Source organism: Helianthus annuus, chromosome 13 (assembly GCF_002127325.2).
Source record: "Helianthus annuus cultivar XRQ/B chromosome 13, HanXRQr2.0-SUNRISE, whole genome shotgun sequence".
Classification (NCBI taxonomy): domain Eukaryota; kingdom Viridiplantae; phylum Streptophyta; class Magnoliopsida; order Asterales; family Asteraceae; genus Helianthus; species Helianthus annuus.
The window spans coordinates 1,787,146-1,859,234 of NC_035445.2; the positions used below are offsets into that span (position 1 = coordinate 1,787,146).

Here is a 72,089-nt window from a genome sequence, read left to right on the forward strand (position 1 = left end):
TTTTTTCCACTTACAGTAGTCGTAAATGCTGTAAAAATCTGATGTCATGCTGATCTCATCAACTTTTACAGCGGCTCTAAGGGGCCGAAAACACCACTTCGAACTTTTTTATACTTTTACAGCTGTCTTTCTAACATTTTAATCTAGGGGTCAAAACTCGCACGGAAAAGCCAAGTTCTCTAAGTTCTCACAACTCGTAGAAGTTTTCCCTTGATTTGAATCCTATATATATAAGTTTCTATATTAAGAGCTCATTTGTACAAGCCACATTATGCCCCGCTTGCGGTGTGCACAAATATAGTATAGATATGCGTGGGCGCTCGGGGGGCAAAAGTGAAATGGTACTAGCTTTAACGTTATTTTACTAATTTCGTGAAAATAACGTTAAAAGTGGCGGATGGTTAATCATGCATCACGTGATGACGTTGATAGCTGAAAGACACGGGGGTACATGGATCAATCCGTCTCTGTCCCGATTGTTTGAGTGTTATGTGTCTTAGGTCCAAGACTTGATACAAAACTACAATCGAGCTAGGGGTCTCACTAGAAGCAACCTCTCTATTCCTACAGGGTAGAGGTAAGGCTGTCTATATCTACTCTCCTCAGACCCTACCTTAGCTTTGCTATTGGTGTGATTTACTGAATATGATGGTGATGATGAGGATGATTTGTACAAGCCACATAGAGCATCTAAAATCTTAACAATTTTTTATTGTTCCTTTTAAAGGAGTTAAATGCCTGGATAGTCCCTATGGTTTAGTCTTTTTTCACCTTTAATCCCAAACTTTCTAAAATTATAGCTATAGTCCCCAACTTTTTCAATTTCGTTCCCGGATAGTCCCTGGCGCGGATGGAGGTTAGTTTTTCAGTTAAGTGGGTGTGAAATGACCTCAATACCCTTACTACATTTAGGGACTAAAGTTGGAGACTATAGCTATATTTACATATTTATGCGGATCCCACCATCCCCTACCGACTTCATCTTCCCCACACTTCACCACCGCCACCATCTCCACATTTCACCACCACCACCACCACCTTTCACCACTCATATTTAACCATTAAATAATAAAACCTACCCCACCCTTTTTACTGAACATAACATGTTACCAGTTACTGTCTGTTTTTCCGACGATAATTTTAAAATAGCTGGCTAACCAATTAAACCCCCATCACACACACACTTATTCACTTAGGGTGGGCGGGGTACCCACCGATTTGCAATCGAGGACCCCCCCTGCCGCTTCGGTATTGTGCCGCCAACAAAGGCGGTGAAGAGAGAGAGAGTGGAAAACGGTGATGAGGTGCCGAAGAGGGGGGAGGAGAGAGGGAGGAGAGAGAGAGGAGAGAGGGAGACTTGGTCCAATCAATGATTTTCTTTCTTTTTTTTTTTTTTTTTAAAAAAAAAAAACCAATTCACCTAAGAGGGGAGTGGCGCCATCAAATGGGGGTGTTAGGGGAGTTTAAGAGGGGAGTTGACGTGGCACACGGGGATTGGTTTGGCGTAAGAGAGGGGACTCACCTATTAGGTGAGCACCCCCTTCACCCTTAGCTAATTCTAACTTCTAGCACCTAATTCAGGAAACCAATCTCATTTCTGCAAATACCTCTGCAACTTTCCACAAACTACATCAAATCCCAAAACCAAAAACCACTTAAAAACAAATAAAATCAAACAGGCACCACAAAAACCAATCAATTAAACCAAAAAGCCACAAAATTTAGCTTAATTTCACATAATCCATTGCTACAACAACAACCGATTCAACTGCAACTGAAAAAAAAACCCGAATAAAAAACGATCAAAGACTCATACAAATGAACTAGTGTCTTCAGTGGAGTCTTATACACCAAGCCGCTTCGTGTATCAGAGATCGAATTAGGGTTCTTCTGTAGATCAAAAGAAGTAATTTTGGGGATTTTTTTTAGTTTGTGAATTTTGAAATTGGGCACATGCAAATCGACAGGTTCAAACCTGCAAGTCACCCATGCTTGTATACAAATTATTTGCACGGATTCAAACCTGCAAATCGCCGGAAAACACCACCTACCCTATCGTAAATGCACCCTTGTTCATTTTGGTGGGTGGTTTTGGTGCTCGGAGCCGGGTGGCCAGGCGGAGGACTGGAGGAGTGCGGTGGGGTTGGTTTGTCGGGAAAACAGAGAGTTGAGAGGATAGGGGCGGAGTGGGGGTAGGGTGGGGGTGGGGGTGGGGGTGGATGGGTTAGTTTTATAATATAAAAAAAATATGGGGTCTCATTAATTAGATTATTCTTTAATCTTTTAAATATTACTATATATTACTTTACTATATATATATATTAATAAACGAATTGAAAAGTGATTTTAATATTATAATAATATATAGTTTTTTAATATTTTTATTATTTTAGTATTATAATAATAGTTATTTTCTTTACTTTTTAACTTTAATCCATTTTTTTTTAATATCACGGGTTCGGATAAAGTTGGTGTCAACCGGTATCGAACCAGTATTAGTAGTTAAAATACCGGTACAGTCCTGCTCGATATCGGTACACGAAGGTAAAAACCGCACTAATACAGAAAACGCCAAAAGTTGGTGCCGAATTGATGTTGGAAATCTTTTAGTTCGGGAAATTCAGTGCGGCTACCCGGTACCATTTGCTCATCCCTGATCACGGTTACCGTACGAACAACGGTATCGTACAAATTTTTGTTTTTTTAATAACAAGGGTATTTCTGTCATTTCACACGCACCTAACACCAAAAACTAACCTCTATCTACGCCAGGGACTATCCGGGAACGAAATTCAAAAAATTGAGGACTATAGGTGTAATTTTTGAAAATTAGGGACTAAAGGTGAAAAATGAGCAAACCACAGGGACTATCCGAGCATTGTTCTCTTCCTTTTTCTAACAAAAACTCTAATTACAGCTTACCCGTGTATTGTTGTTAACTTATTCACTCACATACAATGGATTTCATTTTGTACAAGAATAATGGATCTAGAAGTCACCCGGTATTCGACTTTTTCCTCTATTAACATGACTCATTTATATAAAAAAGTTTATAGGGAATCCGAGTATGTACTTATTTTTATTTATATATAATTTTTTTTTTTGTCAAATTTACCATTGTAATGTAAAATGATAAAAAAACTAGTATTTCTAATGTGAAATAGTAATTGTCTTTTTAAATCACTTCAAGAAAGGAAAGAGAAATATGCAATGAAGGGTGTATAATTATTAGTATTTTGGTATGTAAGTACATAAATTCGAGTGGCTTATAAACAACATTTTGACCAACAAAAATCAAACACACAAATACATAACACGACCTCAAACATCTCCTTTTCTTTACCCATAACGACGTTTGATCGGAGAGCGTAGAGACGGGTGCAACAACAACGGCGATGGTGAGAAGGACGGGTTCGAGGAAGGTCCTAATTTTGAATAGCGGGCCGGGGTGGTTAAGGGGTCTACAACTTCGGAACGTTCACTCTTCTTGCAACCAAAAACGTTTGTTATTTTGCGCCATAACCCCCTTTTCTGCTTCGGTTTTTCGTGGTGAATGTTGTCCCAAGGTTCTGGTCTTGAGGAAGAAGTGGTGTATGCCATGAGAAAGTGCAAGGTGGAGTATTATGACTTTTACAAGTCTATAGAGGGTGTTGTGGTTGAGAAGTTAGAATGATGGTTTTGTATTTAAATGGGCATTTTACTGACTCCATTATAATAGAATGAAGTCATATGTTGTATGCCATAATCATGCTGCTTTTCTTTTTCTTATTTATTTAACAAAGTCCAATCCAATCAAACAATGCTTAGATCACGAAAAGTGTTTTGTTATTTGAATAGTAATAGGTTTTTAAATTATACTTCTAGTTTGTGTATGTCTTTTGTGGAATGGAAACAAATATATATTTCTCACTAGAACCCAAAACACTTATTTTCATTATTATGTTCTTTCTAAATTATAAACTATCCTAATAATATAAAACTTGGTTTCATTATTGTGATCTTCCTAAAATATAAACTAGCTTAACTCTTTTATAACATGAGGTGTTTGGTTCAATATACTTTGTTTTGGAATTTTAATTTAACGAAGAATTAAGATATAAAAAAAAGTTGGAAATGCTGGAATTATAACTATAATTTCTACAAAAGATTGAAATTTGATGAAGTTACCTCTCAATGGATTGTAATATGTGGTGCATTTAATTGACAAAATAACCATGTTTGACTTTTAAACTCGTTTAAGACATTGAAATATGGTGGGGGGGGGGGGGGGGGGTAAAGGAGGTGGTGATTGGTGAACATGATAGCGGTGGGGGCAACGCTAGCAATGTTAATGGCCTTAGAGGGTGTGACAGTACTACGGTAGTGGCAACAGCGGTTTCTGGATTGAAATTAAAGAATGACAGAATGCTAACTCGCTTTAGAATCAAACTTAAAAAAAAATACATATTTGAGTTCTATGGTTGTCATTTAATAACATCATTAGAGTCCAACTTTAAGATGTTGGATGTTTAAGTTAAGTAAGTTGTCAGTTTATAACATCTCCAAGGTTTAACGATAACTTCCGTCAAAATTTAAAAAATACATCATTGTAGAAACAATTGTTAGCTCAAAGGTGTTACAAATAACTACATGTCTTAAACATACAACTTTTTAAATCAAAAGCTAAAGATGTAACTTCTAAGAAACTCAATGAACTATTTAAATTGTTAACTCTAATTTTAAGAGTAATTTATTCATTGACCAATATAAAAAATATGCAATCCCATGAATTCCATAACCTCATTCCAACACAGCATGTTATCAGCCCATGAATTCTATATTCCATTCCAATTCCAACAAATGTTAGTCAAAGGCACTAGTTCCCAAACCAAGTATGACATATGGTCTCTTAAGTTTTTCCTATTAACATTGTTATTTATTTTCTACCATATAAAAGTACTTTTCACAAAGACACAAGTTAGAATACATTTATCTCAACCCTAGGCTTATAGCTTAGTGGTTATGGAAATGAGGGAAGGCTTTTGACCGAAAGGTCTCAAGTTCGATTCCTGATCCACCCGGGTTTTACCGGCTCCGCATTGTCGTACCCTCGGGCGGGTGCAGGGTCGGGTTTTCCCCGGAACTGGTGGCATGGTGGGCTAGGGGCTCCGTGCGTGCAGGTTGGGCTGCCGCGGGCTACCTTTCGACCAATGGGTGCCGCGTACGGAGTACCCGGCGATTCTTATGTTGGACGTTCAAAAAAAAGAATACATTTATCTCTCAGTTCCCATTGAAAATCATCCACAATTTCAAACAGAATATAAGAGCATTAAATGCATTCTAACATAATGCCCCTAGAGTACAAGTTTGAAATACCCAACAAATATCATGGCAAATAGAGAAACAGCATATATAACATCAATATATCAGCATCCATATATGATATATCAACTCTACTGCCAAAATACTCGCACGTTTATAAACGCATGACAAACGAGACTTATTATCACCCGCATTCACTGAAGAGAAATCGCTTTTCTCAACTTAGCCCGTGTAACCCGCCCGGGCTCTTCCATCATGATCTCTTTAAGAGTAGTAGTAGTTGTGTTCGCAATCGAAGAAGATGAACGCGCAGGCTCAATCTGTTTCTTCTCTGGTTCAGTAGTGGTTTGAAGTTCTGTAGTCACCGCTGGTTTGCGTGTTGGGCTTGCTTTCCGTGCTTTCGTGACAGCTGGCACTGGCGGCGGCACCTGTGGCTTTCCCGCACCTGATTGGATGTCTGCTTCATCAGAACCCGAATTCGATGATGCTGATGATGACGATGATGATGAGCTGGCAGCAGGTGATGGTGGCTCTTTAGTCTCCTGTTCTTGAGCTGCGGTTTGGCCCTTGCGGTTAGGTTTCACAGCTTGTTGTGGCTGTAATTTCAAGTTACAATTAAAACAATTGTATTAAGATTACAATAAACGAAATAATCAATAAATAATGAGCTTCGTGGTGTAAGTAGGGCTGCAAACGAACCGAACGAACACGAACAAGACCTTGTTCGTGTTCGTTTGTTAAGAAATATATGTGTTCGCGAACCGTTCGCGAACACTTATCGAACGAGATTTTATGTTCGTGTTCGTTTGTTAAGGAAATGAACTTGTTCGTGTTCGTTTGTGTTTGTTTGTTAATTTTAGGCAACGAACAAAAACGAACGTTGACGAACACAAATGAGCACAAACTAATGTTCTTGAACACAAATGGAAACAAACGAACACAAACAATCGTTCATGATCAGAATATATAATACACTGACACTTATTAGATATTTAATTTGTCGGAATTTTGAAGGATTTAAATAGACATAAAAACTAAACCACTAATGAACTATCGAACACAAACAAACACGTTACCGAACATTCACGAAAATAAACGAACAAACACAACCTCTGTTCATGTTTGTTCATTTAACTAAACAAACGAAATTTCTTGTTCATGTTCGTTTGTTTAATAAACGAACGGACACAAACGAACTTCCCGCCGAACAGTTCACGAACTGTTCGCTAAACGTTTGGTTCGTTTGCAGCCCTAGGTGTAAGTTATATGTACCTTAGATGGTCGAGGTTTCGGTGTTGATTGTGACGCGACGTATTGTATAATATCGAAAGTTCTTGTTTGAATATAACTTGCGGTTCTTTGCCAGTACAATACAGTCATATCTCCAGCCATTGTCCTCAGTTCAGACAAATTACGATCGATTTCGGGTTCATGCTTTGAAATATACGGTTGAAAAAAGGAATCATAAACGTACGAAGTTCCCTGAAATAATTGTAGCACAGCAACAAAAGACACATATATGACAAAAAAAACATATATAAATTTTAAAATATTTTTATTCAAAAACTAAAACAAGAGAAATTTCACCTTTGTTTTGGGGTACCACAAGTATATGTAAAATGCCAACTTTGCTTCACTGTACATCGGGACCCTTCACGAGTATGAAACAAATAATATGTAAAAAAAGAGCAAAATATGCCTTTACCATAAGGGCAGGCAGGGCGCTACGTGTATGAAATATTGTTGCGTATAAATTTTTAGTTGTGTATACTAGAGTAAATTACGTTTTTGGCCCCTGTGGTTATATCACTTTTACTGTATCAGCCCAAAATAAGAATTTTTAACATATCTGCCCCCATGGTCTCTATAACTAACCATTTTGACCCCTAAGTCTAGAGATCATGGGGGCCAAAATGGTTAGTTATAGAGACCATGGGGGCTAAAATGGTTAGACTTAGGGGCTAAAATGGTTAGACTTAGGGGCCAAAATGGTTAGTTATAGAGACCACAGGAGCAGATATGTTGAAAATTCTTATTTTGGGCTGATACAGTAAGAGTGATATAACCACAGGGGCCAAAAACGTAATTTACTCTGTATACTATATTAATATAAGTATGTTATATGATTTTTGGTTAGTTGTTAGAAAAATATTGTTTTTTATTTAAATGAAATTATTATTGTTAATTTATTATTTAAAAAATAAAAATAAAAATAAAATCCATCACTAGTGATGGGCACCCCGACTAAAATCCATCACTTGTGATGGAACCAAGTTCGATGACGTGGCGGAACATGATTGGGTGTGGTGAGTGATGGAAAGTCGTAATATAAATTATGTTCATACCATGAAATAAACGTGTCACCAATTCGTTCACAAACAGTAAGTACGGCAACCAAAATCCTGAAAGTAACAATAATTAAGGTTATAAGCACGAATCCAGCAATGTTAGTATGTTATCACCTTAACATAAGTAACATATGTAATAGTGCAATACCAGTACTGGCACCAAAAGCGAAGTTGCTCGATATCAGGCTTATTTTTCTCCACAGATTTAAAGCACTCGTAGGCTGGATATGCATACCCAAACAACATCCTGCATGTAATTAGGTAGTTTTATTAGAAAAAGTGGATTGAATTTCTCAAACTGAAAAGAAAAGAGGTTTGATTAACATACACAAGCCCTCGGGTAAGAAATGATCCGATCATCTTGTAAACCTATCAAAAACAAAAAAAAAAAAAAAAACATTAAGAAAAGGATTCAATCCTGCATAATGTAAGCTACAATCAACAATGAAAATTTAAGATTTGACATGAATCATAGCAATTGTTAGTCAAAAGTACAGTCGACTTGGCCTTAAGACAATTATTCTCTTCCTTCTTTTCTTTGCACTGATGTACACATAACAAATCCAGTCAGATACAATAACTTTCAGGCATAGTTGGCAATAGCGATTGCTACGGTCCCTATAGAGAATAGCGTGGCGTATAGGTCCATGCTTGCTATATGGTCTGTAGCGATAGATAGCAGCCTTTAATTTTTTTTAATATAGATAGAAATTAAATATAGCTATAAAATAGCTGGATTTTAGTTTTTTGTTAAATATACATTGATATAATATACCAATAAAATTGGTTTAATTTTTTTTTCTAGTGTATCGCTATTCGCTATGTAGCATATAGGTACATTATCGCTATTTGCCATCAACAACTATGCTTTCAAGTGGCTAGAATAATGTGAAACACTGTAATTTCAAGCTTATTGAACCCGAGTTAGGGGTGTTTAGAATTTGATTCGGATTTAAAAATTCAAAATTCGATTCGAATTCGATTAAAAAGGTTCGAATTCGAGTTGATTCGTATTCGAATCCGGTAATCGAATTAGAATCGAATACGAATTTATGATTTTCAATTCGATTCGATTCGAAATTCGAATTCAATTTATATATATATTTTTAATATATGTATATACTACACATATAACTTCTAAACTTGGCCAAAGTATGAACTACCTCCATAAGACCATGTGTAGTGGTTAAGAAAAATAATGCCCCCACCATGGGGCATTATCCGACACATGGCAACCCAGTCAGCATGGGGCGTTATTGCAAAAGTGACGTAGTGGGAATAATGCCCAAATAATGCCCCTTCCAATCATTAAACCAAAAAAAAAAAAAAAAAAAAAAGCTAACTAATTTCTTATTGGCCAGTCAAAGATCAGTCAACCCATCACACTCCCTTCTTGGCGTTTTAGTAATAACGCTAACACAATTTTTTTTCAAAAATAACCCCCCAAAACGCCCTATGTAATGGGAGTGGGGGCGTTTTTTTGGCTTTTTTTGAAAAATAACCCCCCACTACGGGTGGTCTAAGTGATAACTTTATAATTCATAGCATTACTAAACCTACTGACAAATAGCCCATACTACTTATTTCTAAATTTTTATCTAACTTAAATCGCTACCAGTAACCAACCTATCTTCTTAATTTTTGTCTTTTGAAATATTGATAATTAATTAGCTTTGCAGATTACTATATTTTATGTTGAATATAATTATTTGTAGTAGTTTTAAAAAATGAAAGTAAAATAATTTATTGTTTAGGGTGAAGTTGAACTAAATCGAATTTATTTGAATTCGGTTCGAATTCGAGTTTCAAATACTAATCGAATCGAATACGAATTCAGGTAAAATAAATAAAAATTCAAATAATTGATTCGAATAATACGAAAATTCATTATCCGATTCGATGAACACCCCTAACCCAAGTGAACAAATAAATTTCATCATTCTTCTAAACTCTCATCAACATCAAACAACATAACACATTGATATCTAGCCAAATAGCCTTTCAAAAGCACACAAAAAAAAAAAAACATCATAAAAGTGATAAACCAGAAACTATGCAGTCTACACACATTTTAAAAAACAGAAACCATTTTCTAAACATCAATATGTAAATATGTACCTTCATCTACTCACTTTTATGTAAATATCTGTACAACAACAAGCAGATGCTCACTTAAATCACCAATTAAATCAACTTTCAAACTGTTCTGCAAACCTAACCTAAACAAAATCACCTTCACAGGCACCAAATCTAGCACAAAACAATCAAATTTGAACTTAAATCACAAAACTAAATCTCTGTGTAAATCAATTAATCATCACAAACTGAAACAAAAACCTAGAGATCGGTAACGGATACATCAATTCGCAACAAACACCACAACAGCCTTCAGAAGTTCAATAATTAACTACATCAGAAGTATCAATCGGCACAATGTAACATCGATTCATAACAAAATCGGAACAATATCGCGATGAAATGTAGGAACAGGTGAATGAGAATTAAGAATTTACCGTACGTGTTACAGATAACGGTGAAGTAGATGTGATGTGACGGAATGAAAAAGGTGAAGTAGAGTGAGATGTGAAGTTGTTGGTAGAAGTGTTAGTGGAGGTAACGGCGTAGAAGAAGAGGCCCCGCCGCCGTTACGCGACGGCGAACCGTTGCGACGTTTGATGAAGGAGAGAGAAGAAGAAGAAAGATTTTGGGGAGTTTAAAAAATTTTGTTCTCCCTCTTTGTGGGCTTTAAAAATACTGATTTTTTTTAAATTAATGTTGAATTGTTGAACAAGATAAACATAATGGTTTAATTAGTATGCAATTAAGATGATTATTTTATATAATTAGGCATTTGTTTATTTACTTCTTTAACTAATGTAAACATGTGCTAATTGCATGTTGTCCTAGTTTTTTTTGAACGACGATTTTCTTGCGTATGGTCACCGTACTCTCTAAATTGGAGAGTCATGTTGTTCCACCCCGGTTAGACTATGTTGTCTTAACCAGACTTACGTTGACTTTAGAGTCTGGTTTGGAGGTTCTCCGGGAAAATCATATCGTCAGCTGCCACTTGACAGTTGTTGTGACTTCCTTGTGTTTCGGGTGGGCTCGAGATTCGAACTGACAAGCTCATACAAGGCCTAGCTCAAATCCCTTATTGCCTTAATCTATCAAAAGTGACACAAGTGGGGATCGAACTTGGGTTTCTACAGAAGAATCTAAGTTGATGGATGCATGTTGGTTGTTTATATCTTATTAAAGTGGTGCGATTTCAAATCTTGTAAAGTGTTCAACAAGTGAATTTTAAAGGATTACTTGGGAGTTTGTGTTTGCCGTTTAGAAAAAAAAAACATGCCTCGCAAAAAATAATTTAAAAATGTTATTATTATGTATCTTATTAATAATTTATAGTATTCCAGCTCAAGCGAAGTGCATTTTTGTTATAATTGATGTAACTGTAGTATTTTATAACTAAACTTGAAAAATGTTGAATTGTTGATGGATCCACCAAAAAAAAGTCAGAGACAAGAGTACCGCACAATGAGATGGGCAAATTCACTAATAATGGTGGATAGTATTCTGTGTGTGTACGTGTGTGAGAGAGAGAATAGAAGAAGAAAAAAACACAAAAAAAATGTAATTTATCTTATCTTTCTTCTAAACTAGATAACATATATGATAGATGATAGATCATATTTCAAAATGCACAAGTTTGACAAGACATTCCATATTTGAAGGGCAAAAATGAAATTTCTTTTAAACTTTCAAAGTTTTAACTTTTTTGAAAATTTTAATTTACTATTAAATAAATTTATAATTGGAATTAAAATAAGTAGATTACATATATATAGACTATTGTATAGATTAAAGGTCCCAGACCTCTGTAATGATACACTTAGTGCTACTTAAAATTCTTTTAGTCTTTGATCTAGCGTGCGGAACTAAAACGAAAGATTGTTCACGTTAATTTTACGAATAACCGTGATAATCTTTCCCAAACTCTCAAATTCGACTCAAAGGAAAGAGAATTTGAAATGATAAGATGATTAATTGCAAAAGTGATAAATGACCATCCAAATTAAATGGAGAGTTAAATAAGAATAGAAATTGAAACGGGCCATAAAAAGACATGGGCAAATACAAGCCCAAAAACAAAATAAATAAAATTTGTGAATGATAATTCACAACTAAACAATAATTCAAACACAAATGGAATGTAGTATATTTATATTGATATGTGATTGATTACATCTAAGAAAATGAAAGTAGTACAAGATAGGGAAAGGAAACGGGATGGGAAATAGAGAAACTACAGAGTATATATGGGAAGAAGAAACCGATTCTTAAGAATAACCATTCATGCCCTCGCTCTCAATCTCTTCGCCTTATATCTTTCCTTCACATTTTCGTAGACTTGTTCTCTTAGTGGGCTTATGGAATGGGCTGCTAAGTTGGGCCCATGGTGGTCTAGTCGGTTCATAACATAATAACACATATAGCACATGGTCCTATTATCAGAATTGTATTAGGTTGTACGTCAAAATTGTAGCTCAAGATCACAGGTTAAGAACATGATTTGAGAATCAAACAAAGTTTCATTGAATCATAACTTGCAAGGAATCAATCTTTTTTTAATGAAACCTTGACTTGTTCGATATATGTAGATTAAATCTTGATGTTTTACCTTTATTACAGCTTGTATATATCTTAATCCTATGCTATATAAAAATAAAAGTTGAAATCTTAGGTTTCACAGAAAGATCTAATTTTAGTAGACATTCCACAAATAAAATTTATTATTAGAATCCACAGAAACAGGAAAGCATTTATTAATAGTAGATGTAATATCTCACAGTTACATGTCCATGGTTACCTCACAAAACATGAAAAAAGCTTATGTCTCCATTGCTTCTTCAACAACAACACTCCAATAGTACCCCAAAAACCTGTTGCAAAACCGCTTGTTATGTCCACGTATAACCATACCTTCTTTGGCTCATTACGATTTTCGTATTTCTTCTTGCTTGCTGTGTATTTATGAGGAGAGCATTCCGTTGGCAGTGGTGCACCACATAGATATGTGTTATCAGCATATATTGATGGATCGATAAGCGTCTGCAATTGATTTCCTGTTGGAATTTGTCCTGACAAGTTGTTGTGTGACAAATTCAAGTAACTCAAGAAATTCAAAGCTGCTATGCTTGGAGGAATAGTACCATTCAACTTGTTTGCTGACAAATCGAGAGACATCAATGACTTCATGTTCCCAATGTTTTTTGGAATACCCCCACTAAAATGATTATTTGACAGATTGAGACCCATCAATCCATCAAGTGCCGTTAGCGGTTTAGGTATTTCTCCAACTAGATTATTGCTCGAAAGATCCATGTTTATGACGAATCCCACGGTATTCGTGTAGTCAAGTGAAACACCTTTGAGGACCTGCATCACATTTCCATAACCAGAAAAAAGCAAATGGAAGCCATGAAATGAGTTACCTTTCATGCCATCCAACTCTCCAAAACAATGAGGGATGGATCCTATTAAGTTGTTGTGTGCCAGATCTAAAATTTGAAGTTGTTGAGATTTGCACAAAGAGTGAGGAATTCTTCCAGTGAAATTGTTCATATGCAATCTCATAGCAACCAGCATTGTAACATTTTCTCCAATCCATTCAGGTATATTTCCTGAGAGTTTGTTCTCACCCAAATCCAAAAATTGCAAATTTGTAAAATATCCAAAATCTTGAGGAAGCTCTCCATTCAAGTTATTGTCATTAAGTTGTAACCATTTCAAGGATGGATTGTTACGGCCTAAAGAACTCGGTAAGGCACCAGATAGCTTATTTGAACCAAGTATCATCACATTCAGGGATAGATTCCATAGGCATTTGGGAATTTTCCCAGTCAACCTGTTTCTAGAAAGATCAAGAACAAGCAAATCTCTCCTTTTGCATAACCACTTTGGAATCAACCCGCTAAAAAGATTCTTTTGCAAGAGCAATGAGCTTCCCGATTCATAACGTACCTCCTCGTATACAGAAGGAAGGTTCATCAGAGGACCGGTTAGTTTGTTGTGAGAAAGGTCTAAGACACGTATGATAGGCATCAGGCGCAACCATGTGGGAAGAGGTCCAAAAAGGCCAGCATTCGACAACACTAATTCCTCAAGTTTCGTTTGAGATTGAAGCCATTGTGGAAATCCATTGTTAATCTTGCAAGAACTAAGTCGAAGGGATTTTAATTGAAACGGAGGTATCCACGCGCGTGAAATATTGAAAAGCAATTTATTGTTATAATCCGCATTCAAGTACTTCAACATTGAGAGGTTAGCAAAAAGGTCTTCCGAAACCACTCCTTGAAAAGAATTGCCAGAGATGTCTAAAAGATGCAAGTTGGTGAGTTGCCCAACCGAATTTGGAATGGGTCCACTTAACAAATTTGAAGATACTGAAAGCATTCTTAATGAAGTTAGTTTTCCCAATGATTCTGGAATGGAACCGCTCAACTGATTATAAGATAGATATAATCCTTGAAGCGATCTTAGTTTCCCTAGAGCTTTAGGAAATGGGCCTATAAGTTCATTGTATGACAAATCTAAACCTCTTAAATTGGTCAATCTTCCAAGGGATTCTGGAATTGAAAGGCTTAATCTATTGAAATCTAAATACAAAATCTCTAATGCATTTTGAGTGCATTTAGATACATTAGTTGATGGGCCAATCATTTCTCCTTTAAGTTTATTGTCTGAACCGATTATTTCTTTGATGTGACACTGTCTCCAGATTCCAATATCGTCAATGTGCATAAAGTTATTTGCAGAAATATCGAGCTTAAGAAGGTTAGGCACGACAGGAATTGATGAATTCAACATGTTCCCCGAAATGTCAAGAGATAACAGAGAACTTATGTTTGTTAAAACTGATGGAAATCTACTTTCAATTTCATTGAAGCTAAGATCCAAGTGTTGTATGTTAGAATGTGTAGTGAAATTAAGATTGGTGGGAGAGAAATTGATATTTTGGATCCAACAACCTGATAAACGCAACTCGAAAACAGAAGGTATCATGTTTATGAAGTGTTCAAATCTCCATGGCCTACTAAGATTATTTTCTGAAAAATCAAGGAACTTTAGGGATGTCATGTTTAGAATTAAGCCAGGGAGCTGACCTCTGAAATCATTTTCACTAAGATCCAGGTGCTTGAACTTAGAAAGTTCTTTACTGGAATTGGGATGACAAGAACCAAGATGAGACATAGAAACTCCACATGCGGACAAACTTAGGTTCAATAAGGAAGGAATCGTGTAAAGTAAGTTATCCAGGTTTTGTACTCTACTAAGATCTACACCACTCAAGTCAAGATGCTCAAGCTTCGAAAGGCCAGAAATCCATGACATATCATCTGTCATCAACTCTTTTAAGTAATATGATGGTGAATTAAGATCAAGAACCTTCAAATTGGAAAGATTTCCAATTTGATGGGGAATTTTACCACTGAACCCTACACTAGAGAGATTGAGATACCTTAGATGTTTGAACGATCCAATAAACTCTGGAATTCGAATTCTGTAGAAATCGTTCCCACTCAAGTCTAGATGTTTTAGATTCACCAACTCTGTCAAACAAGAATTCACCTCGTCACCTTCTAAGTAGTAGTCCTCATCAACGCTATCTAGATTGTCGTCTTCGACAAACAAGCCGGCTCGATCAAATAAGTAGTAGTCGTCCCTGAATGTTCTTCTGAGATGAAGACTAACAACCCTTCCGGTGGCATGATCACAGCCGACTCTTTCCCACTTACAACAGTCATCGCCAACCCATGATGAAAGCATTCCATGGTCATCTTTGAGGCTGCGTTTGAACTTGAGAAGAGTTAGTCTCTCTTTTTCAGAACAAGAAGCTGTTGTGAGATTTCCACCACCCGCACATTCATGTGCCATCGTCACTAATAAGATACATATGAAAACAAGATGGATTCCCAAACCCCAACAAGCATATCCCATGTTTCAACCCCAATTTACTTGTAGAAAAAGATGGTGAAATGAAAAAAAAATGGTTATCTTATGAGTTATGATCATGAAGAAACTAGTTCATATATAAATTCCTCCTTGACTTTAGGCCTTGACTGACAAAAAAACCATGGTTGACCTGAAGTCTTCCCACTACGTGTTATATAAGTTTATGCTAACTTATCTAAGTGGTCATGGCATGCAACTACATAGTAATTTCCTAATGGGTCCATAAGTCGTATGCTAGCATATTCTCTTTGAAAATTCAACAACTAATTAGGATGTACAAAAGAAAGGATATGATTTCGACATTACAAGGGTTTAACACACACATTATACAAGTTCAACTATTAGGATGTAACATTTTTCGCATATTGAAAGACTTAATATATATATATACTACAAGTATTACAAATGGAAACCGACCAAACCCGACCTGTGACACCGATTAAAGTACGAAGATCGGTCCTCAGTTCCGTATTTTCTCAATTTTCAGTCTCAGTCTCAGGACCATATTCATACAATTCAATGTGAATCGAACCGTCTGAATATAGGGTATGTTCCTGTTGGCACCCAATGTTTTAACTTTGCAGGTGCATAGAGATTTAATTAAAAGGGCATCTGAATCAGCTAATATTGTATTGAGTTTGTAACCTCTGTTATGATGAGATTGTTTATTATTTGGTAAAAAATGTTGATATGAATTAAACAATTTTTTTTTTTTTTTTTTTTTTCTAATTACTGTATTATTCTTTGAACAACTTAGCCAATGAAAAAGCCCACAAGTTGTGTAAATCAGCCCATGTATTATTTGGTTTCAGTCCAACCCGAGAAACCAACCGAATGTTACAAATGGTCTGGGGTTTCTTAGCTAGTCGTTCTCGGTGTGGTCAATATTGGTCCTGGTCGGTCCCCAACCCATGAACAGTCTCTATCGTAATGAGTTTCTAAACCTCTTTGGCCGGCTTGAAGATTCTTATAAGTTATATTTTTTTTTTATCAATTATACGTTCAAATCTATATGTTAAGAAAGTTTGAAAGCAAAATACTTGTGTATATTGTTAACCGTTACAATTTACAAGTAGATAGAAGTGTGTTTTATATATTTTAAGTTTATAAAATTCTTTTTTTATATATTTAGTGGCAAGGAAATAGAGCATCTAGGGTGTTACGTTCAGTGGCAAGGGGTGGCGACGCAGCTTGTTGCCCGTATACCTTCTGTTTTGATGTAACTTGGCAAGTATGAATGAAAATAAATAAATTATTGTTAACTTGGAGTCTAGGAGATGGTCTATCCAAAGGCGGCCTAATCTTTTCCGGGCCTAAAGTGAATTCTAAAATTATGGTCTTTTGTAAAATAAAAACACTTGCGGTCCTAATAGTAATTTAGAGGTTAATATCAAGTAAAATATGTAATACTATGAAATATTTAGTTGGGGGTATAGGATGTATTTCAGTCTTACAGTTTGATTCATAATGTTTTTGAAAAGTGTTAGTCTGCTTTTTAAAACATAAGACAAATGCACAATCAAATAAAGCAGGGCATTAATACTCATATTTTTATTCCAAATGGAAATCATCAAAATAGCCTCGTTGACCATTAGAATTAGCAAAATAGGCATCAATTTTTTTCGTTAGAACAGTAGGCAATTCAAAAAGAGCCACTCAGGGATAAACAAGTAAGTGGGGCCGACATAGATGACACCTATAGAGTCAACACTAAACATGAAAAAAAAAAAGATCAACCGGCCCACAAAATAACCAATCAAATAATTACACGTGTAAAATGTTGGCTCAGCAATCGTGCAATATTCTCTCTAGCCGCAAACCCCACGATATCTCTTTCAAGGCTAATAAAATCAGTTATATTCGGCTTTCGTTTCAAAAATTAGAAGCCGACTTATGCTGTGAAGTTTTTCTTCAAGGAGACTAAATGTGAGTGCATTATATTTAACGAGTTAAAAGCATAAAACTATTTACATTTACATTTACATTTACAACTTCAGTCAAACTGTAACATTTTTAAATCACAGCTCCCGGTCTCCAAAAGCTTGGTAGTTGTACAAAGCAGCCTAGCCCGTTTTAGTACAAATATCCAATTGAAAACCCCAGCCAGGCCCGCACCCAAGCCCAATTAGGCCCAGTGTCTTGTTCTAAAGCCAATATCCCATAAGCCAGTTACCTAAAATTAGAGGTGTACAAATTGGGTTTCTATAATACTCGGTTTTGGTATGATTGGGTATTAGAAAATCAGGTATTGAGAGAAACCGGGTAGGGTTCAAGTACAGGTACTAAGGAGAAAAAAGCATACTCTATGTATCAGGGTAGGGTATGGTCAGGTTCGGGTATAACCAAGTATTAGAACCGGGTATGGTTTGGGTATTAATACCCAATTTAAAAAATAAGCTTTTTTTATTATTTTATACGAAAATAAATTCACCAAAAAATTTAAATTTGGTTTTGTAATTTGTAAAGTTAATTATAATAAATCAAAATAACTGAAATTCACTCAAGTTTAAATTATTAGTTTTATAATATGTATCTTAAAAAACTTAAATATAAAAGTTGTAAAGTAAACATAACTTAAAAACTCGGGTATTATATCAGGTATTAAGAAAAACCGGTATCATGTATAGTGTATAACCGGGTTTTGGTATAGGGTATAACCGGGTTCGGGTATAGGGTATGGCTGGTTTTGGGTATTTTCGGGTATAAATTGGGTACGGTTTCGGGTACGAGTGTTTAGTGCAAAATGCATACCCTATTTATACTCTACGGGTAGGGTCGGGTTAGATTGCGGGTATAAAATTATGCACTTTTAAATGTCCGGTTCAGAATACAGGTTTTTTTTGTGCACCTCTACCTAAAATTATGCAGGTTTTAAGGTAAACTAATTTTACATATAAGTGTCCGGTTCAGGATACGGGGTTTTTTGCACCTCTACCTAAAATTATGCACGTTTTAAGGTAAACACGAATTGTAACTTTATTTTAATAATAATAAATATATATTTTTAAATATTTTATTAATTAATAATTATAATATTTTATTATTATATTCACTTTCAAGTTTTAACATATTTTTATTTTACTTTTTTAAAATTATATTTCCTTTTTTATTTATCATTCGTTTTTATTAACTATTTTTTTCTTAAATCATATTTCATGTATGAATTATTTTGATTTTTCTTTAATAACTTATGCTCAATAATTTTTTTCTAAGAATATGAATAATAATTTTATTTTTATAATAATATGTAGCTTTCTAATATTATAATAGTTTATTATTGTGTTTAGTTTAATTTTAACATTTTTTTGTTGTTATTTTACTTTTCTGAAAACCATATTTCTTTTACTATTTATTTTTTGTTTTTAATAATTTCTTTTTATTTTTAAATCATATTTCCTTTATTACATAATTTAAAATTTTTCTAATAACTTACATTCGAAACTTAAGTACGTACTTATGTTTAATTTTCCCCATCAACATGCGGTATAAGTTTTATCAAAATTGGAGTTGTATTTTGATAAAAAAAATTCTAAAAACATAAGTACGTAGTTTAATTTTTCTCGTTAACAATCCGGTATAAGTTTTGTTAAAAATGAAGTTGTATTCAAAATAGAGTATTTATTAAGTGTCGTGATACAGTATGACGATAAACTAAACCGATTCTGTTGGTTTGGTTTTCTAAATAACATGCTTCATTTTCAAATGTCGTTTGTTTTACATTATCATTTGTTTCGTTTCGCCGCAATGCGCGACGTCAACAAACCTAGTACTATCTTAAAATACAACTCTTTAAAACAAAAATGTATATTTACATAATTTTAAGACACTAAAGAGAGTTTAGCGACTTAAAAAGAGGATGAAATTACCCTTCCATCCTTCTATTTAAAGTTGGAAATCTCGGAACTTTCTCACTTTTGTTCATCTCACATCTGATGAGAAAGAAAGTTTGGATAAAAAAAGATTATTATGAAATAGCCCCTTCCTTTCCTAAAGACTTCGTCTATTTCATTGTTTCTTTCTCCCACATTGATAAAGAAACAAAAGTGGAAGTATCAGCTACTCTATAAAGGCAAGTTAAGCCCTTATAATAATTAAATAATTGTATAACTTACATACTTGGTCATTTGTCTAATTTAACTTTTATTTTTAGCCTTTTGGAAAAAGTAAGTTGTATTATTTGATCGTGTGAAACAACTTAATTTTTAATTGAGCCAAACTTGAGTTCAAGATTCCAGCTTGAATTTCATTTTAAGCTAGCTTGGTATGAAAATTTAGTCAAATTTGAGCTAGCTTTGACCCGACTCAGTCTCTAACAAGTGTTATATTCACTGTTACATTGTGCAAGAACCTATATAGTAATACAAAATTGTATGCCTTTATTCCCTTAAACATACTATATATTCGGGAAATAAATGTTTTATATTTTTATCTGTTTTCGAAGCCATTGTTACAAGGTATTGTTTTTAAATAAAAGAAAGAGAAAATTACACGTTTTTCCTTTATCTTAATACCATTTATTAGGCGGTATCCTTTGGAACGAAAATTGAAGGTATTAAACTTTATGTTTAAAATTCTTGCACGTTTTATCCTTTACACTAAACTCAGTTTGAAAAGTCAGTTAACTATGGTCACATGATACGCACAAGAGGGTAAACTACCAAAACACTAATTTTCAATGTCCAACAGCAAGGGAAGCAAGGTGTGAAACTAGGGCTTCTCCATTCATGTTCAATTCTTATGAATAAACATGCTTTTCTGCCAATGTGGGAAAGAGGCTGCAATCCTAACATCGTGGACTAGTAGGAACTTGGGTCGGGGATTTTACTCATGTCCTGAACCCGTAAGTAATTTTAATTTCAATGGCATTTGAGAAATTTGTGATATAAAAAGCCTTAGGGGGCTGTTTGGTAGCCTCTTAATGACTATTCAGATGCTAACTCTTAATGGTTTAAAACCTCTGAATGAATAAGAGGTAACCTCAAGTCTGAATGGTTAAGAGGTAACCTCTGAATGGTAAATCATCACATGTCACATTCTTCTACCTTCTCATTGATAAAATTCTTAATGGTTCCATTAAGAGGTAGCCTCTTAATGACCATTCAGAGGCTACCAAACAGCCCCTTATTATTGTTATGGTGTGTGTTATAGGGCCCAACTTGTCGTTTTATTGGCTGATTCGATCAGGAAAGGTGTCAAAGGTGTATTGATATCATACATGGTTTACTAAGTGGGAAGAATACCTAGGAAGATGCTAATTTCAGTTTGGAACAAGCAAACAACTTTCTTCAGCACGCAAAGAAAGCTATTGAAGGCAAACTAAAAGAATGTGAAGCAAAACCAAGGAAGTTGAAAAAGTGTTTGGTTGTTAGTTGGATTTTGTTCATCTTGTATGTACTGTTTTTTTAGGTTAAGTAGTATGTAATGCATGTTAGTTGATGTAATGTAGGTCATTATGGTGTTTTAGTGATGTAAGTTATGGTGATGATGTACAACACAAATCTTAATGTAGTGCAACATGTTTTGTGAACATGTGTTGTGCAAGTAGCTTTGTGTAGTTTTGTGTAGTAGCATTGTTCAACTGGCCAAATTGACCAAACAAATTGGTTCACAAACTAATGTCCAAAAAAGGATACAATGGTGCACAAATGATGTCCAGATGTCACATATACGACCCACTGACGAAACAAAGCATGTATAACATAGATGACCAAAACAAAGGACCAACAATTAAACCTTGCACAAACTAATGACTAAACAGATGACCAAACACAATGGTGCACAAAATGATGTCCAAACACTACACAAACTAATGACCAAACAAATGACCCTAAAGAGAGTACACTATATAAACCATGCATAACACAAACTAATGACCCGTTTTGATTACCTTGCACAACCTATAGAGATTACCTTATGCAAACCAAACCTGACCCAACGCACAAATAAAGACACTACATATCTAATTAACACCCATAACATAAAATACCATATTAGTTAACATCCAAAACATAAGGTTGTATCAATTTTCATATATAAACCCCTACCTAAACTAGCAAAATAAAGACAGCCACAATATACATAAACCAGCCTACATGTTCAAAACACAAAAAGTGTTAATAAGGCTGCACAGTTCTAAAAAAACCCCAACTAACACCCCCATTAAGCCTTTCCACCCTTCACACCATTTCCACTTTTGTTTTTCCACCCTTCAGAGTTTTTGCTTACAGTTCCTAGCGTTGTGGCCTTTCTCCTTACACTTGCTACATGCCCCTTGAGTGTGCTTCTTTGTCAATCTAGGCATGTCTTTAATTTCAGCTGCAGACCTCTTTCTTAACTTCTTTGGTCTACCCACTTAATTGCGATGCTTTTGTGGTGTGATAGTTGTGGGAAGATCATTTTTTGTCCACAAAGACCTACCATTTAGGGGGTTAAATTTATGAGAATACACCAGCTTCCACCTTTTCACTGTGTACACCGGATGAGCCCAACTCTCTAAAGCCCCAACCCTTCCTCCAGTTTTATCCACTACCCAAATTGCAACCACAACATGTCTGCATGGCAAATCTCTATAACCCCGACCCTTCCTTCATTTTTGGGGTCTATACCGAATGTTGATATTATACTAATACCATAATGAATAGAACTAATACCAACAGAATTCACACTGCAACACGTTGCATAATTGTTTAAGTATATTTGTTACAAAGAAAAATTAACAATATTTGACAACCACCCAAACTTTGAAAACTCCTAACATATAATTTTTTTATCAAAAAATATTATGGATTTAATTTTAACTAGAACTCGTAAAAAAACTTGAATCGTGAAATAAATGTATGGTAACAAAAAAATATTGTTCAATTTACACTTATGTATTTATTTTTTTACTTGCGTAAAAATAGTTTTCTTTTACATACATGTAACTGCACCTCACTTGTATATAACTTCATGATTATTTTTTACGAGTTCTAGGTAGAAGTAAATTCAGTATCAAAGAAAAAAGTTATGAAAAAAAAAATTCGTTTGATAGCACTTCGAAGATTCTCTTTAGCAAGGATGGTTCTTATTTTATCTTTTCCACATAATATATATAGGGTAGGGATTCTAAGATAAGTTCACCCTATTTGAGAAACTTGAAAAACATTCTCGACCACACATTTCCCTAAACTTTTTGTAATATACACATATCTATTGTTTAAAATTGACTATATACATATATTTTTATTGTCAAATCTTGAATTACAGGCATGTGTATATAGTCAATTTTAAACTATACATATTTGTATATTACGGAAAGCTTAGGGAAAATGTGTGGTCCAGATTGCTTCTCAAGTTTCTCAGTTAGCCTAGTGCTTCTCACACGATTCTAACCCTATATAGAGTAGGGTTCCTACGGAAAGTGTGTTTTTCCTAGAAAGTCTAGGAAGCGATCTTGTCCATCCGATTGGTGTGTTTAAGGGTTGAGATCAAATCAATGGCAATCTTGTAATAATTTACTATATTTAATAGATTGTTTTAAATGAGGAGGGGCAATTTCGTCCTTATGTGTGTTTTAAATCAATCAAAAATAACCGTCAGAGATATCACATCTCCTTAATACACGCCATTTTCCCTCTCTCTCTTTCTCTCTCTAAAATCATACCAAAAATACAACGAAAACCCTCTAAAATCATACCAAAAATACCTAAAATCATGGATCAAGATAAGAGATTTACCAACTTCTATATACGTAAGATCCTCCCAACATTGTGTTCTGTGTTTTAGTAGGCGATTAGGGTTCAATCGTGTTCTACATTGAAATAATTGATGTTTGAAGGGAAGAGATTCAAAGAACAGAGGGATTTGAACAAGATGGATGGAAGCAGAGATGAAGTCGCCGGAAGAAAAGTTGAAGTTGCTGGAAGCACAATTTAAGTCGCAAGAACCCTAGGTGTGTGTTTAAAATAACAAATGTTTGTAGGTATTCCGTTTGTTGTGGATGACTCTGCTTGCTGGGGCGAAATCTGCTGATGTAAAACACATTTGTATGAATCTGCTTGCTGTTAAAACACAGCTGTATGAATATGAATTGCTGTTAAAACACAGCTGTATGAATCTGAATGATAAAACACATTTGTATGAATCTGCTTGCTGTTAAAACACAGCTGTATGAATCTGAATTGCTGTTAAAACACGGTTGTATGAATCTGAATGATAAAACACATTTGTATGAATCTGCCTTCTGTTAAAACACAGCTATATGAATCTGAATGATAAAACACATTTGTATGAATCTGCTTGCTGTTAAAACACAGCTGTATGAATCTAAATGATAAAACACATTTGTATGAATCTGCTTGCTGTTAAAACACAACTGTATGAATCTCTTAAATCACAGTTGTATGAATCTGAATGATAAAACTCATTTGTATGAATCTGCTTGCTGTTAAAACACACCTGTATGAATCTGAATGCTAAAACACAATTGTATGAATCTGCTTGCTGTTAAAATACAACTGTATGAATCTGAATGCTAAAACACAACTGTATGCATCTGCTTGCTGTTAAAACACAACTGTTTGAATCTGAATGCTAAAACACAACTGTATGAATCTGCTTGCAGTTAAAACACAGCTATATGAATCTGAATGTTAAAATACAGTACCAAGAACATGCTGATAGATTCCAGCAAGAAAACGAATGAAAGATTGATATTAAGTGAGATAAAAAATCGAAAACAAAAAATTCCGAAATTTATGGATAGTTAGTTATTGAAGATAATTTCCTAAAATAAAAATAGATTGTGAAAGTACATAAATGCCCTTTTAGATAAAATCCTTCAATGCCACATGTCGCGTTCTTATTGCTTCCTAGACTTTCTAGGAAAAACACACTTTCCACCCAACTCCTATATATATATATATATATATATATATATATATATATAGGGTAGGACTACACGTTTTCTCTAAGCAGTTTTTTTGTCAATCGCCCCCTTTTCAATTTTTTTTAAGTATACATGTGTACATTTCCAATTTTTAAATTATACATATGTGTACATTGTCAACTTTTAATTATACATATATATGTGTATATTATCAAACACAAATGCATGATACTTATTTTAATTATACATCGTATACATTGTCAACTTTTGATAAAAATATATATGTTTATTATGTCAAACATTTATGTACTCAAGAAATATAAATATGACAATAGTACCAAAAACATTATAAGGTCAAGTGATATACACGTTGTGCTTAGGTGGCACCGTGGAAGACAGAGGATCATTGCGTTGCTCCCTCATCCCACAAATTTGGTGTCCCCCCTAGTCCCACAAATTTGAAGCCCTAGGTGTCGTCACCACCCCGCTCATCGTTCACCCCCACCCACCCCCTCTTGCTTTCTCTCTCTCTCCCTCTCTATATAAGTGTACTAAAAATATATAAAAAAGGAGTGGATTATGAGTGATGAGTATAACATAGGTTGAATGATAGAGGCGAATAACGAAGGGGGTTATTGGTATACATTTTATGCTTAGGTGGCGCCGTGGAAGAGAGAGGATCACTGCATCGCCCCCCTCATCGCACAAATTTGACGCCCTAGGTGTCGTCACCACTCCGCTCATCATTCACGCCCACCCATCCTTTCTCACTTTCTCTTTCTCTCTCCCTCTATATATAAGTGTACTGAAAATTTATAAAAAAGAGTGAATTATGAGTGATGAGTATAACATAGGTTGAGTGACGGAAGTGAATAATGGAGGGGTGGTGAGGTGGCAATGAATGTGGGTGTAATCCATGACCTAACGAATGGTTTAAATATAAAATAAATTGCTTTAACCTAAGTGTAACTCTAACCAACCAACTAGGTATCATGTAAAATGTCACCTTTATAAACTTTTAAAGGGACTTTGTTTAAAGTTGACTATGCATGACAAATGACGTTTATACTTGTGACATAAAACTTTAACAAGGCTAATAACTACGGTAATGCCATAGAGTTTCTTGTAAGCCACTGGTGTTATAGAGGGTTACCTATTGTAGAGTAAGTCATCATTCAGGTAAAGTATGTTCACACGCTTAGGCAACGTAAGCCTCGTGCCATTTATGTACCATTGAAATTTGTAAGGATCATGTTTGCTTAATTATGATAATTGCTTTTATCATAGAAATAAAAACGCCTTGATGTTTTGAATGTGAAATGTTTGTGAATAGTTAAAGTATGGACTCCCAACGTCAATTGACATGTTTTAACATGTATTTCAGGTGAGTTTGTGACATATAGTAGCAAGGCTAAAGAGTCGGAAATTTAAGGAGTGAACATGATGTTATGAGGAAAATTGTGGTGTGACATAGGCGGTGTTATAAATCTGTATATTTAAACTCATCTCCTAAGCCAGACTTGAACTCAAAGCCATTTTAAATGGATAGCACCTTACAAACACCTTAGTACCATTAGACCAAAGGTCAATTGGTAGCTTTTAGTATTACTAAGTTCTGTTTTGATGTGTGTGTATATATAATATATACACAAATTGGAATTTGTACCCTTCATTGTCAATGTTGATATAGTTTTTCTTTTCCTTTGAGAACATAATCTTTCAATAAGCTTCCACCAATATACTTAACCTTTTGAGGGTCGTGGAAACCTTAATAATTAGTATCACATTGTAAGAACCCTAAGTGAAGTCATCCCATGAAGCATGTTAAGAATTTTCTAAACAATAAAACCGTGAGCTTCGGAGTATGAACTTTGTAGATCTTCATATTGAGTTTATGGCTTTCAGACGTAATACACAATGTTAGGTATATATGATATGAAGTTATAGGTTTCCACTATATATTATGCATACAAAACTTATATTTTAGGTACATATGATATTTTACAAGTTTAAATGGTTATAGCATTCTTATTTTCTAGAACAAATTTCATACTTATCTCCCGAAACTTGCAATTGACCTTATGTTGTGGGTCACAATATTTTATCTAAAAAAACACGCTACTTATAAATTCCATGTCGGGGGGAGTGTATGTAACACCATATTCGGACAATGTCAAAGATATGTATCTATTTCGTAAAGTATCAAAGATACCCAAACCAAGATTTAAAAAGCACTATAAATCATGCGTTGAAAAATTATATTTCAAAGTATATTCGATATTTACAAGTTTAAAAGGTTATAACGTTATCCTTTCTCGAAAGGAATTCCATGCATCTCCCCCGTAACTTGAACCTTTCTTGTGGGTCACATCTTATCATGAGAACACGCTATTAATAGTTTCCACGTCGAGGGAATGTATGTAACACTAGATTCGGGCCGCATAGACGACAAAGTTTGGCCAAGTATCAAACACAACTACTACCATTGTTTGGGAAATTGATCTATAAGCTAAGAATGATATGGACGTTTATAACTTTCTTAGGGCCATGATATTCCATTTTTCCACTCAACAAGTTGACCCCAGTTACCAAGGATGGTATGGTGGGACAAAGTTTTAAATAACATCCAACTTCTTTTGAGATCAAGTTATTACATGATATGTTTGATTTAATTACTTTTTCAAATTATAATGATTTCATGAATTTCTTCCATATGAACATGTATGTGAAAGCAATTAGCCTCCATGTCAATGATGGAAGTACAATTTGTGAGGAGTAAAAATCGTAAATGAAAAGGTACAAAGTATTATGTTAGCTATGATTTATTAAACTTTAATAATTTATATAACTAATACATATGCAAACATTATTTATAATTTTCTAAAAACAAATTTACCTGGTTTGTGACATGGGTACACATGATCATAAGTCATAAACCCCACCTTACTCGTGACTAGGGTGTTGAACAGTTGTCAAACTGAGAAACCTATTTGTGCCTATCTTTAAGGTACTGTTTTTTGTTCACAACCACATCCTTACACGACTATATCAGCACTTTTATTTTTTTTAATAGTTGATGACTATTTTGATCTTGTTAGTATTAGACTATAATCTAACAAAAACATGATATTGTATTTCAAAGCTAGAGAAATAGATTAATGAAATTTTATAATTTAAAAATGCAACTGCTAACTAATAAATATATATTATTGGTTAACTGAATTATCTAATAAAAATATCCAGTTAAATTATTATTTTAGCTTTTACACTTTTACATATGATTTTGGTGCACATATATAAGTGGGTGCCTTTTAACATATCTAAGAACCTGAAGACAAGATACAGTTTAAGGTCATATCACATCACTATAGGACATCATGATAATGATAAGTCACTCTTTAGTACATATAATAGGGCATAAAGATTGTTTCACCATAAATAAAGCATTTTTGGTGCATTGACTGTATTTTTTTTAACGTCAAATGCATTTTTCTATTGAAGAGAGGATAACTCAATAGTTAAGTGTGCTTGACTGGGAGCAATCCTAGGGTGGGTGACCTCTTCGGAAGTTTTCACCCTATCAACCAAAAACAAATCTGCGATCTTCTCATGGACAAAATGGACAATATTGGTTGATACGGCACGTCAAAATAATCCAAATTAAGCTACTTCTATCATTAATTGGTTTTATAAGAAAACCACATTTTAGCTTATGTGCTGGGCTTCAAGGTCTTGAGTAGTAAAATAATCCTAAGAGATTTTTTTAAGTTGTGAACACCTTGATAAAACTTGGCCTTTTACAAATTACAACATATGATGGCATGATAAACTCAAAAGGTGAAAATTTTGAAAAAAAAAACCTTTATAATTTGTCTACCTCGTTACTTTCATCATGTTTAAAGATATAGCTATTTCACACAGACACATAGTATATATAACACCTCTAAAATTTGTGAAATAACATATATACTTAACTCATGTTTTAAGTACATTGTACATTATGCTATAAAAACATATATTCCAAGTATACATTGATATGTTACAAGTTAAAGCTGAAATATTTTCTCCATCGTAGGACAATTTCACATACATCTCCTTGAAAAAGCGATTAGACATTTTGTCATGGGCCGCAACATTTTTTCATGACAAAAGCAACATTTATAAGTTCTTTGTCGAGGAAATGTATGTAACACTTTAGATTCGGACCTCATTGACAAACTAAGTAGGCTAAATATCAAATACAGCTAGTGTCATTGTTCGTGAAAACGATCTACATAGTGATAATGATATGGACCTTAATGTTATTGCAGAAGTCTCATATGACTATAACTATCTTAGGTCCATCATATTTTCACCAAAATGAAGACACATTTGTCATTTTATGTTAAGACACATGATTGATTAAACTTTGATAATTTATGTAGCTATGATATTTATATACTACTCGGTGTTTTTCTTTAAAAAACAAATTTACCCAATTTGTGACATGGGTACCCATGTAATGAACCCCACCCCAATTCTTGAGCCATCAAAGATGTTATCATTTTTTTAACGTCCAACAAAACCCGAATACCTGGTTACACCTATGGCAAAGACCACCCACGTTTGCGATTGCAAACAGTGTTGGTGACCCAGTCCGTCAAGATTTCCAGAGAAAACCCACCGCCGGAAGACGCCACTATGGTGAAACCCCTAGCTGGCGCATGACTTTTTGTCACAAACAAGATTCTAACCAGAAACCTCTCCTAAAGAAAGTAACAGGGAGATACCGCAAGATTCTACCGGAAACTCAATAGTATTACCGGTGTTGGAATATAATTATGAGATTACAATTGTTCATTTTTTGTTATACGTATTAATGAACAAATATAAAAAATTATATTCATTCATTTATTCGGTTAAAATTATAAGAAGGCATACGAACAAAATCTAGTGAGCATTCATATTCGTTAGCTTTGCTTCCAACCCACTTTCCAATCTCCACTACTTACTTTATTAATTCCAGACTTCAATTTTTTTAACTAAAAATAAGTCTAGCTGCATTGCGGCGGGGTTCGAGAATAACCATGGTTGTAAAAGTCGTTAGGCGCTCCCTAGTCGGTCGATCGGGGAGTTGAGAGTACTCGACCTAGCCGGAGAGTACACGGGGAGTACTCGGAGATGCCAAATTATAAAGAAATTAGTTTTTGGAAATAAAATATATGTCAAATAACATAAATTTACTAATATTTATAACAAAATACGTGAAATTGATATTTATTCTTTAACTAGAATTACGACCCGCCGCAATGCGGCCGGGATTCTGTAGTTATAACTAAGTCGATTTAGGATACGCACGTTATGTTGAACCTGTCAAACGGGAAAAAATAGACGATGTAAAAACGTTCACCCACACACGCACGTTGCGTCGTGTTAACTCGCGTTAGAACGAAACGTAAAAACGTTAAACCAAAGACGCACGTTGCGATGTGTTAAGTCACAAAATTTCGAATGAACCATAAAGCGAAAAAAATTGAAAAATCCCCAAAGCCAAGGTTACAACAACGGAACAACCATATGAATAACCATTTTTTTCTTTGAAAACCCCCCAAAAGCTAAGATTACAACACATAAGAAAAAAAATCAAAGTGGTTAAATCGCAAAAGATTGAAACTTTTGAATTAGAAGTGAAAAATCAAATTAATTAAAGGGGTTAAATTACCAAAGATTAAACTTTAAACTTAAATTGTCAAAGATTAAAACTCTAGGGTTAAAAAGGAAACAAAGATTAAAACTTTAATCTTAAATTGTCAAGGATTAAAACTTGAAGGTTAAAAAGGAAAATTCCATTTATTTTTTGAAAAACTCCCAAAGCTAAAGTTACAACAACCTTAAGCACAAGTTAGTTGCTTATTTATAGGTTAATAATATGATAGACGTAGAAATTATGTTTTATTTTATTTTAAGTCAAACTCGGCCCGAGTTGACCCACTAGATCCAATTTTGGCCAATGTTGACCGCATTTGATTGATTCCGAGTAATTAGTCGGAGTTGAAGAAAGTCGTCTCGGCAGCCTACCTTGTAGCGACTACTCGGGGTGTACTCGGCCTTGGAGACCTTGTTTTACAACCATGAGAATAACAACGACAATTTTACACCAAAAGGAATAAGAATACCAAAAACATAATACATTTCAATATTGATTGCTTATACAAAGATTACAAAACTTACAATCAATGCTTACGGATGCTAAATACAACCCTACCAATTTCTCTCTATACTATTATACTATCCCTAATGTAAGTGTGTGACACGACCGCTTGTTTGTCTTGGATCGTCCTTTGGTCCTCCAATTGGTCTGACCAGTCGGTCTCGTTTTAGACCTTGGCCTACCTTCTTCCTCCAACCACCATTCATTGTGGGTTGTTTTTTGTTTAGCCTTTGGTTTTGGTTCAGCCTCTCTGTGGCCCTTTTGGCCCCACGAACCTGAACCCAAACCGGTCATGGTGCCATTTCGGCTTGTATGTTCTCCTCATCCAGGTCCATCCCCTTTGACCACCTTTTGGCCCCATGAAACTGATCACGACTCCTCGACTTCACTTTGAATTTTCTTTTCAAGTTCGTACAGGGCATGTCCTTCGAACACCGTATGGACCCAGTCAACCGAAACTTTAGCAGTTTCGTTTCCACTCTTTGCAACCCATCCAAGTTGAAGTATAAAGGTCAGTTTCACAATAAGAAATTGGTGTTGGTTCCAAGGGTTAAAAAAACAAAAATCAAAATTGAGAATTTATGTAAGGGCCTTGATGAGTAATAACCTGAGCCTTGGAGAAACCACAAATGTAGATGAAAATTGAAGGTTTAAATCAATGTTTTAGTTTTGCTTTTAAGTGATTGGAGTTTTTACTAATCATTTTGGAAGCCCACAATGCCTCGACTTCTTCATTTGGTAAAATACGAACCCAACTCAAGTTTCCTTAAATTAATGGTGTATCAAATCATAAAGTTGGTAGAAATCATTGATTCTATTACATAGCCAACTAAAAAACTGGCAAATTGTATACTTTGTGAATTTTGGGCCAAATATTAATATATAGAAATAAGAGGTAACTAAGGCGTCCATAGGTGTACAAACATCATTAATGATGCACAACATTAGAACACATAATTGTTCAATATTAACCAATTTAGGAATTGGTTATAGGTGTTCTTTAATGAAATTTGACTTAGTTTGACACAAAAGGTTATTTTGCATAGATTGCACTAAAATCAATATTTGAGTGTGTTCAAAATAAAATATGTTGTTAGAGGTTGAAAATGACAATAAGTTGTGAAGCATGTTTTAGCTTGAATTGTGGGAAAGATTATTGATTAATAAGATTTTCTAGGAGTATAACCATGTTCTATTACATAGTGGGGTGAATAAGGTGTATCACTTGGTGTAAAAGCAAATAATGACGTATCACTTGGTATAAAAGTAGCAACGGTGTTCGGTGTATCACTTGGAGTAACATTCTCAATGATTGAGATTAGGAATCTCACATAAGGGTTACACGTTTGGTTGTTGTAAAATGAGGTCCACAATCTTGTTAGGTTTAAATCTTCATAACTAGTGACGCAAAATTCTACGTAATCGCTATTTATGTAATTGGTAGTGTTGGAAATTTTAGTGAAAATGAGTTTTTCACTAAATATTTTGGACATCAATAATATTTATATATGTATTGTATAAATAATTATTTATGGGTTTGTGTTCAAACTATGTTCAAATAGAGCTAAGATGAATGAGATATCGAAGCTTGAAGTTGTATGTTTGGAACAAACAAAGATGAGAAAAATGGATTGAGATTTGTTACCTTGTCCCACATAGGTGGGATGACAAAACTTAAAGTGGTATATAAGGAAGAGCACTCCTTATAAATTGTTTCCTTAAAGGCAAACACTAGTGGGGACCAAAGGAGATGCACCCGCACACATGCGCGCGTGACATGGGCCATAGGCCCAATGTGGGGCACTTTGAACTTCGCACACCGCCTTTGTATTTTTGCCCATTAGCGTGGTCAGATACATGGTGGGTCCGCTTATGGCGCACCCTTGGGTGGTGTAGGCGGATGCCAAGGCATGTCGCATGTCCTTATGGCGCGAGCTCCTTAGGCGTATGGCGCACATCATTGGCGTACCACTGGGTGACTTAGGCGGATGATGTGGCGCAGGCCTCTCAGGCGCGCAAAGAATGCAAATGGCACACGAGTTTGGATGGCGCATGACCAGGTAGCATCCTGGTATGCGTAGTGGCATCCGTGTGGCGCGCGACTCCATATGACGTGGCGTGAGATCCTGGTATACGCAGCGACTTCCAATTAGCGTGTGGCGCAAGAAGGTGTGTCTTCGCGCAAGCGTACTTCAGGTTCAACTAAGGCGCGCCTGCATGCGCGTTGACCGGTCAAACCAGTCTACTTACTAGAGAGTTAATGTTAGACGGTTTCCACTAGTGCCATAAGTTAAATGGCAGTTTTCTTTTACTACCACTTATTATCCATTAATTTAGAGTTTAAACCCTTTTTTATTACAAGATTAATTATCTTGTTAATTACAAGATTAATGATCTTGTTTATGACAATCATTAAGAGGGTTGAATGAGTCTATGCATCTCATTATAAAATGAATATGGTTTATTCATTTGAGAATAAGAAGAAAAATAAACACAACAAATTCTTCTTTTGTTCCATGGAAATTTAGAGAGGAGCACTCTCTAAATTATTCTTTTCTCAACTTCATATTTTCTTAATTGTATGAACACCAAAGTATACCCGGTGCTATCTCGGGCATGAGAGTCATCTCCGGCAGTACACATACTGTTTCGGTTGTTGTACCCTGGGAGACAGAACCGTCTGAGAGGAGGCGCGGAATCTGTTTTAAGGGAAGCGTGTTGAACACGTGCCTCAACCAAAACCGTCAACAATTTTGCTTGTTTTGCAGCGGAGTTTCGATCTCGTAGGTGCGGTTGAAGTTTCCAAAGACATCGACTTGAATCAAGATTGGTACAATTAAATTGTATATTACATTTATTTATTTTAGTTTATGTAACCGATATTGAACTAGTAAAATTTCCCACAAATAATGAGATCTCGTTATTATTTATTTTATTAATATTTTTAATAAAAAGTGAACCTAGTTTCTATAGTTACTAGCTAGAGGTTGATGATGATGACGACGTTAAATTCTAGGAGGCTCTACAAAGAAGTTTTGTATTTGATGATGCACAACGTAAAAGGTTATTAGTTTATTACTAACGAAGAGAATGTTGCCGATAGATCAAGTCGCTAGTGATGTTAAAGGGGAAAATGTCAAGTTTGAATGTTATTACTTAGAGCAATTTGCTACTAACTATGAATTTTCTACTAAAATCAATTTTTGTTAATCAAGAGTTCCTATTGATGCAACTTCATACCAATGACGTTGTTACCGCTGACGAAGTTACATATGACTATCAATGAATATTCTTGTGGTTTCCATTCGGGTGCAAGTTGCTATTGATAGGGCTGTAAACGAACTGAACGTTCAACGAAAAGTTCATGAACCGTTCGGCGGGAAGTTCGTTCATGTTCGTTCGTTTAGTAAATGAACGAACATGAACAAAAATTTTCGTCCGATAAGTTAAATGAACGAACATGAACAAAGGTCTCGTTCGTTCATTTATGTTCGTGAACGTTCGATAACGTGTTCGCGAACGTTCGTTCGATTACGTTCGTTTATGTTTGTTCGTTTACGTTCGTCCATGTTTGTTTGTTTATATTATTCATTAAAGAATAATTTTTTTATATATTCTATTTAAATTATATTATCTTTTCTTTTTATATTTGTCATATTCATATATATGTATATTGATTATAATAATAATTATAGATATTAGATCATTATAATGTGTTTAAAATGATTAATAATCAGCATATAAGCATATATATGCACTGTTTTTATCTATTAGTTACTTGTGTAATGTAATCCTCGATAGTTAGGTACTATCAAACATTAAAAAATTGATGATTTTGTTAATGTAACCTGAAACATTAAAAAAATATACCGATGCACATTTTTATGTTGTATTTTTATTATACTGATTATAATTGTAACTTAAAGTACATATTAATTTACATCACAAATTACAGTACACAAAAGTTCCTAATTTTAAGTTTATTTACAAATTGGGAAAAGTTCTTGTACAAATAATCTTAACCTACTAAACATACAAATTGAAGGAAAACTCAAAAAGACAAGGTGGCATTTTTGTAATTATCAATAACTATCAAAGTTACTCTACAAATATACCTAAAAAACCTTAAAAAAAAACCTAACCTGCCCCCCTCCCAAACCCTACCCCAAAAACCTAAAAAAAAACTAACCCTCCTCCCTCCCCCCCCCCCCAAAAAAAAAAAAAAAAACACCTAACCCCCCCCCCCCTACCCACCCCTAAAAAACCTAAACCCCTCACCCCCCAAAAACCTAACACCCCCCCCCCCCCCACCCAAGCTAAAATGCTAAAAACTAAACTCCCAAAAAACCTAAAAAATAAAAAATAAAAAAAACACAAAAAATTATTTTATTTTATTTTTTAACATTTTTTATTAAAAAATCGCTACTTTTAGTAGCAGCAAAAAAATATTTTTTTAACATTTTTTTTTGCTAACAAAATGTAGCGATTTTTTTATAAAAAAATATAAAAAAAATTGTGTTTTTTAGGTATTTTTGGTTGAGTTCACATTTGTATAGTAACTTTGATAGTTAGTGGTACCGTGCATTACCCTTGATAGTTAGTGGTAATTACAAAAATGTCACCTTGTTTTTTTGAGTTTTTCTTCAATTTGTATGTTTAATATGTTAAGATTATTTGTATTTGATCTTTTGCCTTTACAAATTACCATCATGCTATTATTTGTATATTAACGGTGAACATCCGCAACATAACTGAGAAACAGTATGTTTATATTATTGATTTAAATAAAAATTGTAAACCCTAATACCCAAATCACACTTTCTTCTTCACTACATTGACACTTTCCTGAACCAACCTCCATCTCCATCTCCATCACCACATCGATAACTTTGGCTGATGGAACTATAGTGCATCAGTGCAACCATTGTGGGGAGAAAGTAAAGAAGTACAAAGATGGAACAACCACACCAATGCGTAGACACCTTCAGGAGTGCCCGAAATTAAAAGTGGTGCAGAAAGGTCAATTAAAGTTGAATGCTATGCCTGGAAAATCAGATGGTGCATCAGGTATTCTAAATTGGAAGTTTGATATGACTAGGATGAGAGAGGTTATTCCTCATATGAACATGGTTCATGAGTTGCCATTTAGTTTTGTTGAGTATGATCTCTTTAATGTGTTGATGAAGGAAGCTAATCCATCATATACCAAGATCTCACGTGCAATGGTTAAGCAAGATTGTATATCTGCTTATGGAATTGCAAGAAAAAGAATTCAAAAATTGTTAAATTTAGTCAATAGTTATAGCATTACAACTGATATGTGGACATTAATTCAGAATATTCATTACATGGTTGTTACATGCCACTTTGTTGATTCAGATTTTAAGCTACATAAATGCATACTGAATTTTGTTGAGGTACCTCCACCATATACAGGAATTCGTATACATGATTGCCTCTAAGAGTGTCTAAAAGAGTGGAAAATTGAGAAAAAGGTTGTTACTTTAACCGTTGATAATGCTAAAACTAATGATGTGGTGGCTAAGAAGTTAATGGAAAACGTGTCTATTCAAAAGAAGTTTTCGATTGATGGAAAAATGTTTCATGTGCGTTGTTGTGCACATATTCTGAATTTGTTAGTACAGGATGGTTTAACAAAGATTAAAGACATAATTCACAATGTTCGTGAAAGTGTGAAACGCGTGAGTGCATCTCCGGGTCGATTGCATACCTTTAGTGAGCTTTCTAAGCAATTACAAATGCCAAAGAAGCATCTAATCTTAGACGTTAGTACTCTGTGGAATGCCACATATGCTATGTTATCCACAGCTTTTGAGTTTAAAAAAGTGTTTGTGAATTATGCCGAGCGGGAATCTACATGCAAAACTTTGCCTAGTGAAGAAGATTGGCAAAAAGTTGAAGATGTTTGCCATTTTTTGGGACTTTTCAACGAGGCCACAAAAGTTATTTCAGGTATTAAATTTTATTTCTTGCATGCATGCTACATTTGAATCATTAACAAGCGTTTACTCTTTTTTCCTAGGCTCTGAGTATCCAACATCCAACTTATTTCTTCAAGAGTTATACGAGATAAAAGAAGCTATGGATGATTTATTTTTGGATGAAGGTGACTGGATGAAAGATATGGTTGCTGAGATGAATTTGAAATTTAATAAGTATTGGGGTGAATGTAATTTGTTGATTCCAATTGGTGCTGTTCTGGATCCTAGATTCAAGATGAAATTAATTAAATTTTCTTTTAAAGCCATTTATGATGCTGAAAAGGCTGAAGAAGAGATTAAGTTAGTTGAAGAAACTTTGAATGAATTGTTTAAAGAGTATGTTGAGGCTTGTAAGGAGCCTAATGCTGGCTCATCTACAAGTTCAAATATTGGTAGTGGTCAAACTGGGAGCAGTAGTATACCTAGTAGTTCTATCTTTACCACTTCTAGATTTGGTAGGGGTATCAAGACCGGTAGTGCTAAATATGAGCAACATATTAGAAGTGTTGATTGTGTTGAAAGTGTGAAGTCGGAATTACTCACTTATCTTGAAGAAGGCGTATTGATTCCTGAACCAGGTGAGCATTTTGATGCATTGGAGTGGTGGAAGAATAACAAACTCAAGTATAAAATTTTATCCAAAATGGCTGCTGAAATTTTAGCAATTCCACTCACCACAGTTGCCTCAGAATCAGCTTTCAGTGCCGGTGGGAGGGTTATTGATCCACATCGCGCCTCTTTAGGAACTAAGATGGTGGATATGCTTATTTGTGGGGCTGATTGGTATCGTCATTATTATGGGTTGCAAAAGAAGAAAAAGAAGGTAATGTTTTATTATTGTTGAACATGATTATTTCTTTTATTATAGTGTATGCCTAATTTCCTTGATAATTGTAGGAAAATGATGACGTTATATATGTTGAACTTCCATGAACTGAAGATGGGATGACGTTAGTGCAATGAAGATGGTGAATTCGTGATTATTATGGTTTATGTTAATACTTTTTGGGATATGCTAATACTTTTTGGGATATGCTAGTACTTTTGGGATAATTATGTCTAGTTGTTCAAGTATGCTTTAGATAAACTAAAATGTCTAATACTTTTGGATGTTAGAATCTTTTGAACGGTGTTTATGTTAATTTTAGTTTATCTATTGGAAGAATGAAGTTGAATGTTATGGATAATTGATGTTGTTTTAATTACATTAATATTTGTTTGTTTGTGTTCATGAACCGTTCGTTTATGTTCATAAACTGTTCGTTTATGTTCATAAACTGTTCGTTTATGTTCATGAACAATTCGTTTGTTAACGTCCGTGAACCAGTTCATTTGTGTCCGTTAAGGATCTTAACGAACGAACACAAACGGACATGAACAAATTCATATCCTTAATGAACGAACACGAACAAGAAAACTCGTTAGGTCCTCTGTCCACGAACCGTCCGTTTGTTCGGTAAAACCTTGGCGGACGAACATGAATATGGTCCCGTTCGGTCTGGTCCGGTCCGTTTACACCTCTTATTGATAAAAGAGTACATATGAGAGGATTTTGAAGAAGGTGGGGATGCGATAATATAGATAGACTCCTCTAAGATTTTGCAATATTTTGCAACTCTTTGTTAAAATAGTTTTGATCACAGTTGTTTTTTTTATCAATTGATTGTAGGAAATGGGTCACATTTTATTAATAAAACTAATAAAAAAATGAAGATACTCTCTTTAAACATTTGGGAAATTGTAGCACATGAACCGTGTACAATTTCAAACGAAAATAAATATGAACTACAACATATTTAATAAGACAATCGATTCCAACCAATATCTTCAAAAGATAAAGTCTTCAACTTGATCTTTAACCGCGTCTATTTGTATGGTTCGTTGTGTTTTCAGTCCGTTGTGTAGGATTCAATGAGGTCTTGAACCACGTCTTCTTGTATAATCATTTCCTACAAAAGGAACAAACAAATGTAGGATCATTTTCAGACCCAAACGAGTCGATCAGAAGAGTAATTCACCAATTCAAGAGGCGGAAACTAATGAATCAATGTTATCTCAGCCGTATTCACTTTAATCTGTCGTTTTATTGATAAAAATGTTGTTTACAATCACGACGACACTTCGGCAGCACTTCGTGGCAAACCGGAAGACAATGTTGACTAACTACTTGATTTCGCTCCAACTGACCTATTTATAGGCCACCCTATTCCGCTTGAACATCACATGTTCGGTTCAAGCGGAATCACAACATAACTACTCAAGCGAAATCAGACTATTACATCTTCGAGCGGAATCAGAAATATATGGGGTTTCGCTTGAAATGACAAGATGTCATGCCAAGCAGAATCACCTTCAAAGACCAAATTCTTGGATTCCGTGCCCTAAACTATCTAGATCTAATCAAGACTCGATACAAGACGTAGGCGACAGACGGATGCACCAACAAACTCCTCCTCGGATGTTGACGGAGTCTTCAGTGTCGAGTCTTCGGTTGTCAAACCTTTAGTCTTTATCAGTCTCTGTGCTTCTCTTCAAAGTATTCTCCATTGTAAGCATCCTCACTCAATTTCTATCCTGATGTCTTCAGACTCCCCCTCTCAATGTGCTAGGATCGTAGTCTGGAAATCACCATCTGCTTAGATATCGGAATCTGGCTTTGATCACTTCTTCATTCCTGCAAACTCTCTACCACACACATAAGTTTCTCAAAGTTTAAATCTTTAGAATTTAGAAACCAATTACAAGAAACAATCAAAATGATTAATTTTCTGAAAACCATTTTAAAAAAATATTCAATCATTTTTCACACACTCTTTATCCAAACCTTGTTCATCAAGTTTAGCACTTGGAATTTTGAAAATCAGTTTTTCAACATCAGTTGTCGAAAATCTTTTTGAATTTTTAAAAGTTTATGCTAAAACACACTAAAAATCTTTTTGGATTTTTGAATGAATATAAATGCAGTAAAGAAATATTTACAGACAATATTTTTGTGAGTTCGTGCAAGAGGATCATATCAGTTTTTGAGACAAATCACTAACACCATTAAGCTTTAAACATTTTAAGCTCTAAACAATTCACCTAGATTGTCAGTATATTGGTCCTCTTAAATTTTCACACAAATTTCAACTGTTCCGAGATACGAGATTAATGTCTTAAAAACTTAAGCTTATTCGCGTGTCCCACTACTTGAATATACTCCCGTATCCAGATCCCAATATTCAGTCTTACAGGTGAGTATACCACAGATGATATCTGTAAAGGGGTTAGATGCGAAACCGTGAGAGCTCAGGTCAGAACTTCCGTTCAGCAGAGAGATGACGGCTTCGACGTTTGGTGTGTCCCCTTTAGAGGATCTTTTCTTCAACAGCAATGATTATCAATTTTATTGCTTAATCATTTTTGCTGAGGGTTGCGCTATTTTTCAAGCAATTGCAGAAAGTATTATACGGGGACTCGGTCAGAATTTCCATTCAGCAGAAGTCCCGAAATAATACCCCAGATATCATTGAGTATAAAGACCTAGTATCTCAGAAAGAGGGACCTTTCAAACAAGATTTCGGGGGTTACCCATATATCCAAGAAATGTTCCCCACGAGATAAGCAAGTTTGAAATTTAGGTTTATATCTCGTCACAATCTACTAAATGTGTAAAAACCTACTGACACATCCGCAGTAAGATTGTTTATCACATTTAAACATTTCATATCTTTAGCGTGTTGTGATAGTCCACTAATGTACTATCATTTCCTTTAAGCAACAAAAACTCATTTTTGATTTTTTCGATGTTTTTGGCTTTTCAAATTTTCTAATGTTTTTGGATTTTCTGAAAAAAACTTACTCCCCCTATAATTCAAAAACATTTAACAAAATTGAAAACAAACTGTACAAGAACATGACAAACTGATGTATCAAGCTTCAGATCATCATCCCTTTGGCATAAACAATCAGAACTCCCCCTAACAACAAACTATTTTCCCATTATGATTTCAAAACACTTAAGTTTGTTTTAATCAAAACGGTTTTTCCGAAAAATTAGTTTGTTTATCAACCACTTGTAGGTTTGGGGTTACTTCATCAATTTGTTTACCAACACTTTTGAATGATAGTTAAATCAAGTTCAACTTAATAACCTTGATTAACCACTTGTAAGATCAACTAACAAACATTTTCAACCAGTTACCATCTGTTGGTTGAATTCTCAAGGTGCCGATTCCTACTCCACACTTACCAACCTGGGAGTTCCGGCAATTCACACTGATGCGTGCTAGTGTGTATATGTTTTAGGTATATATTTTAAGCCCTTTTTACACTTTTTAGCCAAGTTTTAAATTCATAAAACACGATATTTACTAACACTACACACACATATGGGCAAGTGCACCCATCGTGGGCGTAGTATAGTGTTGGTAAGATACCGAGGTCGTCCAAGGACACAAGAGCTTTTAGTACCGGTTTATCCTCAACGTCTAACCAAATCAAAATGTTAGAAAAGATTTTTTAAAACTAAGAAAATAAAACTAAATGCTGAAAAATAAAAATAAAAGTAAAAACAGATAGACAAGATGAATCACTTGGATCCGACTCGTGTATAGTGTAACCTTTGATTATTTTCGCACTTTTGCACTTGTTTAAGAGATTATCTTAGTTATTGTAGTAGGCCCCTCTTTTGAAGGTGACGTTACCCTCAACCCAGTAGTTTGAGTCAGCAAGGATACAATCCTAAAGGGTCGATTATTGAAAGATAATGAATTAAGTTATTAATGCAAATTATGGTAGGCCCCTCTTTTGAAGGTGACGTTACCCTCGACTAAGTAGTCTGAGTCAGCAGGGATACAATCCTAAATAGCCGGGTTATAGTATTAATAGTAGTTTAACTTATGAGGGGGTCAAAGAGTTTGGATCCCCGCCATCCAATACCTTTGGGTATTGAAGGAGATCCTACTAAATTTGACCCAGGTCCCTTGCAGGACCTCTAAACGCTGAACAAGGGCAAGACTCTTACCAAACCGTTCCCTTAACCCCCAACCAGGTAGCCAACATACCTCCATATAGACCGTGGAGATATGAATGGTGAAAATCTTTTATTTTATATAGACAGTAAAATAATGTTAAGACACCACGGACAAACGATAAGGAAGAATCACCTTCAACATAAGAAACTAGTTATTAAAGTCATTAATACAAAGCCAAATAAAAAGTGCAAAAGATTAAAAATAAAAAGTATTACACTAGACACTTGTCTTCAACAAGTGATGTAAGAGACTTAGGCAAACATGGCCTTTGATTGTCAAGAACTCTTACGATCATTCTTGGATCCCGAGACGACTCACACACTCTATGATGGACAATGGATGATGGTGGTGGATGATGGTGTTATGGTGGTGGTGGGTGGTGGGTGAAGTGCGAGAGATGTGGTGTGCCAAGGGATGAGTTGAAATGGCTCCAAGCACTCATATTTATAGGTTGATCAGAAGCCTGGGCACGGCCCCGTGTCCGTCTGACACTCTCTCTCTCTTCATTAATTGTAATTCGCAATTACAATAAATGCGCCTGCAGTACTCTGACCACGCCCCCGTGTCCGCTGGGCACGGCCCCGTGGTGGTCAATAGAAGCTTCTATTAGTTTGTTTTTTCTGCTACTTCTTGGGCACGGCCCCGTGCTCGCTGAGCACGGGGCGTGTTCAGTCTTCTGCCTTCTCTGTTTTGCTTGGGAGGATGCTATCGAGGGGTCGGGCAATCCACTTTTTTCCCTTTTCTTGTATTTATGTTAGATTTTGCTGTCTTTTTGCTTCTTTTGTTAATTTGAGCTCATTTAATCCTGAAAATACAAAAGTAAGACAAAAACACACTTTTTCCAACATTAGTACTAAAAAAGGGTTAGTTTTATGCCACAATTGATATAATTTATATGTTGCATTTTGCGCGTATCAAATACCCCCACACTTGAATCTTTGCTTGTCCTCAAGCAAAACTTTTTATAATGTGGCTTTATTCACTCCCAAATGGAATGGGTAGAAGAGAAGGTTTTTTGGGCTTGTCATAGAGTGTCGGGATTTTCCAAAATCGTTTAGGTTTTATTTTTATTTATTTACAATCCTATTCGTCATGATTTATTAAAAACATTTCAAAAGATAAATTATTTATTAAGGCATAACGTACCTTTTTTAAAATTCCATTTATATACAAGTTCACATACCTCACGGGGGAAATCACTCACACTCGGCCGAAGGTGTATTTTTAGTGAATCGCTCGAGAGCGGCGTGGAACTTATTTCTACCATAAGCTTGCCAAGCAATCAATCCTCCTCCTTTTTAACTTTATACCTTTGTAAATATCAAGAGGACTTCTTGGGTGAAGGGTTAGGCTTGGGCTAAAGGTGGGTGGTTGGGTTAGTGGTTAGTTGAAAAGGGCGAAAGGCGTAAAAAACGTTGGGTTTCGTAAAACATTTTGTTTTTGTGACTTTTTATTTTCAATGAAGTATTTATTCAAACAAGCTTTTGTTTGAGGAGCTTTGTTTGTTTATTTCCAACTTCATCATCATTTTTTTTTTCAAGAGTCACACGAAAACCAAACTTTGTTATTAAAATAAGGGGTAAAAAATGAAAAAGGGATTTTGGTGGGTAAAAAGGGTTTTGGGTTAAGAAATGAAAAGGTTTAGGCTCAAGGGGGTTAACTAGGGAGAATTTTTGGGTAGGTAAAAAGAAAAATGAAAATAATGGTGTTGAAAGAAAAAGGGTTACTCCTAATGCCTCCATCATTTACTTACTTGGGTTTAAGTTGGTAAGGACCGGGAATGAATTATCGTGGAAATTCTAGAGTTGTAAGAACCAAACGGCTATTCACACAAGAAACGAAAAATGAGCATTTAGTGTAAAAGATATGTATTTGTATGCTCTATAAAGGCTCAAAACTCACTTTTGTGGGAATGGGTTTTTACGTGATCAAGTATATATAATCAAATTTTAACTAAGTTTGTCATGCCGTTTCATAATTTTCTTATGTTGGTTCTTTTTATCACGACGCTATCGGTTGTAAATTTGTAAAAATATAACCTTGTTAGAGTTAGAATTCCCAACTTAAACCTAGACAAGTAAAAAAATGCAAATTTTTGGAAAAAAATTGGGGTGATTAGCGATTCCAAATAGAGTTTTGTGTAAGGCTTGTTATTAGGACTTGCAAAATTCAAGGTTTTAGCATCCCCCTACACTTAAATTACACATTGTCCTCAATGTGTCACAAAAATAAGTTTTTAGGTTGACTGAATGTGTAAAATGGTGTTAAAAGCATAATTTTATGTTACTGGCAGTCTGGACACGGCCCCGTGGTGACCGGGCACGGCCCCGTGTTCAGGTGCCAGTGACAAAAATTAAAGAAAAGAAACAGAAGCCTGGACACGGGGGGCGTGTTCCGTGAACACGGCCCGTGTCCAGTTACCTGAACTGGGCAATTTTCTGCAGGATGTTCAGCACGGGGCCGTGTTGGCTGGACACGGCCCGTGCTGAGCTTACTGTAATGAAGAAATTGTTTTCGGATGGCCCTGTTTTCGTGCATGGGCCACGTTTCTCGTTTCCCTTGTTATCCTTCACCATCCAGAGTGTGTTTTATTTCTTATAACACCATCTTAAAACCATCATTTCATTAAAAACCATAGAGAGAACTGCACGATGTTCCTAGAAAAGTAAAAAAAGAAATAAAAACGAAAAATCTTAACTAAATAGGTCAGGGGGTACACAAAGTTATCATAAAGAGTTCTACTTCTTTGTTGAGAAAATTTTGGGAATAGCTTCCCGATGTAGGACTCTTGGCCGATGTTTTTCTTCCTAGATGTTGTTAAAGCCATTCTTCTATCTCCCTTGGGAGGAAGAAGGCGGCTTCATTTTCCTCAACATCTCGCGGAGGAGGGGGAACACCTACCGGGACTCCTTGTACTATCCCTTGCGGAGGCTCCGGGTGTATAGCGTACCATTCGGCGGGTATGATGACTTCGGGAACCACGTTCCATGCCCTTTGGGTTATGGAGTTTTTCCATTTTCTAAGGAGCTTATTTGTATCGGGTGGTTCCTTACTGGTTGGAACAACCCCAAAGTGCCTAAGATACCTTAATTGCTCTAGACTAAGACGAGAACGCAAGAGGTTATCTGTCACACCCCCAAAATCCACCCGCGGAATACCACCGCTTGGGAGCGTGACTGACCAGGATCAAGCCATCAATCATATCAAACATAGCATTTAATAATAATAAAAGTAATTAACGTAAGTCACCATGACATGATTGATGTTTTAAAACCAAATACTGTTTTAAGTAGCGGAAGCATAGTAAAGTAAATTCAAAACGAGTTATGAGTTCGACATCATTAACGATCCATCTGCCCACAACGACCTGCTCCTTCCCTGTGCAAGCTCCCAAGTATACCTAAGGTCCTGCAAGGCATGCAGCAAATAATCAACAAACTAGTTGAGCGAGTTCACAGAAAGTAAGTTCATAAAGTAATGCATAAGTATAGCTAGTGGGGGCTTCCCATACTAGTGTGTAATAAAGGTGGGGGCTTCCCATGTTCATCCTGGTTAATGAGGGCTTCTCATTAACGGTACTTACTAGACTAACTTCCGACCATGTGTTCTTCTTTACCGAGAACAGGAAAACGTACAGGGTCACGTAGGCTTTACGTGACGTGCCCTTCCCCGAGGACAGTGGTACGCGTGGGGGCTACGTAGGCTTTACGCAGCGTGGCCTTCCGACCTGGAAGCCAGTGGATGGTATTGGGTTACGTAGGCTTTACGTAACGTGTCCTTCCCGACCCGGGAGACATATGGAAAATATACTGGGTTACGTAGGCTTTACGTAACGTGTCCTGACTAACCTGAGGACGATGGTCTATAGTCTGGTATATGCGTAAGTACGAGTAACTCCTTTAACAACAACATATTCAACCCAATTCCCAACCCGGGAATCCCATGCCTTGGCTGTGTGAACTCACCTTGGTTTGCTCGGCAGATACACAAGGAATATAAGTAGCAAGTAAATGGTCACTCACGTCCTATCATGGTTATTATACGAGTCAGGTTCGTATATAGCACGTATATAGTAATCACGTATAGACATGGCAGGCATGTACGCACGTAAGCAGATAAGACATAGCGTGTGAGGATCCAATTGTCTAAGTCCAACAATACCCGGCCCAATAACATAAGCAGCCCAATAACCAAAACAGTTCAGATTCTCAATCGGCCCAATTAGTAAACATATGCTGGTCCAATAACAAACAGTCCACAATTCAAATCGTTGGGCTCAATAGATTGGGCCCGTGACAGTGAAGGCCCAACAGTGTGCGTGTAAAGGGTGGTCTCGAGTCGCAACGGAGATCTCGAGTCGCAACCGGAGATTACGAGTCGCAACAGCTGGTTGCGAGTCGCAATGGAGATCTCGGTTCATCATGGTCTGGTTACGAGTCGCAACGGGACTCGCAACCGTGGTTTCGGCTGGTGCTGTTTGTGGTTTCGAGTCGAGACGGGGAGGTTTCGACTCGCAATCTGAGTCGCAACCGGCTGTGTAACTGGTTTCCATAATTTTAGTCAATTAAATCCCGTGATTTCAGCTAACAGTTTTGGTCAGTTCTGTACCAAATTAATTAACATAATTTTCCACAAATCATTAGCATGATATCGATCAAACATAACAATTTCAACACAAATTCATAAGAACCCTAATTATACCATGCATGAACACATCTAACAATTCATCAACAAACCAACATTCAAGCTAACCCGATGCATACTATAGCCGATTACTTGATCATTCGGTAATACCACAAGAACATCGATCCTTATGAAATTCATACATACATCCGGTTCATATCTAAGCCAATAACATGATCATCAAAACAGCCGATTTCTATATAAATATCAATACATTCAGTTCTAAGCTAATCATAACTACAAACTGATTATATACAAATCAATTCGAGGACCAAACATAATCACATAATCTAACCGGTCCTAGTTCATCATCATGCAAATTCCAATTGGTTCGATCTAAGCATGTAATCAAACATCATTTAACACAAAAGCATAAACATCATACTAACCGATTACAAGTAACGAGATGTGATCCGAACAAGAGGGTGATCGGGTGGCCTTGTGCCGTCGGTTCCTCAACAAGCCGAGAGAGAGAGAGAGAGCAAAGCTTCTAGGGTTTGTGTGTGTTTGTGATTTGCAAAAGTGGTAAAACAAGTCCCTTGTTCCGGTTTTGTGTGTTGCGAGTGGGGAGTGGGCCGAGCCCACTTGGTTGTCTAATGGTCCGCGTGCACAAGGAGTGGCCCAAAGGGCTTTGTGTGGCCGGTTTGTGTAGTTTGGGCTCGTGCAACACATAACATTCATACATACACAACACACGTAAACAATTATTCATTTAAAATCATATAATTCAGTTCTCATGAGCACGTAACGTTACATCAAAGCATGTCTAAAGTTCGAGTTGTCACATTATCCCCAACTAATTGGAAATTTCGTCCCGAAATTTGGTATGCACTCACTGAGGAAGCTAGGTAAACTGTACTGTTCACTGGTTTTCCTGGGGTGTCACATCCTCCCCCCGTTGATCTGGAATTTCGTCCCGAAATTCCGAAGTAGTAGCTTCAGCCTCAGTAGTGGTTGCCTTGTTCCCGAATAACTGGGGGTACTTTTCTGTCATCCTGTCTTCGCGTTCCCAGGTGTACTCTGGGCCACGCTTGGAGTTCCAACGAACTCGGACAAGAGGGATTCTCTTGTGTTTGAGGACCTTCACATCCCGGTCCGTGATTTCTACTGGTTCCTCAACGAACTGCAACCGCTCGTCGATAGTGAGTTCCTTGAAAGGAATGATAAGATTTTCATCTGATAGGCACTTCTTTAAGTTCGATACATGAAAGACATTGTGAACTGCCCCGAGTTCAGCTGGTAGGTTCAACTTGTAGGCTACCTTGCCAATCTTTTCTATGATTTCAAATGGTCCGACGTACCGCGGATTCAATTTGCCCCGTTTGCCAAAACGTACCACACCCTTCCAGGGTGAAACTTTCAATAAAACCCGGTCCCCGACCTCAAATTCCAATGGCTTTCTACGCTTGTCCGCGTAGGCTTTCTGACGGTCTCGTGCTGCCGCCATGCGTTGTCGTATCTGTGCTATCTTTTCTGTGGCGTCCACTACAATCTCTGGACCCGTAATCTGACTATCCCCCACCTCTGCCCAACAGAGAGGTGACCGGCATTTACGCCCGTACAATGCCTCGAATGGAGCGGCTTGAATGCTGGTATGGTAACTGTTATTGTATGAGAACTCCACTAAAGGGAGATGCTTTTCCCAGCCGTTGCCGAAATCAATGACGCATGCCCGAAGCATGTCTTCAAGTGTTTGGATCGTACGCTCAGACTGCCCATCCGTCTGAGGATGATATGCTGTGCTCATGTCTAATCGTGAGCCAAAGGATTTGTGCATCGCTTGCCATAGTTCTGACGTGAATCGTGCATCGCGATCCGAAATGATAGATGTGGGCACCCCGTGCCTCGAGACAACTTCTTTAAGATAGACGTCTGCGAGAGTGGAGAACTTGTCCGTTTCCTTAATCGGCAGGAAGTGTGCAGACTTGGTGAGTCGATCAACTATGACCCATATTGTATCGTTCCCACGCTGGGATCTAGGTAAACCCGTAACAAAATCCATGGAAATTTCTTCCCATTTCCACTGAGGTATCTTAGGCTGCTGCAGTAGGCCAGCTGGTTTCTGATATTCGACCTTGACTCTTGCACAGGTCAAGCACTTTCCAACGTACGTAGCGATGTGGGCCTTCATACTAGGCCACCAATAAGTAGTGCTGATATCGTGGTACATTTTATCCGACCCTGGATGTACCGAATAGCGAGACTTGTGTGCTTCGTCCATTACAAGTTCGCGTAGACCGCCATAAAGAGGGACCCAAATACGGCCTGTTACATAGTGGGCACCGTCTGCCTTCTGTTCCATCTGTTGTCGTGAGCCGCGTAAGGCTTCAGCCTTGACGTTTTCGGGCTTCAATGCTTCTACCTGAGCATTTCGTATCTGTGCTGGAAGGCTAGACTGAATCGTAAGCTGTAGCGCCCGCACGCGCTTCGGTAAAGTGTCCTTTCGACTAAGGGCATCAGCCACGACATTGGCTTTGCCTGGATGATACTTGATAGCGCATTCGTAGTCGTTAAGTAACTCGACCCATCGTCGTTGACGCATATTCAAATCCTTCTGCTTAAGAATATGCTCGAGACTCCTGTGATCGGTGTAAATCGTGCACCTGGTACCGTACAGGTAGTGTCGCCATATCTTAAGCGCAAAAACAACAGCTCCCAGCTCTAAATCGTGCGTCGTGTAGTTGCGTTCATGAACCTTGAGTTGACGAGAGGCGTAAGCGATAACCTTGTCGCGCTGCATTAATACACATCCTAATCCCCGAATGGATGCATCACAATATACTACGAAGTCTTCTGTGCCCTCTGGCAATGAGAGGATAGGTGCACTGCAGAGTCTATCCTTTAGGTGCTGAAAAGCAGTCTCCTGGGGCTCTCCCCAGCGATAGGTAACACCCTTCTGTGTCAGTAGCGTAAGCGGCTGAGCAATCTTCGAAAAGTCTCTAATAAACCGTCTGTAGTAACCTGCCAGACCCAAGAATTGGCGTATCTCTGTCGGTGTACGCGGTGCAGGCCAGTTCCTGATCGAATCTACCTTGGATGGATCGACATGGATCCCATCCTTGTTCACTACATGGCCTAAGAAGTGGACTTCACGAAGCCAGAAGTCGCATTTAGAAAGCTTGGCATACAACTGTTCCTTCCGAAGGAGTTCCAAAATCAGGCGAAGATGTTGCTCGTGTTCCTCCTGACTCTTGGAGTAGATCAGAATGTCGTCGATGAAAACAATGACGAACTTGTCGAGATAGGGTTTGCACACCCTGTTCATAAGATCCATAAATACAGCAGGCGCGTTCGTTAACCCGAATGGCATGACAAGAAACTCGTAGTGACCGTAACGAGTTCTGAAAGCTGTCTTGGAGACGTCCTCATCCCGGACTCTCAGCTGATGGTAACCAGACCTCAAGTCTATCTTCGAGTAGTAGCACGACCCTTGCAACTGGTCGAATAAGTCGTCTATGCGTGGAAGAGGATAGCGGTTCTTCACCGTCACCTTGTTGAGTTCCCTGTAGTCTATACACATCCTGAACGTACCGTCTTTCTTTTTCACGAAAAGCACTGGAGCTCCCCAAGGCGAAGAGCTTGGTCGTATGAAACCCTTTTCCAAGAGTTCTTGCAGTTGCTTTGACAATTCCTCCAATTCTGATGGAGCTAGACGATATGGTGCGCGAGCTATGGGTGCTGCTCCTGGAGCGAGCTCGATTTGAAATTCGACCTGACGATGAGGCGGTAAACCAGGCAAGTCTTCAGGAAACACCTGAGGGTAATCACGTACAATTGGAATATCTTCCAATTTCTTTTCCTTTGCTGATGCGTCTGTAACGAGAGCCAAAATGGCTGTGTGACCTTTACGTAAGCACTTTTGAGCCTTCAAGAAAGAGATGATGCCAACCACAGCACCACTCTTGTCGCCTTGAACTTCTAGAGGTTCCTGACCCGAACGAGGAATGCGAATAACCTTTTCGCTGCATAAGATTTCTGCCTGGTGTTGGGACAACCAATCCATCCCAATCACGACGTCGAAGCTACCCAAAACTATGGGAATGAGATCAATAGAGAAGGCTTGACCAGCTAGGATAAGATTACAACCCTGAACTACGTGCGTGGCTTCTAAACTTTTACCGTTAGCTAACTCTACTACGTGTTTGGTGGGTAAAAGTGTTGGTGCACGTTTTAGCAGTTGACACATTTTCACAGACATATAGCTTGTATCCGCACCCGAATCAAACAAAACAGTAACGTAAATATTGTCGAGGAGAAACTTACCCATGACAACGTTGGGATCGTTCACTGCGTCGCCTCGACCTAGCACAAAAGCGCGACCACGAGCTTCATTGCCGTTGTTGTTGTTGTTTCCACCGTTGTTGTTCCCGTTGCCCTGGTTATTGTTGTTGCGATTCTGGTTCAATTGAGGGCAATCGCGTTTGAAGTGACCTTCAGCTCCACACTGGAAACATCCCCGGTTTCCACGCTGTGGCTGCTGCTGCTGTTGCTGGTTCTGTGGAGCTGGTTGCTGAGGCTGCTGGTTCTGATTCGCAGGCCGTGGACTCCTACAGTCTTTGGCCTCGTGACCCATCTTAAGACACCTTTGACAGCGACCCTTGTTACATGGGCCGTGGTGATGCCTGTTACAGTTGTGGCACCTGGGTTGACTACCCTGATATCTCCTCTGTCTGTGACCACTAGAGGATTGCTGACTGGGACTCTGATAGTGATCGATCTTCTGCTGCTGAGCTTGTGGCTGAACAGATGCTGAACCTTTGCTGGAATCCCCATCCCATTTTCTTTTACTGTCACCAGACGTAGCAGGAGTAACTGAGGTGGTGACGTTAGCAGTAGCATTAACACGCTTGGGCAGTCTATTCTGATCCACTGCCTGATCAGTGATACGGTGAGCGAGACGCTGAATTTCCTGGATGTTTTCGAGATTAGCCGACGTTACGTGGCTCTGAATTTCTGGCGCCAAACCCTTGAGATACAACTCAATGCGCTTGTAGGGAGGGTCCACCATAGTTGGACACAGAACGGCCAGCTCATTAGACCGTTTAGTATACGCTTCGATTTCCGATCCAACCATTTTCAGGTTATACAGCTCGTCTTCCAGTTTGTGAATATCTTCACGCGTGCAGTACTCACGCTTGATAAGTTCCTTGAAATCGTTCCATGGGGTGGCGTTAGCAGCTGCCAACCCTAAGATTTGGACTTGGGCGTTCCACCAAGTCAATGCTATTCCTTCCAAAGTACCGGTGGCAAACTTGACCTTGCGAGCCTCAGGGCACTCGCACATTTCGAATACTGATTCTAGCTTCTCAAACCAATGGAGGAGTCCCACTGCCCCCTCTGTGCCGCTGAAGGAATTTGGACGACAGTCCATGAAGTTCTTGAAAGTGCAGACTGGCTGCTGCGCGTGTTGACCTATTGTGTACGAATAGGACGAGGTTAAATACGAGAGTTAATGTAGGATCTAAAGATCCTAGTGTGTGCCTATACTGCAGGATATACTACCTGCTTGAGCTGCTGCAACTGCCGCAGCAACTTGAGCTTGAACAAGAGCCTCTAGCTGGGCTTGTGTCATGTTGATTCGTCCAGACATGATCTTCATAGTAACAAGTAGCATACGTAAGAATGGTTCGCGAGTAGGGCGATGACAGAAAAGCGTAGGCATATAGGTGTTCTCATGTAATCAAAGTATGTGTATCTAAGCGTAATGCGAGCAGAGTTCTAAACAGTTCTAGCAAACAGGCAATAAACATAAACCTTATTACCTAGGATGTCGAGTCTTGCACGTGGAGCGAAGCGTCGTTGTGGATCGTTGAGAGCACTGTACTGGTTATAGTCTGGTTTAATAAAAACGTTTTCCCATATTAAAACCAAGTTCTCTATAACCAATGGCTCTGATACCAATCTGTCACACCCCCAAAATCCACCCGCGGAATACCACCGCTTGGGAGCGTGACTGACCAGGATCAAGCCATCAATCATATCAAACATAGCATTTAATAATAATAAAAGTAATTAACGTAAGTCACCATGACATGATTGATGTTTTAAAACCAAATACTGTTTTAAGTAGCGGAAGCATAGTAAAGTAAATTCAAAACGAGTTATGAGTTCGACATCATTAACGATCCATCTGCCCACAACGACCTGCTCCTTCCCTGTGCAAGCTCCCAAGTATACCTAAGGTCCTGCAAGGCATGCAGCAAATAATCAACAAACTAGTTGAGCGAGTTCACAGAAAGTAAGTTCATAAAGTAATGCATAAGTATAGCTAGTGGGGGCTTCCCATACTAGTGTGTAATAAAGGTGGGGGCTTCCCATGTTCATCCTGGTTAATGAGGGCTTCTCATTAACGGTACTTACTAGACTAACTTCCGACCATGTGTTCTTCTTTACCGAGAACAGGAAAACGTACAGGGTCACGTAGGCTTTACGTGACGTGCCCTTCCCCGAGGACAGTGGTACGCGTGGGGGCTACGTAGGCTTTACGCAGCGTGGCCTTCCGACCTGGAAGCCAGTGGATGGTATTGGGTTACGTAGGCTTTACGTAACGTGTCCTTCCCGACCCGGGAGACATATGGAAAATATACTGGGTTACGTAGGCTTTACGTAACGTGTCCTGACTAACCTGAGGACGATGGTCTATAGTCTGGTATATGCGTAAGTACGAGTAACTCCTTTAACAACAACATATTCAACCCAATTCCCAACCCGGGAATCCCATGCCTTGGCTGTGTGAACTCACCTTGGTTTGCTCGGCAGATACACAAGGAATATAAGTAGCAAGTAAATGGTCACTCACGTCCTATCATGGTTATTATACGAGTCAGGTTCGTATATAGCACGTATATAGTAATCACGTATAGACATGGCAGGCATGTACGCACGTAAGCAGATAAGACATAGCGTGTGAGGATCCAATTGTCTAAGTCCAACAATACCCGGCCCAATAACATAAGCAGCCCAATAACCAAAACAGTTCAGATTCTCAATCGGCCCAATTAGTAAACATATGCTGGTCCAATAACAAACAGTCCACAATTCAAATCGTTGGGCTCAATAGATTGGGCCCGTGACAGTGAAGGCCCAACAGTGTGCGTGTAAAGGGTGGTCTCGAGTCGCAACGGAGATCTCGAGTCGCAACCGGAGATTACGAGTCGCAACAGCTGGTTGCGAGTCGCAATGGAGATCTCGGTTCATCATGGTCTGGTTACGAGTCGCAACGGGACTCGCAACCGTGGTTTCGGCTGGTGCTGTTTGTGGTTTCGAGTCGAGACGGGGAGGTTTCGACTCGCAATCTGAGTCGCAACCGGCTGTGTAACTGGTTTCCATAATTTTAGTCAATTAAATCCCGTGATTTCAGCTAACAGTTTTGGTCAGTTCTGTACCAAATTAATTAACATAATTTTCCACAAATCATTAGCATGATATCGATCAAACATAACAATTTCAACACAAATTCATAAGAACCCTAATTATACCATGCATGAACACATCTAACAATTCATCAACAAACCAACATTCAAGCTAACCCGATGCATACTATAGCCGATTACTTGATCATTCGGTAATACCACAAGAACATCGATCCTTATGAAATTCATACATACATCCGGTTCATATCTAAGCCAATAACATGATCATCAAAACAGCCGATTTCTATATAAATATCAATACATTCAGTTCTAAGCTAATCATAACTACAAACTGATTATATACAAATCAATTCGAGGACCAAACATAATCACATAATCTAACCGGTCCTAGTTCATCATCATGCAAATTCCAATTGGTTCGATCTAAGCATGTAATCAAACATCATTTAACACAAAAGCATAAACATCATACTAACCGATTACAAGTAACGAGATGTGATCCGAACAAGAGGGTGATCGGGTGGCCTTGTGCCGTCGGTTCCTCAACAAGCCGAGAGAGAGAGAGAGAGCAAAGCTTCTAGGGTTTGTGTGTGTTTGTGATTTGCAAAAGTGGTAAAACAAGTCCCTTGTTCCGGTTTTGTGTGTTGCGAGTGGGGAGTGGGCCGAGCCCACTTGGTTGTCTAATGGTCCGCGTGCACAAGGAGTGGCCCAAAGGGCTTTGTGTGGCCGGTTTGTGTAGTTTGGGCTCGTGCAACACATAACATTCATACATACACAACACACGTAAACAATTATTCATTTAAAATCATATAATTCAGTTCTCATGAGCACGTAACGTTACATCAAAGCATGTCTAAAGTTCGAGTTGTCACATTATCGGTGAGAGTAATTCCTATGTTTATTTTAGGTGGACAAGTCCAACCCTTTTCCGGGCTCTCGTTAAAGAAGGTATATGCCAAATCGCTCAGGTCTATGTATGCACCAAACAAAGTCGACGGAGAGTCCTTCACGGCACAATCGACACAGGGACAACTATCGTCCACGTCTTTACTAGAGTTGAAGGTATTATTGGGAACAACGAGGTTGTTTGAATGCGATCCCAGCACTTCTTCTTGGTTATTGTCTTGAGATGAATCTAGAAAATCCATCCTAAGTTCTTTTAACCAATTAAGAATCAGATCTTCTAGTTGAAATAGTTCATCAAGAAGCATTTCTCCTAAAATATCTGGTTGGGCGCTTTCGAGGGAGAGATAAGGATTATTTTTACTTTCGCCCTCTTAAGGATACAGGGAAACGATGGGTCTATATAGTGGGGCTTATAGTTTAGAAAATAACATTCTAACTCTTTATGTCCGCCTCCACATAATTGACACCATGTACCATAAGAGTGCTGAAAGTAAAAAAAAATCGTCATCACTCATGTTTGTGTCAGAATTTACCAACCGTCGGGATCTTACGGTTCTGTTTTCAGCAACTGAATCTTGGGCACAGGGGCGTGTTGAATGAACACGGCCTCGTGTTCAGCTTACTGTCTGACTTAAAACAGGATTGCCAGTTCCAAAGATTGGGCATGGGGCGTGTTCAGCGGGCACGGCCCGTGCTGAGCTCTGCAGAAGCTGAAAAATTAAGAAAATCCTAAAAAAATAAAAAGAAAAAAAAATAATTAGGCCGTTGATTCTTAACATTCTCAAAATCCTTGTGTCCCCGGCAACGGCGCCAAAAACTTGATGCGTGCTAGTGTGTATATGTTTTAGGTATATATTTTAAGCCATTTTTACACTTTTTAGCCAAGTTTTAAATTTATAAAACACGATATTTACTAACACTACACACACATATGGGCAAGTGCACCCATCGTGGACGTAGTATAGTGTTGGTAAGATACCGAGGTCGTCCAAGGACACAAGAGCTTTTAGTACCGGTTTATCCTCAACGTCTAACCAAATCAAAATGTTAGAAAAGATTTTTTAAAACTAAGTAAATAAAACTAAATGCTGAAAAATAAAAATAAAAGTAAAAACAGATAGACAAGATGAATCACTTGGATCCGACTCGTGTATAGTGTAACCTTTGATTATTTTCGCACTTTTGCACTTGTTTAAGAGATTATCTTAGTTATTGTAGTAGGCCCCTCTTTTGAAGGTGACGTTACCCTCAACCTAGTAGTTTGAGTCAGCAAGGATACAATCCTAAAGGGTCGGATTATTGAAAGATAATGAATTAAGTTATTAATGCAAATTATGGTAGGCCCCTCTTTTGAAGGTGACGTTACCCTCGACTAAGTAGTCCGAGTCAGCAGGGATACAGTCCTAAATAGCCGGGTTATAGTATTAATAGTAGTTTAACTTATGAGGGGGTCAAAGAGTTTGGATCCCCGCCATCCAATTCCTTTGTGTATTGAAGGAGATCCTACTAAATTTGACCCAGGTCCCTTGCAGGACCTCTAAACGCTGAAAAAGGGCAAGACTCTTACCAAACCGTTCCCTTAACCCCCGACCAGGTAGCCAACATACCTCCATATAGACCGTGGAGATATGAATGGTGAAAATCTTTTATTTTATATAAACAGTAAAATAATGTCAAGACACCACGGACAAACGATAAGGAAGAATCACCTTCAACATAAGAAACTAGTTATTAAAGTCATTAATACAAAGCCAAATAAAAAGTGCAAAAGATTAAAAATAAAAAGTATTACACTAGACACTTGTCTTTACCAAGTGATGTAAGAGACTTAGGCAAACATGGCCTTTGATTGTCAAGAACTCTTACGATCAATCTTGGATCCCGAGACGACTCACACACTCTATGATGGACAATGGATGATGGTGGTGGATGATGGTGTTATGGTGGTGGTGGGTGGTGGGTGAAGTGTGAGAGAGGTGGTGTGCCAAGGGATGAGTTGAAATGGCTCCAAGCACTCCTATTTATAGGCTGATCAGAAGCCTGGGCACGGCCTCGTGTCCGTCTGACACTCTCTCTCTCTTCATTAATTGTAATTCACAATTACAATAAATGCGCCTCCAGTACTCTGACCACGCCCCCGTGTCCGCTGGGCACGGCCCCGTGGTGGGCAATAGAAGCTTCTATTAGTTTGTCTTTTCTGCTGCTTCTTGGGCACGGCCCCGTACTCGCTGAGCACGGGGCGTGTTCAGTCTTCTGCCTTCTCTGTTTTGCTTGGGAGGATGCTGTCGAGGGGTCGGGCAATCCACTTTTGTCCCTTTTCTTGTATTTATGTTAGATTTTGTTGTCTTTTTAATTCTTTTGTTAATTTGAGCTCATTTAATCCTGAAAATACAAAAGGAAGACAAAAACACACTTTTTCCAACATTAGTACTAAAAAAGGGTTAGTTATATGCGACAATTGATATAATTTATATGTTGCATTTTGCGCGTATCAACACTTCTCAATTTAAATTTTCAAAAACTTTTTCAAGAATGATGCCGATTCATGCTCCGCGATTACCAACTTGGGAGCTCCGGCAAGTCAGGTTTTACTCTTTGAAAAATATATCCACCCAAGCCTGGCCTTCCTTGGGTGTAACTTTTTCAGTCTCATTTGGGGTTCCATCTTTCCTTTTTGATTGATAAAACTCTTTTACCCCTTTAGTCTTTCCCTCAATAATTTTTCCAAAAATGTTTTTCACTGCAGGGTTAAAGGCTTTTTCAATATCTAATTCTTTCTTTTTAGGAAAAAATTGATTTGAAATTTCAACTTTCCCGATTTTAGATTTCAAATTTTTAGCATTCAGTGGTGGAAAATTCACATCATCCACTGTCAGAACTTGTTTATCATTTTTCACAACAACATGCAGCTCCTCTGTCTTTGTGGAGACAGATTCATCACCAAAACTATTTCCTGAACCCTTAATCACCCATTTTTGGTTTTTCAGATTTTCTTTTCTTTTCACCATATTCTTTGAACATTCACCAATCTCAAAGGTTGAATTTTCAAAGCCTGTAAATTTTCTGGTTGTAAGTTCAGTATTTTCAACAACTTTTTCTTTTAGTTTACCAGAGACTCCCTGTTTTGTCTGTATTGCCTTTAGACAATTCCTGGCAATATGACCGACTGTTTTACATTGAAAACAGGTTCTTGTCTCTGTAGTCTTCTGAGCACCGCTTTTCTTCATGTCCTCTTGCTTCTTTGCAAGGAATTCTTTGTTTGTCTGCTTTCTGAAAGCTTGCTCCTTTTCAGCCTCTGTCGTTTTTCCTGAAACAAACACAGTTTTTTGTTTATAATTTTTTTCATTTTTATAATTTTTCGGTTGATTAAATCCAAGACCTTTCTTTTTGAAATTACCATTATAGTTTGGTTTCTTTTGGAAACTATAACCACAATTGTAACCCATTTTCTTGTTAATTCTTTGTTGCTCTCTTGAAGTGTATTGTTTAGGTTTTCCAGAAAGATTTAAATCTTTTATTTCAGAAGTATTAATTTCTGTGATTTTGAAAACCTTGTTAATCATTTCAATTCTAACACTTCTTATTAGAAAAATCTCATCAGAATATAATTTGTCAGAATCTTTCAAAGTATATGCTACTTTGATCAGTTCGTCATTCAAATTAGATTTTGATAGCAAAAATTCCTTATCATAAACCCGTTTGTCCTTTTTGATTGTTGGCTTTGACGTATCGGACTCAGACTTTGACTAGGATTTGGACTCCGGTTTTGACTCTTCTATGTCATCTTTGTCTAACACCTGATCGACCACACTTTTTATCAACTTGGACTCATGATCGGTATCGAACGATGTGAACGTGACATCAATATTTTCTGGTAAGTTATCTGACGACACAGACTCCCACTGTAAATTAGTTGCCTTTTTGACTCTTTCAAAATTTGGATTTCGAGGAGAATATCCATTTTCGACCGGGGGTGGACATTTATTGTAGACAACACTTGGTTTCTCACCAGAAATTTTCACTTCATCATCTTCTTTTGTCTCGGACTTCTTTTCATCTGAAGTCTTCTCTTCCTCAAACGTCTTCATTTTTTTCACAATCGGATAAATCCTGTGAACAACAAAAGTAGAACATTAGTAACTTTTCAATAAATTGTTAACTCTTTCAGTTTCAATTCTTTGTGTTGCCAACTTCAATTCAAGCTCAGCACACTTCTCTGTATAGTAGTTAACATTGTCAAGTTGTCTCATGTATGCTCCTTTGAGTGTATTCATTGCTACAGATTGCTCACTATTCGACTCGGTGTATTTGTTAATCTCTCTGTTCAAAGTATCATATGATTCTTTCAATCTTTTTATGTTATGTAGCAGCTCATTGTTTTGCATGATCAAAGAATCACAATTCAAACACTTCTCAGGAACTTTGATTGCCTCAGCATCAACTTTGATCTCAAACTCTGGAACTTCTTTGACTATTCTTGCTGGAACTTTTTCTGCTCTTTTCTTCTTCTCAGCTTCAGCTTCTCTCCTTTCTTCTTCTTCTTCCTCTTCTTTAATTCTTCTCCATTTCTCCTCTTCAGCTTCCCTAATTTTTCTGTATTTTTCTGCCCAATATATATCAGAAGCATTAGCAACAAAAGCTTTAGCATTTAACATCTCTTTCTCCATAAATTCTTTGTCTGGACAAAAATTGTCCCAACTGAAACCTTCAGGCAATTTTTCATCATCTTGATCTGCCAAACACACTTTACTGCTCGTTGGAATGTATTTATCCCAACTGAAACCACCATCCTTGCCTTGATTAACCATACATGCTCTCTTTGAGTCCTCAATTTCTTTTCTACCATGTGCAGTTTGTGCCTGTTGTTGTTGATGTGGCTGATGTGTAACTTGATGATAAATCGCCTTCTTGTAGTAATCGTTGTTTCCAAAAGGGTTTTGAGCTCCACTAGCTTCACGATTTATGCACTCCCTCTTGAAATGCCCATTTTCCCTACAACGAAAACAAGTAACTCTAGACTTATCAAAACCTAAAGTTGAAACATGTGCCTCGCGAAAATCATCTCTGCCTGTAATTTGTTTAAACTTCTCAGCCCGTCTCAACACACTAGCCATGCACCATTTAATATCCATCAATTCCATCTCCTCTGCATCAATTTGATCGTAATCCTCCTTTGTGAGCATTGGATTCCCGATCCTTCCTGCAACTAAGCCTCCATAGGATTCAAGCACTGTAACCAACAAAGACATGTGGCTTTTAGCAACTTCCTCAGTATAATTCTGATCATTTTCAAGTTTTAATGCAATGTTACATTGAAGAACTTTGCCACTCTTTGTTGTAGAAAACTGTGGATCATATGTTGGAAATGAAGAAAATCTTGTTGTGCTGCTTGATCCCTGAGATGAATTTTCAGAAGAACCTTTCGCATTAAAAGCAGTTTCAACATTTGGAGAGAAATTTGTCTTCTCACTAACACCACTTTTAAAGTACAGGCCAATATCTTGTTCTCCATCATAGTTCTTCATCCTGGCAATCTTCCTCTACTCCATTTCTTGAGCTTCCAGATGTTTGATGAACTCACCTAATGTTAACTTTTTATATTCTTTTCGATTGTTTCTCAACATCATCAGATACGTTCCCTAAATATCATGTGGTAACGCATCTGCAAGTTTCTCAATCAGCTCATCAGTATCCTTTTTGATGCCTAGTTTCGTCATATTTCTCACCAAGTTACAATATCTTTCAATAATCTGCTTGGTGTTTTCTGATTTTAAACCACGGAACAGATCAAATTCTTTCTTCATAAGTGACATCTTGTTTTTGAGCATATCATCACTTCCCAGAAATTTTGCTTCCAATTCATTCCAGATCGAATAAGCACTTCCATCATGTTGAAGCAAAATCAAGATGTCCTCTTTAATCGCTTGCTGTAACAAACTCACCATCAATTTCTCATCTCTATACTTCTTTTTCTCATCAGCACTCATTTCTATGATTGGCGTTAACTGATTACCGTTCTTTGTTGGCCTTTCATATGGAATTTCAGTATGTTCCCAAGCATCCAGATGATAAGCTTCAACCCAGTTACCAAACCGTTCGGACCAACCGTTATAATCATCAATATCCAAAAGCTTAGGCGGTTTTTGTGAAGTCCCCGTTTCATTTTCAAGCAATGTGGTCTGAGTAATGTTCATTGGACCAGTAAAGGCATTATAGAACTCGTTTTCCATGATTCGGTTTTCAAAAGTTCACAATTTTCAAATTTCAAGAAAAACCCTCTTTTCAAGTGGAATTACAATAATACTTTCAAGCGAGATCTCCTTCTGAAGCGGAATCAATAACAAACTTTTTCAAGCAAAATAGTCACTTGAAGCGGAATCACCAATAAAATTCAAGCGGAATCAACAATCAAGTTGATTCAAGCGGTATCAACAACAATCTCAAGTGGAATATCATATTTCAAGCGGAATCAGTGTATTCGAGCGAAATCACCCCACTTGTTCAAGCGGAATATCATGTTTTCAAGCGGAACCAATTGCTGATTTTCAAGCGAAATCACAGTGACGTCATCATTTCGAACATGATTTCAAGCGGAATATCAAAAATATCAAGTTTTAGTTCGATTTTACTTCTGAAACTTTCAAGGATTTATCAAAACATGATTGCGCGTGATCTGTGAAAAATTTAGCTGATTTTACCGTGAAAAATTTTCAATTTTGAAGAAGAAGGTGTAGAAAAGCAGAAAATACAGCTGAAATAGCAAGAACTCTTCCTCCTGAGCTCTGATAATACTTGTAGGATCGTTTTCAGACCCAAACGAGTCGATCAGAAGAGTAATTCACCAATTCAAGAGGCGGAAACTAATGAATCAGTGTTATCTCAGCCGTATTCACTTTAATCTGTCGTTTTATTGATAAAAATGCTGTTTACAATCACGACGAGACTTCGGCAGCACTTCGTGGCAAACCGGAAGACAATGTTGACTAACTACTTGATTTCGCTCCAACTGACCTATTTATAGGCCACCCTATTCCGCTTGAACATCACATGTTCGGTTCAAGCGGAATCACAACATAACTACTCAAGCGAAATCAGACTATTACATCTTCGAGCGGAATCGGAAATATATGGGGTTTCGCTTGAAATGACAAGATGTCATGCCAAGCGGAATCACCTTCAAAGACCAAATTCTTGGATTCCGTGCCCTAAACTATCTAGATCTAATCAAGACTCGATACAAGACATAGGCGACAGACGGATGCACCAACAACAAATGTTGACGATTATGGCTGAGGCACGTGTTCAACACGCTTCTCTTAAAACAGATTTCGCGCCTCTACTAAAGATGACACGTCTGTCTCCCAGGGTACAACAGCCGAAGCAGTCTGTACTGCCGGAAATGGCCACGCGCCCAAGGTTACACATAATAGAATTATAGTGTTTGAACTTGTGGAAAAATAATGATACGAAGGTGATGGAACCGAGTAGAGAAAACTCATCTCTCTATAATTCCCAACATATGGATGTTCAAGTCTTCACCACTTCTCGAAGAATTCTTCATACATATTATCTTTCTCTTGTAGTTTTCTCATCATTCCAATGAGTCACAAAGCCTACCATTTTTTACAAGAGTTGTGGGTAGTGAAGAGTTTCTCTTAATTGGTGATTTTATTAGAGACCTAAAACTCTAATAAAAGTTTCACTTAATTAGTGATTTAATTAGAGACATAAAACTCTAATAAAAGCTAATCAAGTGACATAAAACTCTACTCAAGAGTTTTACATATGGAGTTTAATTAGTAATTATAATTTCACTCAATTATAAATTAACTAAATATCCATTCACTAATTTTCCCAACAATCCCCCACATGAATGGAGATTGTTCAAAACACTTAAAATTTCCAATGCAACCTCGACAGTTGAGTTTTGCATACGATAGGTAGGTGTTACCCTTCGAACCTTCGCTCATGAAATGCACTTAGCCCACTAGCTCTGAGTAGATCTCGATGTCTTTGAACTCGTCTGCCGTTTGTGTAGACGACAATACACTTCACACAAGACTCTCCTTAGCTGGGTCATCTCCTCATAGTCGTGTCCAATAATGGTCGTGGAACACTTTCCTGGTTCTGTGAGAGCTCTAGGAATTGTGCCCTCAATTCCATTCGAAGCGACCTCACTTCTCTCTAACATAGGTGATTCTCCTTAGATCATTAAAAGCATTATGGTTATCGTGATTTATCCAAATCATTTACCGCATATTATGCTTAACCTCACTCTTTGTCACTGAATATCATAGGAATAGACTAGGACGTATTTAAACACCCTTTTATACTTTGGGGGTATGTATAACCATATATACTAGCTTATGCATATCATTTACGCCCCCACAGTGACCACCTCTAGGCATATGGGTTAGTTGTCCTATTGAACTTAGATCTTGGGATCTCCAATCAACTAAGTTAGGTGTCCTTCACATACCCTTTTTCCATGGGCTTCAGTCTCATTCCACAACTTGATCTCTAATAAACCCTCAGGTTGTTGGATCCATAACATTAACAAATAACTTTGCGTATTTGAGATCAGTTGTCATGATGTGTTCTTAACTCGTAAGTTCATTTTGCCTATTGTCAACTTCTAAGACTATAACCTCAGTGGCCATCTGAATCTGGTTATAATATATGTCTTTGTAAGATACGCTTATCATTTAAGGCAAACACATCTCCATTATGCACTAACGTATCTTTGTGTCCTCCACATAGTCGTCTGTTTGCAATGTTAGATTTGATTACAAAATCCTTATTGCCAAACTTTTATGATACAAATGCAAGACATCCCCACATTTAAGTGTTATAGGATATCATCCAGATGGGGTAATGAAAACCATTTCTACATACCCTTATAGGGTTGTTTCTAAATGGATCCTCTCCCACATTTCTTGCCATTTGATCAACATTTCCGTAACTTCACTTATGACGACATTTATACACATATGATTGAACAAGATCAACCTCATTGTATCAGTGAATTCAACTCATATTGCATTCGCTTACATGAGCTTCCAAGCTAATCAAAGCAACACATGCCATTGTCATAAGTTTATCACCAACTTAGAATAATTCTAATTTAAGACCTAGAATAAGCCTAGACAATGAGTTCTCCTCATTAGCTTTTTGAACAAACTCTTCAAAAGTTACATGTCTTTTCCTTATAATAAATGAAAATTCTCTCTCAACTTTGTCCATACACAAATTCTTTTTGTGTTCATACACATTTGAATGTTTAGAGTTAATTAATCTCCGTTAAGACCCATAATTAAGCAAGTACTAGTCTAGCATGCTTTAGACTACAATACTTTAGCGTGTGAACAGAAGATGCATCATTCTGATTCTTCACAACCCTAAGGATATCACAACATTCATCCCTTGTTAAGACAAAATAATTAGACTTATTCATAATCCTAAAACATCAATATTTAGGAAGGTCTCACAAATTACTGTATATAGCACATAGCTAAATTTCATCATTCATTTAAGGAACATAACTTGTTTACCTTTGATCTCCAACAATCTACCATTGACTCATAAGTACTTAAACATAAGTCTTAATCCAAGTCACTTGGTGAACACATTCATCACCAACAAGATGAACGTTTCTCGTCTACAATCACTATTATGTGTGAGATAGAGTCAACTAGGTCGACACTCAACAACATGGCATTCATAATTTTGCCATAAGTGATTTGCACACATCTATTGTTATTCATTAGGAGATATGTATATTTAGGATGCTCTCCCAAATGAAGGTAAAATCTCCATAATGATCTAACAATAATCAAGTGGTAGACGCATCTACTTATAAATCTCGCAAGATTTATTAAAGGTATACAATAACATATAGTACTTTTACTTTCATATGTTAGAATTCACACTTGTGGATTTTCCAATGACTTCTAATGAAGTATGTCGACATGAATGTCGTTAGTGTATTTCATCTCGATACACTCACTACGTTCTTTCATTACTCACTCATGATGTGGTTATACATTTGATGTTTCGTCTTTGACTTTTAGTCAATGTAACAGCTCTCAAGTCGTTTATGTCCAAGTATTTTCATGTACTATCCGTTTAAAACCATATTCTTTTAAACAATGTATAACCGATATTATAATTATTTTCCACAAAAATAATTTATACGTTATAACCATTAGTGATTTATTTCTTTGTAAAAAATTGCATGTGTTATCCGAAGATATTGAACACAAAACAATAAAATACATTGGAAACTAAATTATAAGTGCCAATCACTTTTGAAATTTAAACGGAAGCATCGACAATATGTAGACATCAAATAGCAAAGTGCTTTTATCTTCAACACTTTATAATCTGACCGAAATCTTCTCAACAATATCGTCCCATGGCATGTCTTGAGGTACTCCCTCAATAAGACTCCATGCACTTGTAAGTACAAGTTCCCCATTTCATCTTGAAACTTTAAACTTGGACAATTATGCTCAAAACAACACCAAGTTGTTACAAATAATACATTTAAGTAGTAAACATGAACAATTAAATTTGTTCACAACAACACCAAGTTGTTTTTCACCAAATAACATTTTCTAACACGCATGTTAGAAAAAAAATGTTATAACAAGCACCTTATAGAATCGAACGTTTACATAAAACGTTTTTGAAGGATATAGTTTATAAAATAAACCATTTCTCGTCATTTTTAATGCACACATAAGCAATTAAATGTTTACATAAAACATTCCTGTTCATTATGAACAATCTCTAACCTCGTATTCGTGATAAAGATTTTCTAACACACGTGTTAGAAAATTAAAGTCATTTTATATAAAATATGACCATTTAGATTTAGAAATCACAAATTAAAGTTAGTGATAAAATCACACACAACTACACCATCACTTTATGGTGATTTAATTCTTGTATTCTTACTCTTGTATTTTTTTTCAATCTCATCAAGTTAGGCACATAGCCTACTTTTAATACAAGAGACATGGGGTGGAGATAACTCTCACTTAATTAAAGATTTTATTAGAGACATAAACTCTAATAAAAACTAATAAATTGACATGAAACTCTCCTTAATAGTTTATCTTCCAAGAGTCGAGTAAATGATTTTAATTTCATTAAATTCATATAAATACCACACCATCACTTTATGGTGATTTAATTCCTTGAAGCCAATCAAACATCAACTTCAATGTATGACATTTTATTTCTAAATCATACAAAGCATTAAAAGCAATGCTACAACAAATTACTTATATAAAATGTTTACATAAAACATTTCAAAGCATTTGTATTTTAACCATTTTTAACAATCATGTTAAAATGAAAGAAATTCTAACGCGCACGTTAGAAATATTAACATTTCCACAAAATGTTAATTCGACTTGTTAAAAACACATATATGGTTCAAATAAATAAGTCATTTCTAACACACACGTTAGAAACTAAACAATTAAAAAAATTGCTTCCAAACTAACGCTTTTCATAAACGTTTCTAACACACATGTTAGAAGACAAATGATTACAAAAATCATTATAAGACTTATTAATTTGTTTATATCAATTCATGGGTGGATGAAGAGTCTACTTTAAATAGAGAGTTTATTAGAGACATAAAACTCTAATCAAGTAACATAAAACTCTTATTTAAAGACATAAAACTCTTATTTAAAAACATAAAAAACTCTACTTAAAAGAATTTAACGTTTACAAAAAACGTATGGTTTACACCAATAATTCCGGTCTTACACACATGTTAGAGAATTTAACGTTTACAAAAAACGTATGGTTTACACTAATAAACCCGATCTAACACAAAAGTTAGAAAAATTAACGATTCCCAAAATCGTTTCAAAATGAAACGTTGGAACTAAAACTATTCGTTTGTACCACGGTATAGGATTTAAGATTGTATCTCAATCTCAAAAATCCAAACACAACAAGTTGTACTACATACATATTTCCCAAAATAAATATTTATTAGATCATAACCTCTAAATATTTTTTTTTATTCTATTATAAATCCTTTCGTAAACCCAAACTCCTTATAAATAAGGTTTTTAAGATTGTACAATCTCATGAAATCTGTTTTAAGTTTGTAGGAACTAAGTTCACTTTTTATAAAATATAATTACAAAATATATAATAACGAGACTCTCGTTCTTCTTAGAAAATATCATAGTACAATACCGGTTGCAATAACTAAATAAAAAGAATATAAAATATAATTTTATATACCAATCTTGATACAAGCCGCATCTGTGGTGGGTCCTTCACGCGCATTTGATAGCATCCTAAACTCGAGTATTCATCATCTTGAGTTTTGAAAAATACTCCTTGACTGCAACAAAGAGCACACTAAAACGTTGACGATTTTGGTTGAGGCATGTGTTCAACACGATTCCCTTAAAACAGATTTCGCGCCTCTACTAAAGATGACGCGTCTCATATATGTGGTTGTAAGCTTGAGTTACAAAAATTGAAGTCAAACAATTCCTTGTATTTGTTTGTGCTTCGTTGTTCTTCAATTAAATAGTTACTCACAAATCCGAATTGTTCTTACGCTAATATTCATTTACAATATTCAAATAGATTATGTGTTTGAGTGATACTTATCCTAACAAATCTTATATATGTGGTTGTAAGCTTGAGTTACAAAAATTGAGGCTAATCAACCTTATAATATGCTCTCAAGATTTTAAAGCTTTAATAGGGTGTTAAGGATGTTGATGACTTGTAGTGAACTTGCATAATAATAATGATGTCTTTAGGTGTAATTTATGTGATTGTGTGAAAAATATTTGGTTTGTGGTGTGGTCCTGTTTAATAGGGTGTTAAGGATGTTGATGACTTGTAGTGATTTTTGTCAGGCCGGCTGGTTTTAATAAAGTTTACCCTTCAAAAAAAAAAAAAAAACATGCATATGCAATTATATTAGTTAAATTGTTTTGCATATAACTTGGCTTGTGACATAGGTGAATCGGGAAGTGAAAAATCGAGGTTAAAGGTGTTGAAAAAGGAGTTGGCCATATAACTTGGCTTGTGACATAGGTGAATCGGGAAGTGAAAAATCGAGGTTAAAGGTGTTGAAAAGGAGTTGGCCAGGCAAGAGCTAAGTTGGGTGTTAGTCAACAATGGTTGGGAGTCGGTCAACACCCAAAGATGCCAAAGTTGATCGACGCCCATGTGACACTAACCAATAAGGGTGTTTGTAACCTATTTTACACACATTTTTAGTACAAATATGTAATGAAATGGTATGTATTCACTTAGAAATATCTAATAATTTTAAATAAAAAAAACAAGATAGATTTTCCCCGTTAGCAGGGGTGGACCTACACAGAGTGGTTCGGGGTTCACGGACCCCAATGTTTTTAAAAAAAATTAGTAGATTTGGTATATTAAACTATATAAGAACCTCCATAAATACAATTAAGTGGACATCATAGATAGAAAACGAAAACTCGTGTGGTAGTAAGTTCTCATGTTTACCAACAAGAGGTCATGGGTTCAATTCTTGTATAGCCCGTTTTTCCTTTTTTTTTAAATCTCGTTCAAAATTCGCTCTGACATGACCCAAACGAGGACCGACCCAAAAATTTTAACGTTTTGTTATGAAAATTTTGAACACCAAAAAAAATAGACCCCATTAAAAAAAATCCTGAATCCGTCACTGCCCATTAAACGAAAGGACTGAACGAGCCTTGAGATTTTGGATCGAAACATGGTTTTGGATAAACCCACTAATGTATTAATAGGTAGAGGATCCTGTAAAAAGTGCTCAAAGTGTAAGAAGTGTGAGAAGTGTATTATAACACAATATATAATACTATATAACACCATATAAACACCGTATAACAATATGTAACATCATATAATACCATATAACACTATGTAACACTATATATCATTATATAACAAATATAACACTATAGGTTGTCTGATAGCATGTCTATGATAGATGTATAGTGTTATATTTGTTATATAATGATATATAGTGTTACATAGTGTTATATGCTATTATATGGTGTTACATATTGTTATACGGTGTTTATATGGTGTTATATAGTATTATATATAGTCTTATAATACACTTCTCACACTTCTCACACTTTGAGCCCTTTTTACACTATCCTTACCCTGTATTAATATAAACTAAATGGCTCATAACTTATGATAATATAAACTTGAACTCAACTTTTGAAACTTAAACCTTATTAATACTATAAATACCGTAAACTATAAAAATGCTTCGGAGTATCTTTAAACTTTAAAAAATTGTGTACCTGATTTAGTGATATGAAATAGTTTACGAAAACACTAGTATTACACATTCGCTTTAGTTTGATTCAACTTTGCTAGTAAAATTGTGTCTAACTTTAACTTTTTTTTTTTTTTTTTACTTTTTCTACGATTCAATGTAGTTATTTTAATCAGTTTTGGCAAACCTGTTTTTGGTCCTCAGTTTCTGGATCAAACACTAGTTACCGGTAATTTTATGTGTTATATTATATTTGAAACTCATTTTAAATGCCATATGTACATGTCTGATGCTCAAGTAATATAGATTCACCAGAATGTTTTTAAAGTAAACACGTAGTTAAAACATGATTTGATCTGTTAATTATTACATTTAAGTGTTCATCGAACCCCCAACAATATCTATATAGTAAAGAGTGAAGGTGGCATGGACACGTCATGCAACCATAACTACATACATGATGCTTGTTACACAAATTTCATATTATTATTATTTTATACACATTTCCTCTTTTCAATTATATAAACATAATGTTTCCATATTTAATAAGGTAACTAGTTATCTCAGGTGTTTCTTATAAAGTAGTTGGTCACTAATAAGAAAACATACATGAAACCAGTCGCGGATCTAAAAAATAATTATAGCAACAATGTTTCAAAAAAATAAATTTTTATAGGGGCAGCAAAATAGAAAAAACGTCAGATTTTCAAAAAAAAAAAAAAAAAAAAAAGATTACCGGCTGAGCGTCAAGGAATACCGGGAGCTACTCCTTGTTCTAAGGTATATCCGCCCATGCATGATTTTATAGGGGCAGCAAAATAGAACAAACGTCAAATTTTCAAAAACAAAAAAAAATAAAATAATAGATTACCGGCTGAGCGTCAAGGAGTACCGGGAGCTACTCCTTGTTCTAAGGTATATCCGCCCATGCATGAAACGACTTGTTACACTTAACATTTTTATGTTATAAAAACAAATATATATATATAGGGAGGGGCTCATACGAGAACCACCCTTATTGTGTGAACCTTGAGAACCAATGTGAACACAACCTAAAATAGCTAAAAAAACCTAACCCCCCCCCCAAAAAAAAAAAAAAACTAAATCCCCCACCCCCCCCCCCCCCGCCAAAAAAAAAAAAAAAACCTAACCCCCCAAGCTAAATGCTAAAAAAAACCTAACCCCCCCCCCCCCCAAAAAAAAAAAAAAAAACCTAAACCCCCTCCCCCAAGCTAAATGCTAAAAAAAAACCCAACCCCCCCCCCCCCCCCCCACAAAAAAAAAAACCTAAACCGTCCTCCCCCACCCCCCAAAAACCTAACCCCCCCCCCCCCCAAGCTAAAATGCTAAAAACTAAACCCCCAAAAAACCTAAAAAAATCAAAAAAAAAATCTAATTCTTTTTTAAATTTTTAATATTTTTTATGTTAAAATCGCTACTTTTATAAGCAAAAAAAAAAATTTTTTTTTTTAAAAATTATTTTTTTTTGCTTCGAAAAGTAACGATTTTTTTTATAAAAAATATTAAAAAATTCAAAAAAAAAATTTGTGTGATTTTTAGCTATTTTTAGGCATTTTTGGTGTGTTCACATTGGTTCTCGCGGTTCTCACAATAAGAGATGGTTCTGACATGATTTTCTCCCTATATATATATAGTGGAAGGTTCAAATGAGAAAAACTTTTTTGTAAGAAGAAAAAAGAATAAGTTTCAACAAATAAGAATGTTTCATTTACTTCATTTAATATTTTTTCATTTAATTTTAATGTAAGGGTATATTTGTAAAGTTACATAGATCATTAATATCTAGTCTTCCTTTTTAATAGCTAAGTATATTAAATTTGTAACTTATTTTCAAAAAATATATATTTTTTCAAAAATAAAAAAAATAATCTAGAGTGTAGGATAAATTACTAGGTGTGTAGGATAAATTACGGGTTGTGTAGGATAAATTTAAGCATGTGTTGGATAATTTTCGAAACGTGTAGGATAACTTTTTATGTATGTAGGCCATGAAAATTAGTGTAGAGAATAATAGTCTTTATAAGTAATTAATTATTTAAAGATTGTAATAAATGAGATTATAGAATAACTACTTAATATTTTACAATTGTACCCTTTGTTCTTTTTCTTCTCAACTAAATTTTGTTCTCAAATGAACCTCCCCCTATATATATATATATATATATATATATATATATATATATATATATATATATATATATATAGGGTGAGGTTCGGCTAGAAAGTCCAAGTTTCCTAAAAAGTGTAAAAAGTCATAAAACACAATAATTTCAGGCATAAAACACACCTAAAACTCACAAATAATAGAATGAATATTACTAAAACACCATATTCAAACTCTAATAGTCCGTAAAAACTTCAAACGCACCATCGTATAACTATGAATATAAAACACAAAATGCTAAACAACATAAAACACAATAATATTTGTCATTCCATAATCAGAGCCTTAACATCTAAAACACAACACAAACCCACATACATGATGTTTTAGTAATCGTCATCATATTATTTGTGGGTTTTTGGTGTGTTTTATGGTTGACATTATGGTGTTTTATGACTTTTTACATTTTTTAGGAAATTTGGACTTTCTGACCAACTCCTAGCCTATATATATATATATATATATATATATATATATATATATATATATATATATATATATATATATATATATATATATATATATATCAAATTTAAACAAGATTGTAGGGGTAATGTATATGAAATCATTACATTACGATATTAAACAATAATCACAGTTCACAATCAACACAAATTTATTTAGTTTATAATTTATATTAATTCAAGCAAAAAAACAACAAAACACTCCTACTGCTGAGGATATCTGCCAAAACACAAATATACATTTGACTACATATTCTGGTCGTTTCTAGTGCTTAATTGGGGTTAGTATAAAGTGGTTTTTATTATAGTAAATAAGGTAGACATGTTATCTTATAAAGTATAAATGTATAATACATAGTATTTATTGTGTAAGTCTGGTGGAGTGGTTGGGGAAAGATTTGCTGTTTTTTTTTTTTTACCCAGATTCAATTCTCACTCTCC

General features: G+C 36.3%; 3 protein-coding genes across 4 annotated transcripts; 1 reads left to right on the forward strand and 2 right to left on the reverse strand.

Moving 5' to 3' along the window:
- Positions 1-5,236: 5,236 nt before the first annotated feature.
- Positions 5,237-10,392, reverse strand: LOC110897286 (putative HVA22-like protein g). 2 transcript variants are annotated; one of them, XM_022144038.2, is made up of 7 exons: positions 10,168-10,392; positions 7,978-8,018; positions 7,798-7,896; positions 7,647-7,703; positions 6,889-6,952; positions 6,574-6,783; positions 5,237-5,897 (listed from the first exon to the last, which is right to left on the reverse strand). In XM_022144038.2, the coding sequence occupies exons 2-7, from the start codon at positions 8,007-8,009 to the stop codon at positions 5,496-5,498; spliced, it is 864 nt and encodes a 287-aa protein (XP_021999730.1). In that variant the 5' UTR covers positions 8,010-8,018; positions 10,168-10,392; the 3' UTR covers positions 5,237-5,495. The 2 variants fall into 2 exon arrangements, with proteins under 2 accessions (XP_021999730.1, XP_021999729.1); XM_022144037.2 differs by having other exon boundaries at positions 10,163-10,392.
- A 2,126-nt stretch (positions 10,393-12,518) lies between these two features.
- LOC110898370 (receptor-like protein EIX2) lies at positions 12,519-15,590 on the reverse strand. The gene has a single exon (XM_022145152.1). It carries the CDS (start codon positions 15,588-15,590, stop codon positions 12,519-12,521), a length of 3,072 nt encoding a protein of 1,023 aa, XP_022000844.1.
- Positions 15,591-35,694: 20,104 nt separating this feature from the next.
- Positions 35,695-37,917, forward strand: LOC118485571 (zinc finger BED domain-containing protein RICESLEEPER 2-like). Its single transcript, XM_035981800.1, has 4 exons — positions 35,695-36,141; positions 36,220-36,697; positions 36,768-37,549; positions 37,843-37,917. Exons 1-4 carry the CDS (start codon positions 35,695-35,697, stop codon positions 37,915-37,917), a joined length of 1,782 nt encoding a protein of 593 aa, XP_035837693.1.
- Positions 37,918-72,089: the final 34,172 nt, after the last annotated feature.

Excerpts from the sequence above, each read along its gene's own strand:
- LOC110897286 (XM_022144038.2), bottom strand. The coding sequence starts at position 8,009 with ATGATCGGATCATTTCTTACCCGAGGGCTTGT. Across the intron at positions 7,897-7,977 it reads TTTCTTACCCGAGGGCTTGT|GATGTTGTTTGGGTATGCAT; the intron begins GTATGTTAATCA and ends AATTACATGCAG. Across the intron at positions 5,898-6,573 it reads CGAAACCTCGACCATCTAAG|CCACAACAAGCTGTGAAACC; the intron begins GTACATATAACT and ends TTGAAATTACAG.
- LOC110898370 (XM_022145152.1), bottom strand. The coding sequence starts at position 15,590 with ATGGCACATGAATGTGCGGGTGGTGGAAATCTCACAACAGCTTCTTGT.
- LOC118485571 (XM_035981800.1), top strand. The coding sequence starts at position 35,695 with ATGCGTAGACACCTTCAGGAGTGCCCGAAATTAAAAGTGGTGCAGAAA. Across the intron at positions 36,698-36,767 it reads GGCCACAAAAGTTATTTCAG|GCTCTGAGTATCCAACATCC; the intron begins GTATTAAATTTT and ends CTTTTTTCCTAG. Across the intron at positions 37,550-37,842 it reads TGCAAAAGAAGAAAAAGAAG|AATCTTTTGAACGGTGTTTA; the intron begins GTAATGTTTTAT and ends TTTGGATGTTAG.